This window comes from Eutrema salsugineum, unplaced genomic scaffold (assembly GCF_000478725.1).
Source record: "Eutrema salsugineum unplaced genomic scaffold, Eutsalg1_0 scaffold_8, whole genome shotgun sequence".
In the NCBI taxonomy this organism is placed as follows: domain Eukaryota; kingdom Viridiplantae; phylum Streptophyta; class Magnoliopsida; order Brassicales; family Brassicaceae; genus Eutrema; species Eutrema salsugineum.
The window spans coordinates 7,888,317-7,954,116 of record NW_006256414.1 but is presented as its reverse complement, the minus strand read 5'-3'; the positions used below and the strand labels follow the sequence as shown (position 1 = coordinate 7,954,116).

At 38.8% G+C, this 65,800-nt stretch overlaps 1 protein-coding gene and 2 non-coding genes across 3 annotated transcripts; 1 reads left to right on the top strand and 2 right to left on the bottom strand.

The window, feature by feature from the left end:
* Positions 1-30,527: 30,527 nt before the first annotated feature.
* Positions 30,528-30,804, bottom strand: LOC112081913 (UPF0057 membrane protein At1g57550). Its single transcript, XM_024148921.1, has 2 exons — positions 30,730-30,804; positions 30,528-30,611 (listed from the first exon to the last, which is right to left on the bottom strand). Exons 1-2 carry the CDS (start codon positions 30,802-30,804, stop codon positions 30,528-30,530), a joined length of 159 nt encoding a protein of 52 aa, XP_024004689.1.
* Positions 30,805-37,170: 6,366 nt separating this feature from the next.
* Positions 37,171-37,276, bottom strand: LOC112082361. Its single transcript, XR_002897021.1, has one exon. It is a non-coding gene; the product is annotated as a small nucleolar RNA R71 (small nucleolar RNA).
* Positions 37,277-49,878: 12,602 nt separating this feature from the next.
* Positions 49,879-49,985, top strand: LOC112082335. Its single transcript, XR_002896997.1, has one exon. It is a non-coding gene; the product is annotated as a small nucleolar RNA R71 (small nucleolar RNA).
* The last annotated feature ends 15,815 nt before the right edge of the window (positions 49,986-65,800 follow it).

Genomic DNA, 65,800 nt, shown 5'->3' with positions numbered 1-65,800 from the left:
GGGTGACCTTAAAGATTCATTATCACTTCTGATCGTGTGGTGGTGGTGTGTCGAGGGTTGTCAAGTTTTACCCTAAATGAAATCAATAGCCGCAAGTACACAGCTGATCGATTGTAGTACTTAGGGATCGAATCCAAAGGGAAGGAGGATCTTTCCTGCAAAAGCCTTCGAAAGAAATATAAAGTAAGGAAGCCTAGAACCAGACGATTTTTGTGAGGGTTTTGGTGGTGTGTTTAAAACGTAAAAACTAATCTTAAAGAGAAAGTACGAAAATTGAAATGACCTAATAACTAAACTTAACGAAAACGACAAAAAACGAGAAAATGGCTAAACCTAATTGCTTTAAATAAAATCGATTGAAAGAGTAAAGATACTAGACTAAAGCTTGAATAAAAGTCGGTGTAAATCTATAGAAAAGAAGGCCTGGGGTTCAGGGAAGTTTTCTTAGGGGTATGAACGATTCAAAACATTGCTAGAGAGTAAATTTGATAAGATCTTAGCTTAAACTTTTCGAACGGACGTATGAATACGCCACTGTCATGATCATAGACAACTATCTTTCTCAACTCTGACCAGTAGGTTTCCACTCTGGCCCTGGAAGAGAAAAGATGCATTATAATTAAGACTCGTCAGCATTCACAAATCACCCATAGGTAGGTTTCCACTCCTATGTTTGTTTTGCTCTCCCAAACTAGATCTGACACCGGATGAACACTTTCGTGTCACCAAGCATCTGGATCAGATTGTAGTTGATGACGCTACTCTCATGCAGTAAAAATAAATTCAGAAGAAAAAGTTCTAAGATTCGGCTTCAATAGCTCATGGAATCCTCATCGAACATATGTATCCCCATCAAAAATACCTTATACCCAACAGTAAAACTACTCAGACATGATGAACAAAATCAAAAACATAGTATTAAAAAGTAGAGCGTCGAAATTGAAAAAGAAAGAACAAGGGTTCAAGAGACATGTCCCTCTCTCCCTAAAACCTAAAACAAATCTTAAAGTAAAATTTCTGTAAAGTATTTCGTCTCTCTTCTCCTCTCTTAAAAATGATCTAAATGATATGTATTTATAGACTCCAATACTCTATCGTGTCTAGGGTTCCGGAAATAAGGGTGGAAAAATGATATGGGCTTCAGAAATGGGCCTTCAAACTCAGAGTTGCCTGGCCGCGGTCGGGATGTGCGTGACCACGGGGAATGGATGGCTGCTGCGGTCGGGATAGTTGTGACCGCGGGGAATCGCCTGTTGGCCGCGGGTGGAAACGCTTGCCGGCTGGTTTACAGGACATCTTGCTCTTCGTGTATCTTTTGATTGAACCGTTGGATTGCCAAGTTGTAAAGTGTGCTGGAAAGCTGATACTTCTATCTTTGAGATCTCCAAATTTGAGCTGGATCAGACGGTGAGAAGACCTTCAATTGGGAGTGAACTTCTGACGGGTTGACTCTGAGCTAAAAATCTGGTCTTCTATCTATTTTGTTAAGCTTTTCCCGAAGGTTCTTGAAAAGAGTCTTGGAACTACAAATACTAGAAAAACGTAATAAAAGTACTTGAAAGCAATAAAAAAACATAGAAAAAGTATTTCAAAACGATCCATAAAAGTGGTCAAAATACGGTGTTATCAACTCCCCCAGACTTAAACCTTTGTTTGTCCTCAAACAAAGCAAAAATCTAAACTGGTTAAGTGAAAACGAAAATAGGGAATGCACAAATCTCAGAGACATGAACTCCTAAACTAGGACCAAAGATCGTGCATGTATCCACAACTTAGTCTAGAAAATTCTCACCAATACACAAAGGATACTAGTCCGTTTTTTCCGTCATGCAAAACGTAAACAATCTAAATCTTGATTCCAGTCAACTAGCTCTCTACATTAATTAAGTGCAATAGTGAATTCTCATCAAAGACATCATCCAGGGTAGACGGCGTTTGGCATTAAAGGGCTGTTTAATTAGTGGAGTTAAAGTGTTTCGGGTTACCTGATAAATCTGGAGGATGCAAGATAATATGCAAAACCGCAAGAGAGATTAGGACTTGTTGATGACCGCAATTTTTCAGTCACTTCTTCTTGTCCAATGTTGTTGCATAATCCTTCCTCCTTTGTTGTGAACAGCTATTCCCCCAGACTTAGATTCTTTCTGGGAATCAGAAAATGATCTTTAAAACTTTAAAAAAATCGAACTCCAATTGCTTTTGGACTTAAAATTCGACTTCTCTAGGCTCTCTAAGGCTTTTATTTCCTTTCCTTTCTTATTTTCGGATTTATTTTTTTGTAAAGGGAATGCCTTTAAAAGAGAGAGAGACTAGAGGACGAGATTGTACAAAAATATGAGATTTTTCTAAGGCAAACTGAGCTTCTTCTTGTGTTGAATCCTTCCGGGAACTTTTCCGGCAAATCGCAGGTCTCTGTTTTTGGTGACTGAAAACTGCGTCGTTCCTCTTTCTCTCCAACGTTTTTACACATATCTGCATATAGGACAATAGAAAACAAGAGTGCATGTGGTTTTAAAGAGGATTGGTTAAGGTCGGAAACTAGCTAAAGATGAACTAGCCATTCAGGACCAACAGAGAGTGGTAAAAAGGGTAAAGGAGTCCTGAATGTGTGATTCGTTTCCCTAGTCTAATGCTTTAATGAGAGAATTAAGTCCAAATTAAGTCCAAATAAAACAGAGCTAGTGTATTCCTTCATATAAGTCAAAATCATTCAAATTCTTTTGGGTTACTTCGTTTTAAATGTGCTTAGCTACCCCCTAGTCAGTCCTAAATCATGAATGAGCATGTCACTGGGAACAGTCTAAAAGCACACACTCAACTATCATTTATTCATGTTCACCATTCCCTTTAAAACGTATTTTGTTTTGAAAACCGATTTTGAAAAACTTAAAAAAAAATGCAAAAAGTGTAGATAATGCAAGACTCATGAACGAAAAGTAGTTAGAAAGGGATGAAATCCTCCCCTAGACTTAAATCACACTGTCCTCAGTGTGAAACAAGTCGAGATTGGATGAGAAAAAAATGCATAGATAATCGAATTGGTAAGGCTAAAGAGAACTTACCTGGATCCGGGATGCTGGTGGAGATGGACCGAACTCATTCGAAGGGGTTTGGGAAGGTGATAGGTGGTGATGAAGGTGGTGGGAAGTGATGAATGAGGTGGAATGGGGCTTGGTGAGGTGGAATGAGGTGAAGTGGGTGGTTTAGGATCGGGTATTATCTCAACGACCATTTACCGCGGTCGGAGGTAGCGCGACCGCGGTAAAGTGGTGTCCGGCCGCAGTCAGAAAAGACGCGGCCGCGGTCGAAGAGGCGTTTCCCGCGGTCAGAACACCTGCGATCGCGGGGGCTTATATGCGGCATGTTTCCTGCTTCTCCTTGGTTCCTGCTGGGCCGAGCAGTCAAGGACGGTCCTTCTTTTTTGTTTTTTCGGTTTTTTTTCTTATTTTTTTGGCTTTTTTGTTTTATAAGAAACACCTGATACTAAGAAAAAGAAAGAAAAATCATAAAGAAAACAATACCTAAATGGGTTGCCTCCCATTAAGCGCTTTTGTTTTAAGTCGTTTAGCTCAACTTTGGTGTTGGACGTGGCTTAGTCCAATGAAGAAGATCTTGTCCTGAGACAAGTCTTTTTTGACATCTCCTTGCTTTGCCTAGCAGGTTCTTCGTCACTCCAAAGTTCTTCTTCAAACTCTTCTGTTGCAGAACGTTTTCCTGCTTTGCTGTTGTATGGGACAGCTTCTGTGAAGACATCTTTGTTGATATTAGCAAATGAAATCCTCCGGTTTGGCCAGTCCATTATAGCTCCGGAAGTTGCTAGAAAAGACCATCCGAGAATCACTGGATGTGTTGAGTCTCTTGTTTCAACAATGTAGAAGTCAACAAGCACGGTGCAATCTCCTATTCTCAAAGGAATGTCATGAGCTATTCCTTGAGGTGTTGTATTGGAATCATCAGCTAGATTAATCCTTGCTCTAGTCCTGCGCAGGTGTTTAATACCAAGTCTCAAAGCAATTGCCTTGGACATCATGTTAAGACAAGCTCCAGAATCACAAAGCACGTTTTTAAACATTTATCCTCTAATAGAACAAGGGATGAGAAACTGACATGCACCTTCGATTTTGTGAAGTGTTCGAACAGGTTTACCTCTTCTGGCATGATTGAACAAGTCTTCTATTTCAGGGATTGATTCCTTGCTCTCACAGAAGTAGTGGCCTATCATGAAGTCCTTGCAAGCTCTAGCAAAGGTGATTCCTTCAGGCAAATTTCGGACCACTTCATTGAACTCATCGAGCTTCTCTTTGCTGATTTTGTTGGTGTAGTAGCTACATTCTTCAGGTTTTTGAAGGTGGATCGCATAGACAGCTGCTTCTGGTGATGTAATGTATCGAGCTCGCATAAAGTATCTATGTATATCCTCTTTAGACTCCTTGCAGTACCTGAAAAAGACTTGCAAACAACCAAGCTTCCAGATTTCATCAAAGCTTAGGTGAGCAGGGAATGACCTGACCTTATTGTTGAACTCTATGAGCTTCTCCCTAATGATGTTGTTGGTGATCCATTGAATTTCTCCTGAACTGTCTTCTGAGGAATATCCTTCGTTTGGATCTTCTACAAATAACCCATACTCTTCATCTTCAGAGTATTGTTCTTCATACTCATCTTCACAAGACAAGGCCATATTGCAGGGCAATGGCTTGTCTTCGTCTTCATATCTTTGGGAGAAAACTAGTTGTTGATGGAGAGGTTTAGTCATTCCAGGAGGTGTACCGGACGCATAACTGCTTGTATGAGCTGAACGGGGCTGTTTTGGACCGTTTTTTTTGGTTGGCCTTGACTGCAGGAGACGCGACTGCGGGAAAACGTCCATGGGCCGCGGGTAGGCCGAGCACGACCGTGGGAGAAGGCTTCTTGGCCACGGTAGCAGGCCACGCGACTCCAGGAAAGTGTCTCCGAGTTGATTGTCTGTCGTTGCTTGCTCCTTTGTTTCTTGAATGATCTCTTGGGTCTTCTGGCTTGGTGTACTTCCTCCCTGGACTTGAGTCTTTAGTTTTGGCTGCTGGAATCTGCTCTCCAAGTCCTTGTATGATCTCCTCAACCTTTTCTTCAACTTCATCAAGAGCATAGACTTCTTTGTCCATGGTGGAGTCAAGCTCTTCGGTTTTGTCAATGACTTTGTAAACCTTCTCTGAAACTTCGACTGTGAAGTCATAAGACTCGTTCTTAGCTTCGTTGAGGGCTTTGTCCACATCATCAAGCTTGAAATCCAGGTCCATGACTTTGTTTTTAGTGTTGTGAAGCTCGTAGGTGTGCTTCGCTTGCTCTTCCTCCATGCTGTCAAACCTGTTAGCGATCATAGCTGCGTCCTTGGTTGAAAAGTTTCGATATCCCGTCAATCCTTTCGTTTAGAGCGGCTGTAGCGGTTGCTTGAGCTTTTATGAACTGCTTGATTACGCCTTCGAGCTGACTCAATCGGTTACTGAGCTGGATGTTCTCATCTTGCTCGAGAACCTGGGGAGGTAGGCGATACATAGGTGGTCTAGGGTTTACCATTGGAGGCACGTAGGTCTCGTTCAGGAACGTTCTGTAGTCTTCGGTTCAGACTTCTTCGTAGAGATCGCGTAGGTATTGCTTTTCTCTGCGTCTGGTGGCTTGAGGAGTGTTGTTAAAACCTCCCTCATAGTAGGAATTTCGATTTATAGGATTCATTGCTTCGGGAATGCAAACAAAATAACCGAAAAATGGAAATATGCTGAAAAAGGGGTTCTAGAGTTGATTTACCAACCTTTCTTAGGGTTTTGCGGAAAAGAAAACGCGTGCCTTCCCTGGCAACGACGCCAAAAACTTGATGGGACTTGATGTGGTCGTGTGTCGAGGGTTGTCAAGTTTTACCCTAAATGAAATCAATAGCTGTAAGTGCACAGCTGATTGATTGTAGTACTTAGGGATCGAATCCACAGGGAAAAACGATCTTTCCTGCAAAAGCCTTCGAAAGAAATATAAAGTAAGGAAGTCTAGAACCAGGCGATTTTTGTGAGGGTTTGGTGGTGTGTTTAAAACGTAAAAAATAATCTTAAAGAGAAAGTACGGAAATTGAAATGACCTAATAACTAAACTTAACGAAAACGACTAAAAACGAGAAAAATGGCTAAACCTAATTGCTTTAATGAAAATCGATTGAAAGACTAAAGATACTAGACTAAAGCTTGAATAAAAGTCGGTGTAAATCTATAGAAAAGAAGGCGCTGGGGTTCAGGGAAGTTTTCTCAGGGGTATGAACGATTCAAAACATTGCTAGAGAGTAAATTTGATAAGATCTTAGACAACTATCTCTCTCAATCCTGACCAGTATTGATGTAAGAACCTGGGGGTTCTCACTGGTAACAAGGTGGTGTAGAGACTAAGCAGGCGGCCGCCCTCTCTTTGGCTCGGTAAATGATCGAGGAATATAGATCTGACACGCAGGTGGTCGCCCTCTCGTGTGGGATCAAGAAATGGTGTGATGGCGGAGTGATTACACGACACAGAGGGATGGTGATTCTCTGATACGGTGCAGGAGCTCACGCTTGCTTGAATCTCACAAGAAAGCAATGAACAAGATGAGAAGCCGCTTCTCAATAAACTTAGAAGAAAGTTGTTCTTTTATTGATAATGGGAAAAACGTTGCGGACTACAAAACTGCATGTGGGACTTTATAATCAGTCCGTCATCTTGAACCTTCTAGGGTTCGACTCGAAACAAAAATGGAAAGACTCAAAACAACAGGACGTTTAAAGTAAAACTACAATAAATGAACCTAGACGCCTAAAACATAAACTCATCGTTTCATTAAACTCAAATATGGAAAGTTTGCAACAGATTCTTGAAACTAAACTATTGATGCCGTTTTGACGTGATACTTAGTCGTTGTGGGGGCTGAGTTCACCTGAAAGGACAATATAATAATCGAAAAGCTTACCTTGGTGTGAAGGGTCCCGGTTGGCCGCTTGTGTGGCTGTGGAGGCCGAGCTTGAGGCTGTGGCGTCTCTGGCTTGGAACCTTCTTGTAAAGTCTTCTAAGTGCTCCTCTAATATGGTTAACTCCTTGTCTTTAAGTCCCCAAGCTTTTTGATGCTCCGTCCTAGTTTCTTGGTCTTCTTGGCCTTTCTCGGGTCTGGATGATGTGTTGTGAAGCATTTCCAAATCTGCTCGTTGGTGGGACAAGATTCCACGTTCGTTAGCTTCAGAATATGGACTTGGACGAGAGATTTTACCTTTGTTGGAGGTTTCCAAGTCGTCTGGTGGTTCTAGCCCGGGTGTCTTTGAATTATCGGCTAAATCTTGTATGGGCTCGGCAATCTCATTATCCGCTCGGGAAAACTTGTTTCCGTCTCGAGCGTTGGATTCAGCTGGCGATTTTGGTCGAGTGATACCAAGTTCAGTATGACAAATTCCTTCGTCAAATTGGGCTTGCCGAGGTGGATCAGAATTATCGGCTAAAACATCTCGCGTCTCGGCCGAAGTTTCTCGCGTATCGGCTATTTTTAAGTCATCCCTTAGTTCTTCAAGTTTTAAACCTGAAAATGAAATTCTGCTCGGACTGTTAGCATTTAAATCAAAAATTGGCCGAGAGATAACCATTTTGGCCTGAGAGACTCGGTCGTCTGATGGGTCATTCCTGGATCCAAAGTATTCGGCCCCGGTTTGGCCGCAAAGCTCGTTTAAGCCGTATATGACATTCAGGTCGGGCAAAAACGGGTCGTCTGGTTCTAGTGAATTGATGAAGATGTGTAAGACTCTCTTGTATCTATATCTGAGTTGTTTAATCTTGGAGCGTGTCATGGCCCGCCCCGTCTTGGACTGATGGCATTAGCTCCGGTAAGGTCTTAGGGTCGATGTCCACATCATTCCCTCCCTCTTCTAAAGGTTTTGACCTCAAAACTTCTTCACCTGCATCAAAATATGATAAGTCAGCCACGTTGAAAGTGTGTGAAATGTTATACTCACCTGGAAGATCCAAACGGTAAGCGTTATCGTTGATCTTGCTCAAAACTTTGAATGGGCCGTCGCCTCGCGGTGAGAGTTTGGAAACACGCGGACCAGGGAATCTTTCTGTCCTCATGTGTAACCAGACCCAATCTCCTGACTCAATTGAGACGTCCTTTCGGCCCTTGTCTGCGGCCTTCTTGTAGACCTCGGTCTTCTTTTCTATATTGGACTTCGCCGTCTCATATAACTTTTTAAACAGCTCTCCTCGTCTCAATCCATCTAGATTGGCTTGGTCTACCTGTGCTATAGGTCTAAGATCCACTGGAGAAAGAGGGTTAGTACCATAAACTATCTCAAAAGGAGATAGCTTTGTAGCCGAGTGCCTGGCACGGTTATAAGCAAATTCTACAAAAGGAATGCAATCGAGCCATGTGCTCATGTTTTTACCAAGTGCAGCCCTAAGTAATGTAGATAGGGTTCGGTTTACCACTTCTGTTTGACCATCGGTCTGGGGGTGACAACTTGTGGAGAAGAGGAACTTGGTGCCTAACGTTTTCCACAAGGTACGCCAAAAATGGCTGAGAAACTTGGTGTCTCGGTCTGAAATGATTGTTCTCGGAATCCCATGTAGACGTAGGACCTCCTTGAAGAACAAATTGGCTATTTGTGTGGCGTCGTTCGTCTTTTCACACGGTATAAAGTGGGCCATCTTAGAGAACCGGTCAACAAAGACAAAGATGGAGTCCTTGTGCCTGATCTTGGGTAAGCCTAAGACAAAATTTATCGAAATATCTACCCAACAGGCGTTAGGTATAGGCAGAGGCATATATAAACCGTGAGGGTGTGACCTGGATTTGGCTTTGTGGCACTGGATACATCTTGAACAGAACCGTTCCACGTCTCTTTTCATGTGTGGCCAATAGAAATGGTCCATCATGACAGCCAGAGTTTTATCCACCCCAAAGTGTCCCATTAAGCCTCCACCCTGAGCTTCACTAAGCACTAGTTCCCTCATTGATCCCTGCGGAATACACAAACGTTTATCTTTAAAAAGAAAACCATCGTGTATATAGAAAGAACCTGTGGGGCCTTTGCAGCAGTCGTTATATGTTTCACCAAGCTCTGGATCATCTTTGTATAGCGCCGTGATGTGTTCGAAGCCCAAAACTTTGGTCTCCATGGTCGCTATAAGCGTATGGCGTCTTGATAAAGCGTCAGCTACCACGTTTTCTTTGCCCTTTGTACTTGATTACATAGGGGAAAGTCTTTATGAACTCAAGCCACTTAGCATGCCTTCTTTTAAAGTGAAGTTTGGCCACGCAAATGTTTAAGGGTCTCGTGATCAGTGTGTATGATGAACTCTTTGGACAACAGATAATGTTGCCACGTCTCCAAGGCTCTAACCAACACGTACAACTCCTTATCGTAGGTGGGGTAATATAGGGTCGCCACCGGCCTCTTCTTTTGGTGCAACACAGCTCCGATCCCTAATCCGGATGCATCGCATTCCACTTCGAACATCTCATCAAAATTCGGTAATGCAATAACGGGTGCTTGAGTGAGCCTCTCCTTCAAGGCTTGAAACGCTTCATCTTGAGCTGCTCCCCACTTAAATAGAGCGTTCTTCTTGATGACAGCCGTGAGTGGTGCGGCTACGGTGCTAAAATCTTTCACGAACCGCCGGTAAAAACTGGCTAACCCATGAAAACTTCGTACATGACTGATGTTGGTGGGCGTGGGCCATTCCTGTATGGCTTTGATCTTCTCTTCGTCCACCTCTAGACCCTGTTCACTCACAACAAACCCTAAGAACACGAGTTGGTTAGTACAGAATGAACACTTCTTGAGGTTAGCGTAAAGCCCTTCCTTGCGAAGTGATTTGAGCACTAGTTCGAGGTGTGTGAGATGGTCATGTAAGTTCTTACTATATATAAGTATGTCATCAAAATAAACTACCACAAATTTACTTATATATTCTCGAAGAACCTGGTTCATTAATCACATGAAGGTGCTAGGGGTTAGTTAAGCCAAAAGGCATGACTAGCCACTCATACAAGCCTTGCTTGGTCTTGAAAGCCGTTTTCCATTCATCTCCTTCACGCATTCGGACCTGGTGGTATCCACTCTTCAAGTCCACCTTTTAGAAGATTGTGGATCCGCTTAGGTCGTCCAACATGTCATCTAGGCGTGGAATGGGGTGTCTATACTTGATAGTAATGTTGTTTATGGCCCGGCAATCCACACACATGTGCCAGGTGCCATTCTTCTTGGGCACTAGAAGCACATGCACGGCACATGGGCTGAGGCTTTCTCGTATATAGCCTTTGTCCATCAAGTCTCGCACTTGCCTCTCAAGTTCTTTGCTCTCTTCCGGGTTCATTCGGTAAGCCGCCTTATTTGGTAACGGCTGGCCTGGAACAAGGTCTATATGATGTTCTATTCCTCGTAGAGGTGGTAGCCCTGGTGGGATCTCTTCGGGAAACACATCTTCGAACCGTTTGAGTAAGGCCTCTACTTCGGGAAACAGATGATGTAAGATCCAGGGGGTTCTCACGGGTAACAAGGTGGTGGAGAGACAAAGCAGGCGGTCTCCCTCTCGTGTGGGATCAATGAACGAGGAATGGAGATCTGACACGCAGGCGGTCGCCCTCTCGTGTGGGATCAAGAAATGGTGTGATGGCGGAGTGATTACACGACACAGAGGGATGGTGATTCTCTGATACTGTGCAGGAGCTCACGCTTGCTTGAATCTCACAAGAAAGCAATGAACAAGATGAGAAGCCGCTTCTCAATAAACTTAGAAGAAAGTTCATTCTTTTATTGATAATGGGAAAAATTTGCGGACTACAAAGCTGCGTGTGGGACTTTATAAACAGTCCGTCAGCTTGAACCTTCTAGGGTTCAACTCGAAACAAAAATAGAAAGACTCAAAACAACAGGACATTTAAAGTAAAACTACAAGAAATGAACCTAGACGCCTAAAACATAAACTCATCGTTTCATTAAACTCAAATATGGAAAGTTTGCAACAGACTCTTGAAGCTAAACTATTGATGCCGTTTTGACGTGATACTTAGTCGTTTTGGGGGCTGAGTTCACCTGCAAGGACAATATAATAATTGAAAAGCTTACCTTGGTGTGAAGGGTCTCGGTTGGCCACTTGTGTGGCTGTGGAGCCCGAGCTTGAGGCTGTGGCGTCTCTGGCTTGGAACCTTCTTGTAAAGTCTTTTAAGTGCTCCTCTAATATGGCTAAGTCCTTGTCTTTAAGTCCCCAAGCTTTTTGATGCTCCGTCCTAGTTTCTTGGTCTTCTTGGCCTTTCTCGGGTCCGGATGATGTGTTGTGAAGCATCTCCAAATCTGCTCGTTGGTGGGACAAGATTCCACGTTCGTTAGCTTCAGAATATGGACTTGGACGAGAGATTTTACCTTTGTTGGAGGTTTCCAAGTCGTCTGGTGGTTATAGCCCGGGTGTCTTTGAATTATTGGCTAAATCTTGTATGGGCTCGGCAATCTCATTATCCGCTCGGGCAAACTTGTTTCCGTCTCGAGCGTTGGATTCAGCTGGCGATTTTGGTTGAGTGATACCAAGTACAGTACGACAAATTCCTTCGTCAAATTGGGCTTGCCGAGGTGGATCAGAATTATCGGCTAAAACCTCTCGCAGGCCGAAGTTTCTCGCGTATCAGCTATTTTTAAGTCATCCCTTAGTTCTTCAAATTTTAAACCTGAAAATGAAATTCTGCTCGTACTGTTAGCATTTAAATCAAAAATTGGTCGAGAGATAACCATTTTGGCCTGAGAGACTCGGTCGTCTGATGGGTCATTCCTGGATCCAAAGTATTCGGCCCCGGTTTGGCCGCAAAGCTCGTTTAAGCCGTACATGACATTCAGGTCGGGCAACAACGGGTCGTCTGGATCTAGTGAATTGATGAAGATGTGTAAGGCTCTCTTGTATCTATATCTGAGTTGTTTAATCTTGGAGCGTGTCATGGCCCCCCGTCTTGGACTGATGGCATTAGCTCCGGTAAGGTCTTACGGTCGATGTCCACATCAAGTAGGTTTCCACTCTGGCCCTGGAAGAGAAAAGATGCATTATGTTTAAGACTCGTCAGCATTCACGAATTTCCCATAGGTAGTTTTGCTCTTTCAAACTAGATCTGACACCGGATGAACACTTTCGTGTCACCAAGCATCTGGATCAGATTGTAGTTCATGACGCTACTCTCATGCAGTAAAAAAAAATTCAGAAGAAAAAGTTTCAGCTTCAATAGCTCATGGAATCCTTATCGAACATATGTATCCACATCGAAAATCCCTTACACCCAACAATAAAACTACTCAAACATGATGAACGAAATCCAAAACATAGTATTAAAAATTAGAGCAAAAGTCGAAATTGAAAAAGAAAGAACAAGGGTTCAAAAGACAAGTCTCTCTCTCCCTAAAACATAAAAACAAAGCTTAAAGTAAAATTTCTGTAAATTTCTCCTCTCTTAAAAACGACCTAAATGATATGTATTTATAGTCTACAATACTCTCTAGTGTCTACGGTTCCAGAAATGAGGCTGTGAAAATTATATGGGCTTCAGAAATGGGCCTTCGAACTCGAAGTTGCCTGGCCGCCGTCGGGATGTGCGTGACCGCGGGGAATGGATGGCTGGGCGCGGTCGGGATGGTTGTGACCGCGGAGAATGGCCTGTTGGCCGCAGGTGGAAATGCTTGCTGGCTGGTTTACGGGACATCTTGCTCTTCGCGTATCTTTTGATTGAACCATTGGATTGCCAATCTGTAAAGTGTGCTGGAAATCTGATACTTCCATCTTTGAGATCTCCAAATTTGAGCTGGATCAGACGGTTAGAAGGCCTTCAATCGGGGGTGAACTTCTGACGGTTTGACTTTGAGCTAAAAATCTGGTCTTCTATCCATATTGTTAAGTTTTTCCCTAAGTTTCCTGAAAAGAGTCTTGGAACTACAAATACTAAAAAAACGTAATAAAAGTACTTGAAAGCAATAAAAAAATATAGAAAAAGTATTTCAAAACGATCCATAAAAGTGGTCAAAATACTGTGTTATCACTACCCAAGGATGAGAGGGACATCCTCAGGTTGGAAAAATTCTCTTAAAAGGGGAGCATCCCATTGTTTCGTATCTTGACGGATAGAGGGTATACCAATTATCCTGGATCCCGGTATCCAATCTGCGGGGCGGCTATTCCCGGTCGAGCTCTAAGATCCGGAATCCACAATTCACTCCAAACTCTCGTGTTTAGACCCGATCCAATAGTCTTCCTCAAGCCCATCTTCAGGAATAGTTTACCGGCCATAATACTCTCCCACCCATAAGATGGTGAATAGACGTTCCGGTGCTCTAAAAGATCAGATTTTCTGTAGTATCTGCCTCTTAGAACCCGAGCCAAGAGAGATGAGAGGTACTGAATAAGTCGCCATAGCTGTTTAGCTAGAAGGGCTAAATTAAAGTCTTGTAAATCTCTAAATCCAAGTCCTCACATATCCTGGGGAATGCAAATCTTATCCCAAGCAATCCAGTGTATCCTGCTGCTATTCTGCTTTGAGCTCCACCAAAAGTTGGCAATGGCACTGCGCAGTTTGTTAGTCACTCCTTAGGGTAATAGAAAGCATGACGAGGAACCACTTGAGCAACCGGTTTTATTTGAATTTCTTTTCCACATTTGGAAAGAAGTCTTGCTGACAAATTATTGACTCGCTTACTCAAGCGGTTATGGACATAATAGAATACTTTATTCTTTGATCCACATATTTGTCCTGGAAGTCCCTGATACATATCCATGCCGCCCTCCAAAGATATTCTGATGGCATTCTTGATACCTTGCTTAAATTTCGGATTCACTCTATTCTGAACATGATTGATGATTTGCCCAGACTAAGTTGTTGTTCCAAAGCCGATCCATATGTATTAATAATCTTGAAAATCTCGGCTCCCTGCGGGATATCCGCTCTACAAAAGAAAAGGCTATCATCGGCAAAAAGAAGGTGTGAAACCAGTGGACTCGCTTGAGATACTTTCAGCCCAGAAATACGTTTTTCCTCCTCTGCTCCACTGAGTAGTGAGATAAGAGCCTCATTAGACAGAATAAAGAGAAAGGGAGAAAGCAGATCTCCTTACCGCAATCCTCTCAATGGTATGATTTTTCCCCTCGGTTCTCCGTTTGTAAGGACTTGGTATGAGTTCGATAAAATGCAGAACATCCAGAGTCTGACCCATCTCTCGGCGAATCCTAGCTTAATCATAAGGGCTTCAATGAAGCTCCACTCTACCCGGTCATATGCTTTACTCATGTCTGTTTTGATGGCCATGAAGTTTTCTCTATAAATGGTATTGGTACGGAGGGCATGAAAATTTTCTTGTGCCAACAGAATGTTGTTTGTAATAAGGCGCCTAACCATAAAAAGCCGATTGAGTTTCCGAAATTAGGTTTGGTAATGTCCTCTTTAGTATTTTCCACATAAGCTTCGAGATAATCTTATAGCTGACAATACAAAGACTAATCGGACGGAATTTCGCCATTACTCTTAGCTTTTAGTTTTTGGAGATAAGACATATGTTAGTTTGATTAAGTCTAGGATCAAAGAATCCCAAAACGAAAAAAATCTTTTACCAATTTAACTATGTCTTGGCGGAAATCCTGCCAGAATTTTTGATTAAATTTACTCGTCTATCCCATCTGGTCTGGGGGCTTTATCCGGGTTAATATCAAAAAGGGCTTCTCTAATCTCTTCCACCGATGGTTCCAATAGTAGGAGCTGATTAGAGGTATCTGAACTTTCTTGGTATCTGTAGGTGTGACGAGGTGAACAGGTCTTGGAAGTATTGGGAAGCCACACATTCAATACTTTTCGCATTCTTCACCCAGTTCCCATTACTATCTTTATAGGAAATGATACGATTCCGGCTTCTCCTTTGTTTAGTAAGAGCATGAAAAAAATTTTGTGTTCTTGTCACCATCCTTGTGCCATTGTTCACGACTCTTCTGTTCCAATAGATTTCTTCCTCATAAAAATCTGTACAGGGTTTTCTACTGATCTCTTCAATTTCTTCTGTCGTTGTGTTCTCATCATCTTATGCTACATCTAGTTGATTTTTTAATTCCTCGATCATCTTTTCCGAATATGTTGGGAGAGATTTCTTCCAAATGGAAATACTCTTACAACAGTCTGCTATTTTGTTATGGAAATCTCGACATGAGATTCCATCAAAAGAGCCCCATCCAGAGATTACCACCTCTTTGAAGCCCGGATTTCCCAGCCATCTTTTATCGAACCTAAATGATTTTTTCTTGCGTTGGTTATCCACTTGTATCATAACTAACCCCATAATTTCAGGTACTCCACAAAAGTGTGGGAAAATTTAGATTGCCATTCTTGATTCCCCAAGAGCTCTATCTTGATGGCACTTGACTTTACCCGAACGTCTTCTTCTAACCCATGAGAATGAGTTTCCTTTATACGGTAACTCTAGCATGCCACAATTATCCAACATAGTTCAAAATGGGATAAAGAAATATTCTGATCTCCTTCGCCCTCCCCGTTTTTGATGGTTTCCGGTATTATCATTGAAGTCTCCTATCATAAACCAGGCGTCTTTTCTAGAGAGGCTCATCCGAGTGAGACGCTCCCAAACATGCTCTCAGTTTTTGAAAACCGGATCTCCGTAAACGAACGTCATAAATATTTTATGTCCGTCTAGAGTTGTTTCTATATCAATCAAATTCTCAAAAGAAATAGAAACCATAGGTTCATCTATATAAAAAGAGCTAGACCACCGCTTCGACCTTTCGGTTCAACGGTACAAATATTGTCAATGTCAAAAATACATTTGCATATCTTGCAGAACAAAACGATTGTTCTTATTTTCCGATAACAAGGAAAAAAACATTGATGAAGTTCTTCTAAGCGTTCTTTCGTCAGGTCGGCTCCGAAGTCCTGACAGTTCCACCCAATCACATTCATTTCGAGCAATTCACTGGTTTCTGGGCTCCACCCAAACAGATGATGAATGGGCTTTTGGTTTTTGGGCCTTAATTTATATGTAAATATATGAGTTCTTTTTTCTTCCTTCCTCTTTTGAATTATATGATATCTTTTTCCATCTGTTTCTCTTGTTCTTCTTCTTCCCAAAAAAAAAATAATAATAATAATACTTTTTCCAATCTGTTCCTTTCCCTCTTTCTTTACTAATATGATTTCCTCATATATATATATATATTCTTCTCTGATTTTCTTCGTCATAAGTTTATCAATATGTAAAAAAATATGATTATCTTTTTTTTCTTCTTTTCTTTGCCATAAGTTTTCATGGTGAACCTTTCCCTTTGTTCCTCTCTTTCCTTCTAGCTATAGATTTCTTGAACCCTCATCCCTCTTGTCCTAGTATTAGTATAAAGTGGTATATTCTCCACAGCATTCTCCCTTCTTTCTTAAAACATGAGTTATTCTCTTCTCCCTAGCTAGTTCTCTCCCCAATAAACTTTCCTCCAGTATAGATGTATATGTATTCTTTACTATTCTTTCCCATAAATTCCATGATACCATTTCTCTCTTATTTTTTATAAGTTGCAAAGTGGTATCATTTATTTTTCCTCTTTCCTTTCTTATAACTCATTTTCACCGGTTACTTATCTCGCTCCATTGCTGTGGATCCTTCTCACGTAATCTTTTCCTGTTTTATTTCTAAGCTTTTATTCTCATTTCTTCCTCCTATCCTCAGCGTAAGCTCCAAGGTATCCCTTCCTTCTTTTCCTTAGCATAAGTTGCAACGAGGTAACATTTCTTTCCTTCTGCTAGTGCCATAATTCCTTTCTTGGTTGTTGTTCACTCCTCCCTCTCACTAAGAATCTGCTCCTTTTTAATCCATTCCTTCTGTCCTCATTATAAACTCCTTTACATCAATTCTTTTTCTTCTTTTCTTCACCATAAATTTCATATTATCTCTTTACCTTTGTTCATCTTTCCCTATAAATTTTTCATTATCTTTTATCCCCTTTCCCTCAATCCATGTCAGCTCCTTCTTCTCACTTGACCATCAAGTTCTGTCACATAATATTTTCCTTCTTTTCTTTACCATAGACTTCATTCCCTCATCCCTTCTCCCATTTATCCTCCGTGTTCTTTCCTCTAATTCCATCTAAGACCATTTTAGACTAATTATTTTTCCTCTCTCCTTTATTCATGTCTTCTTAACAATTCTTTACATCCCTGTCGCAATCATTGTCCCTACTTTCTAGCTCGAGCATTCATTTCATTACAGCGCTCATATTTGGAGGGATTCAAGGACGAATCCTTCGCAACAGGGGAGAGTGTGATAGTCCAACATAATTGAAACAGGTTTAATTTTTTCTTTGCCTGATTCAATTTAGTTTCTATCCTAAATCAGAAGGAAATCCCTGTATAAACCCCCTCTAATCCCAGAAACCCTAGTCTTTTTCTCTTTTCCTTCCCAACCATATTCTCTTCTTCTCCTTCTCCTCTTCGCCAAGCTTCCCCCTCTCCTCCTCCATGGTGTGACCCTGATCCTCCTTCTCTCTGCTCTTTCCTCTCTCTCCTCGCCGTTGCAACTCACTCTCCTCTCTTCCTCCCTCTCTCTCGGCCTCCTCCTTCTCTTTCCGCGCCGCCAACATGCGAGGCGATTATCCAGCGAACCGTGAGGATGCACACGACGAGCAACCTATCAGATTGTAGCCCCGAGTCTCAGATTTCCGGGAAGACAGAGTTCGTGCATATCGGAGTTCTGAGTTGAGAGTTATGGCTGTTTTCAGGTTGGTTTTCAGATCTGCTCGAACATGAAGAAGGTGGAATAAGGTTTCTGCATTCAGAAAGGCAAAGGTGAGGGTTCTTTCTTATCCAACTCCTGCATATTGTAATCTAGGGTGTAAATTAGTCTGTTCTTAAATCATAGCTATTGTGTCTAATTGATTGGTTTGCTAATGATGATTGTTCTTAATGATAGTGTTAATGATTGCTGGATATTGCTTGATGATGAACTAGGTTGCTAGAGATTATTTAAAAGTGTTAGATAGAAAGAATGAAATGATTGACAAGTTGTGTGGTGATTGGTCTGAAGTCTTAAATTGTAGAAGCTTGCTTGTTAGCAACCATTAATGACCTTGTTCAGTAGATCGAGTTAGGTACTCGTCACAAGTTATCCTATGGTACGAGATTTCTTGCTGGGAAACTGTGTGGGGCCTGTTGGACCAACAGCGTTTGTTAGGTAGTTTTGGTGAACCACTCATTGTCAATATGACTAACGGTGATATGTCAGGCTCAGCATGTCACGGATGGCAGGCTCATCCCCTATCTGGAAAGGAAGGCAGGATCAGATCCCATCATGTGCAGTGCTTTGCTCTTGTTTAGGAAATTAGAGTGCTTGTTTGAATAACTTAAAGATGCATAGAGTTACCATGCCTTGAGCATGAGAAGAATTGATGGGTAGTTGCCATGCCTTGAGCATGATTGAGTTTGCCATGCCTTGATCATGAAGGAGTTTGCCATGCCTTGAGCATGATGATGAGCTAAGGGCGAATTGACGGAAAACGAACTTAGTAAACCGGATGATTTTTTTCTTGTGTCTTATTTGTTTTAGAGGTATAGGATTGAGTCCTGCTTGAGCTTGTTTTAGGATTAGACTTCTTAATCTCTATGTTTTAATATATTAAAGTGATAATGAATCTCTTATGGTTCACCTCACTGGGTAATTCAATTGCTCACCCCTCCTCTCCCCTTTCAGGTTAGCATTGGAACTAATAACTAATATGGTTGTTGTTATACGGACGTTTTCGGTCTTGGCATCCCCACTGCTCATCATTGGACCAAACCAGCTGGTTAGCTAAATGAGGTTATACCATCGATCTAACAAGCCCAATTTCGGTTATCTCGGGTGACCCGAGGTTGGGATGTTAAAGTATCCATTGGAAAACTTTCTTAATTTGGGTTTTATATGGATCAAACCTTTTTTCTTTATTTAGACCTTATAATTATATCAATGGTTCATACAATTGAATATATATCACCCAGCATTTATCAATATTCCATTTGCCTTTTATTTCAATGTAATTTCTCTATTGGAACTTTGAAGATAAAATCGTTCGTAATGAATTAATTTAGATGTAATCTATATACTTATTTGTGTAATGATCTGCTGATGTGTCAGCTCCACAGCAAGTTTAAAATGTTTTGTTTTAGTGTCAGCTCCATAATGAGTTTTGTCTGCAAAAAGACTTTTTTACCGTGTTTTCTAATTTAGTGTAATTTTTTGATTGGTTCTTATTTGATGATGTGTAAAATTAACTTAAAACATATCGTTATAAATTATTATGGTTTAATGTAATTATTTCAGACCCGGACCGAACCGGATGATTCGATCAGTTGAACCATGACCCGGCAAGATTTCTTGTGTGGCTTTTGTTGAAAACTCTTGATGCTATTAAAGCGCTCAAACCCAGTGAACTGGCAAAAATCCGACCCGGACTTTTTCTGGTTTGAAAAAAAAAACGTTATAGTTTTATCCATCAATAACATACTACATCGATGAGATTCGTTTTTCTCAAAAAAAAGTTCTGAAAAGAAAATTAGAACAAGATGCATAGAATTTAGAGTCTTAGACTAACAGAAGATAAAGAAGAGAAGGCGGCAGCAAAATCAAGAGACACTGGCTAGGGTTTCTGCATTATTTTTTTAGTTTTAATGAAAAAATTAATATATACTTTTACTTAAAAAATTTAGTAGTTATAATGGTTTTTGTTGTGTGATCATTATTTGATCTTTTTTACAATATTTTTGTTTGTGCTTTACGATATATCCTCTATTGCATTTGCTGCAATTTTTTTACTCTTTTTTACTTGTTCGGTAAGCTTGGCTTTACTTGAGCCACTTAGGGGTCTAACCGAGAATCTAGCTCTAACTCGAGAAATACAAATAATTTACTATTTTCAGAGTTGTGATTTTTCCGTTAGTACTGTCTACTAACTTTTATAAACCATTAATCTATATGTGTAAGTCATCTTATGGCCTAAAAGTTACTGATTGACTGACCATTTTGTGTGTAGAAAATGGTTCAATTTCATCTGACAAAAGAACTTAGTGGAGGCGATAAGATATCACAGGATGGGAAATAAAGATGTGATGGCCCTGATCTCCAGGACAGTTTTCTTTGCAAACTCAGAAGCCGTATCAGTTCTCTAAAGTTAGAGTTTTTTAAAGAAAAAGAAGAAATGAAAGCTACGGAGAGAAGCTCTACTCCGCTGGTGGAATCTTCATTACAATTTTAAAAGTGGCCTTACCCTACTATAAGGCCAAAACACACTATGTTCATCGAGCCAACCACAATTACAATAATGGGAGTTAATCGTTAACGTTGTCGTCTCTGCCATCTAACATTCTCATTGAATCCTGATGCGATTGTAAACGGGGTATTGGTTCGTTCTACTAAGCTTCAGGTTTTAAATTTATAACCCCTAAATATCTGCAAGTGCACAGATGTGCGCTCTAGTACTTAGGGTATCGATCCACAGAGACTTAGTTGTTTCAATACGAATTCACGACAATGCTTAAATCAGACTAGAACTAAACAGATTTGGGTTTTGGTTTTGGGTTTTGGTTGTCACGAAATCTAAACTAGAAAGCAAAGCAAGTAAAAAGCGATTAAACAAAGGCGAATGGAAGCAAGTCATAAGCGAATGAAAAGCAAATAAAATCGAAGGTTGTAAGCAATGGAAAACAAACGTTGGGGCTCAAGGGGTTTCGCAGGGATTTATGGACTAAGCTATGTCGATTTTAAACAAGTGATAAAGGTAATCAACTACGTATGTTCTAGAACTCGAGGCACGGAAGTATGAATAGCCTACTTTCGCAGCACTAACAACTATCTCTCGCAACCCTGATCAGTAGGTTTCCACTCTGATCCTGGAAGGGAGAAGATGCAATAGCGGAACAAGACTCATCAACATTCACAACTCAACTACAGGTAGGTTTCCACTCCTATAGAAGAATTGCTCGTTTCACCCTAGTTCAGACAATCAATGAAAGCCTTCGCAACATATCATATCAGATCGGCTTCTAAGTGGCCAGCAAAGAATCATGCAGTAAAATCAAAGGCAAATGAAGAACATCTAGAAGATTATAAATCCTAAATCTATCGATTTATAAGTAAAGACACACAAAATTCCCTTTGAAAGATCCCTTTAAACCCAACTGGGTAACTACTCAAACATATTGTAACAAAGCATCATAGAGTATTGAAAGTTGCAGGAAATTAAAGAAAACAGGGAAGAAAAACGAAGAACAGAGTCGGCGACGGAGGCGCGATGATGCACTCCTGCGGCGGCTCCTTCTCCCTAGGACGGCGGCCTCCTCTCTAGGGTTCCACACGAAATCTCTCTCTCTCTAGGTTTGTCTATATTTTGGTCCTCCCTCTTTAGAATGACCTAAAGAGGGTATTTATAGCTTAAGGAGTTGCCCTGAACACTTAGGGCTTCAAAAATAATAGAGGAAATCGACTTGGGCTTTAATTAAGTCTTTTGGGAAGTGAACGACTAATGGACGCGGTCGCGCTGCTTCTACCCGCGGGGAAATAGGTGTTGGCCGCGGTCCCGGCTAATGTTCTCTTCCATAACTTCATTTTCTGTCATTCTTGCATCGGGAGTATCTGAAGATATAACCGTTGGATTGTCTCCAAACCAATTGCATTAGAAAGCTGGTTGGATCCTTCATTTTGTCTCAAATATTTGGGGTGATCAGACGGTGAGAAGGTCTTCATCACTTATCATACTTCTGACGGTCTGCATTTATCCAAAATTGCTCATTTGTTCCAAATTGCATATCTTTTACCCAAGTTTCCTGAAAAGTCTTTTGAAACTCTAAAACATTGAAAGAACTTTAAAACCCATTAAAAACAGAGTTAAAACACCTGCATAAGATAGAATTGTGATCCGTAAAAGTGGTCAAAATACGGTGTTATCAACTCTCCCAGACTTACCTTTTTGTTTGTCCTTAAACAAACTTAGGTCAGGAAAGAAATTTTGAAAAACGCAGGAACTAAACAATATCTCAGTGACCGCCCTTCTAAACCATAACTTATCGTGAAACATCTATTTGGATCTAGTCTAGAAAATTCTCACCAAAATACAAGCAAACTAGTCCATTCTTTCTAAGAAGATTTTATGTGTAACTCCATTCTTTCTAAGAAGATTTTCAAAAACTCTGTTGATGAAATGTGATCCTCCGTCGCTTATCACAATTCTAGGAACTCCAAAACGCGGGAATATAACAGATTTAAACAGCTTTATGACGACTTTTGCATCATTGGTGGGACTAGCTACTGCTTCTACCCACTTAGAGACGTAGTCTACTGCTACTAAGATGTATTGGTTTCCAAAAGAAGTCGGAAATGGTCCCAGAAAATCTATTCCCCAGACATCGAAAATTTAGACTTCAAGAATAAAATTTTGAGGCATCTCATTCCTTTTTCTTATGTTGCCCATCCTTTGGCATTTATCGCATCGCGATATATAAGCTGGAGTATCTTTGAACAAAGTAGGCCACCAAAATCCTGCTTGTAAGATCTTTGAAGCAGTTTTGAAGGTTGCGAAATATATTGCGTAAGACGAGCTATGGCATCTGAATAAAATTCCTTCCATCTCTTCTTCAGCCACGCATCTTCGGAATAAACCATCAGAACATCTCTTATAGAGATAAGGTTCATCCCAAAAATAATGTCTTACGTCCTTCAGAAACTTTTTCTTCCTATAACCGAAAAATTGTGGTGGTTCTACATCAGCTGCTAGGTAATTTGATATGTGCCTAAACCATGGGGTGTTGAAAGCATCTGATCTTCGCATGAGTTGCCTTGGAGGTGCAGTATTGGCATTGGTGGGGGTAGTGTCTATTGCATAGATGCTTTCTTCCGGCAAACTATCATTTAAAGGCAATCTTTCTTCAACTCGAATTCGTGAAAGATGGTCTGCAACTCCATTATCTGCTCCTTTTCGATCTCAAATTTCGATGTTGAATTCTTGCAGTAGGAGGATCCATCTTATCAACCGAGGTTTAGCGTCTTTCTTAGACATTAAATACTTGATTGCAACATGATCAGTATGAGCTATAACCTTAGATCCTACGAGGTAAGAACGGAATTTCTCAAATGCAAATACGACAGCTAGAAATTCTTTCTCTGTTGTTGCATGATTACATTGAGCTTCGTCTAGAGTTCTGCTTGCTTAGTAGATTACGTGCAGTTTCTTATCTTTTTGTTGGCCAAGCACTGCTCCGACTGCATAGTCACTTGCATCGCACATGATTTCGAATGGGAGTTCCCAATCAGGTGCTTGCACGACTAGAGCGGAGACAAGAGCTTATTTGATCTTATGAAACGCGGCTAAGCACTCATCATCGAACTCGAAGTTCGTTTCCTTGAAAAGCAAATGCGTAAGAGGTCTAGCTATTTGAGAAAAATCTTTTATGACGCGCCTATAGAATCCTAAGTGTCCTAAGAAACTACGAATTCCTTTCACATTTGTAGGGGGTTGTAGGCTTGTCATGACTTTGATTTTAGCTTTGTCAACTTCAATTCCTTTTCCCGAAATCTTGTGCCCAAGCACGATTCCGTCTCGTACCATGAACTGACATTTTTCCCAATTTAATACTAAGTGCTTATCTTCAAATCTTTGCAAAACTTTACCAAGATTGGCCCAAGCATTTCTCAAAAGAAGATCCATATACGGAGAAATCATCCATGAATACTTCCATGAAATCTTCAATAAAGTCTGTGAATATCGACATCATGCACCGCTGGAAGGTAGCATGTGCACTACACAATCCAAAAGGCATTCGTCGGTAAGCGAACGTGCCATATGGACAAGTAAATGTCGTTTTTTCTTGATCCTCCGGTCGAATAGGAATTTGGAAAAATCCGGAGTATCCATCAAGGAAGCAATTGTAGGGGTGATTAGCTAACCTTTCTAGCATTTGATCTATGAAGGGAAGTTGAAATTGATTTTTCCTAGTTGCTGCGTTCAGTTTCTGGTAATCAATGCACATACGATGTCGAGTGACTGTTCTTGTAGCGATCATTTCATCTTTATCATTTTTAATGACAGTGACTCCTCCTTTCTTAAGAACAACATGAACTGGGCTAACCCAAGAGCTATCTGAGATAGAAAAGATTATTCCAGCTTCTAAAAGCTTTATAATCTTCTTCTTAACAACATCCATGAGATTAGGGTTCAGTTTCCTTTGACTTTCGATTGAGTTTTTAGCATTATCCTCTAGATTAATCTTGTGCATACAAAGATCTGGAGAGATTCCAGGTATGGCATCAAGTGAATATCCTAAGGCTTTTCTATGCTTTCTCAGCTCAGTCAACAGCATTGTGGTTTCTTCTTCCGTCAAACCAGAGTTTATAATGACAGGATAAGTAGAATTTTGTCCAAGTAAAGCGTACTTCAGTCCGATGGAAAGAGGTTTATGCTCAACTTTAGGGGCTTTAAGCTTGCTCCAAGGATCATTAATTGCTGCAGCAGTGTCTTTAGGAGGTGTAGGAATTTTTGTTTGGTCCTTAAGATCTAGATAGTTTAGAGATTTCCTATAAGTTTCGGACTTATCAAGCATACGCGCGCACTAACTTGAAATTTCTTCAAGGAAATTGCGTTCGTCTTTTGTGGGTGAAAGCGTAAAACTTAAAGGGTCATCTAGAAGTAGATCTTCATAGACTTCCTCAATAATTCCATCTAGCTCATCAATCCAACAAATTTTGCCATCCAAAGTCGGTTTATCGAAACTTTTGTTCATGTCAAATTGCATAACTAGACCGGCTAGATGAATGTCAACTTTTTCTTCCGAGACATTGATTATGGCTCCGGCTGCAGATAGAAATGGTCTTCCAAGAATAAGGGGATCCTTAGGTTCTCTTTCTAGTTCTAGAACTACGAAATCAGTTGGTATGGAACATTTTTCGATTTTGACCAGAACGTCTATTAAGATACCTACAGGTTGTCTAACAGAACGATCAGCTAATACCAAAGAAATTTTAGTGGGCTGGAAAGTGTGGTGCCCTAAACGTTTTGCTACTGAAAGAGGCATCATGTTTATGCTAGATCCTAAGTCACAGAGAGCACGCTCAAAAACTACATCATTGATGGTGCATGAAAGTACGAAGCTTCTTGGATCGTTTTTCTTTTCAGGGATTCGGCTTTGCAGGATAAAACTACATTCATGGGTTATCATCATAACGCCTTCTTCAAGAGTTAAAGAATTTTTTAGAATACCCTTCATGTATTTTCTTTAAGTAGGAATCATAGCACAAGCTTCTACGAAAGGTAATCTCAGATTTAGTTGATCGATTAGTTCTTTCAGCTTAGCTTTTTCTTTCTCCTTCTTCGGGGCTCTTAAGGCTCTAGGATATGGAGGTTTAGGTTTGTAGACACGAGATGGTGGAGGTAGAATTGGGTCTTCTCCGAGGATTTCCCGGGATGTATCATCTCTTACTTCTTCTTCATCCTTTTCTCCTACCACTTCGTTTTCAACATCTTCAATTGTGACTCTTTCTCTTTCTTTTTCCTTTTCCTTACCCTTTCCTTCATCTTTGGGATCTTTAGGAAATTCAGGCTCTTTGTAAGCCAATCCACTCCTAAGTGTGATAGCTTTCACATAATCGGAGGGATCTGCTTCACTTGAGCTTTCGAAAGAATTTTCACTTGGCTCTTCCTCTGAATTATCTATGTTTTTAGAATTAGCTTTGATCATTAGACTAAGGGGTGTCAATCCATATGTGTGGTAGTTAGGCACTAGTTTATGTGACAAGTTCTTAAGTCAAGCTGAATAAAAGATGAGTTTGGTGAAACCAGCAACAAGAAAACATAAAACAAGAAACAAGCAAGCTATTATGAATCAACTAAACAAAGCAAGCAAACAAAACAAAGTGATGATGATTAAGCAAATGATAAAAGATAAACCTCTAGATGTGATCATTGATTAGGGTGCTTTAGATATTGATTCATGATGCTAAGAACATAATGCAACACTTGCTACTCTTTAGTCTAGGCTTCTTAGTCAGATTAATTCATTCCCATGACAATAATCCCTTTGCTAATCACTTAATCAAGTCTAACAACCATTAGATATAATCAAGCAATCAACAAGCATAATGCATCAAGCCTAATAAGTGACCAAACAATCTCTCAACCAAGAAGACTGAATCTTATACAGAAAGACATAACAAGCAATCACATGATCTCAAACATTTCAACTTTGAACTCTAATCTAGACTAATCCTCTCATGAAGGCATTAATCTCTACACTAATCCACTTTCAAACCAAATTCTCATTTGTGAAATATGAACTAATGAGCATTAAGAAACAGTTCTAATATTTCATTTATGCTTCAAACAAACATTCCCATGGCATTTAAAACATAAACCATTAAGTTAGCTCTTTCAGGCATTTCATCAAACACTTTTGGTGCATGAAATGCCTATGAACCCAGATTTCACTTTCCCAAGGAAATCTGGCATTAGGAGCAGCTAACTAAGGAAATGAAATGAGAATTTAAACCCTAAACATCACAAATCAAACATCTAAGCACCCTAATCTACACACCTAGAAGTTTAAAAAGATGACTACTCACTAATCATGAAGAACACATCTCTTTTGCAAGAGATGATGTTAATCATGATTATAAGTAGAAATGAGATGATGAGTTGATAAGAAACAGACTTAGATTGATTAAATCCTTGAGATATCTCTTAATCAAAAACGTTTTTACACTAAAAAGGAAAGAAAACTAGAGAGAAACTAAGAGAGAAGATAACCTGTCTAGGGTTTTTCTCCAAAAAGCTATATATACTAAGTGCTAATGAACCGGGTCAGCCCGGAACAAACCGGGTCCTGACCCGGCTTTAGTGGGTAAAGTGGAAATCCTGCGGGTTGGTCCAGTGTCTCCCAGGTAGCATGCCTAAGTCGCAGTAGATGAAGAACTTGTCTTGTGAGACTTAAATCGCTTTGTCTTAGCCGCACGCCCAAGTAGGAGTGTTTTGCAAGTCTTGCTGCGGCTTAATCTTCTTCTTCTTCAAATCGCAGGACCAAGGCGGTTTCTGGGGAATGTACAAACCATGCGGGTTGGTCTCCATTACACTCAGGTCGCAGGCTCAAGTCGGAGTAGATTGCGAGTGATCATGCGGCTTGGTTCCAGCGTCTCCCAGGTAGCATGCCCAAGTCGCAGTATTGTGGACTTAGCAATTTTCTTGCTCGGGAGCCTCAGACCCAATTGCTCATTTGTTCCCAATTGCATATCTTTTACCCAAGTTTTCTGAAAAGTCTTTTGAAACTCTAAAACATTGAAAACACTTTAAAAACCATTGAAAATAGAGTTAAAACACCTGCATAATATACAATTATGATCCATAAAAGTAGTCAAAATACGATGTTATCAAATCCTTCACTATGAACACCAACTCCACTTCAAAGATCTCAGTTCCTTTCTCCTTTGACTAAGGAGTGTTCATCTGCTTTCTCTTCTTCATGTTCCTGCATTTTTTTTAGAAAACAGAGTATTAATCAACGTTTGTTCATCCTGTATACTCCGTGTTACAGCATATGTGTCTCTCTATCTACGTGTCTCTAAAGATAAGCTATTTGTGTTTAAAATTGTTTTATTTTGGTGGCTTTTTATGAGTCCATAATATGTACTTCAAGAGAGGAAAAGTAGGAGACGACACTTATGCGGAAGATAATGTGATCAAAGAGTATGCAATGCTCTTTGAGTAGATAACAGAGAATGAATTAGAGACATTAGGACGTTAGAAGATGAAGAAGTCTCTCGAAGGATAACAATTTAATCGTTTTACTTTTTGGCTCAAGTCACATATTTTGTTTCTTAATATATTTGGTGGCTTGTGACTTTTTTTTTGTGTGGATTCTGCATGATGATGGAATCGAACTGAGAAGGAAACTACTTGGTCTAAGGCAGTTCGGTGTTGATGTTGCTGCTGCTTATTGCAAACTTGATTCTTTGTTTCAAAACTTCATTAAAGCACACATAAGAAACCAATCACATCTTTTTTACGGGCTTCTCTTTAATTTTTTATATGGAGATTATTCTGCATATAATCCTTTCATTTGTGATTTTTCTTAAATTTAGATAAAGTATTATATGTTCGTATTTGATGGTTTTAATAAGATTGTCAACTATGAAAATATATTATATGTTAATAAACATTCTATAAACAAGATTAATATTGAATATTATTTTTGCACAGGTTTTTAATAAAAGTAAATGTTTATTTATTGGCTAAACACTATCTTCCTCCACTACAAAACTACATATTTCACTTCAATGTACCACATATCATTACACATGAGTTACATTCTGACTTTGTACCATTTCTACATTAATAATATTATTACAGGCGTTGAAAAAATGTTTATTTATTGATTTATTATGACGAAAACATATATATATATATATATATATATATATATATATAAAAGAATCTAAAATTTACAAAAATTTCTAAATTTCAGTTACATTTTGTATATGTTATGGGACCTATACTTTTTAACTATGAAAATTCAATTATTCTAATAATTTCTATTTATTGCATGATTCACATGATAGCAAAAAAAAAATCAACAAATCACAGAGAACAAATAAATTCTTTTTGTTACTATTATATATAAGTAACTGTGGATAAAATTATGGATTGTGTTTCATACAAAAATTTAATAAAAAAATTATACATTAAAAACATTGATAATATATTTAAATAATAATAATTATCTTATATTGCCGATGTTTGTTTTGAGGAAATTTCTAATGTTATGAATCTTTGATCCTATCAACCTCCAACTCAATGGAACCAATGAAAATGTTGAAACACCAACATTAGAACACCGTCATGGTTTCTAACTCTGGTTTTCTCTACATAGTTCTTTAAAACACTTACCAACATAACCTCTAAAATAACAAAGAATCACAACCATTCCGCTAAATATGTGTGTGGAGTCTGAGGGTTATGATAGAGAAAATTTTATAAAAATCATATCAATTTGTTTATCTTTGAAAGTGTCAATGAGATTGCATGTAATGGATATGGTGGAAAATCTATTATATTAAAACAGAAGCACATTTAGTACTTACTTCCAAACACTCCCAAAATTGTTTTTAAAATATTTTGAGAAACAGTTTTAAAATTATCCTAAATTATTGTAATATTATTTAAAAACATATTTTCTTTTTTGTATAAAAAATTCGAAAATTATATACGAATTTAGATAACTAAAGATTTTCTTAAATATAGGTCATATTTAATTTAAAATTCAAACTATTTTTGTAATTAAATTTAATTCTAAAAAATGATATTAATTATATTATTTTATACTTCTTTTTTTTGGGTATGATTTTTATACTTCTTTAATTATAGGTCAGATTTAATTTAACATTTGAAAATTTAAATAATATTTTTAGAAAAACAAATATGTTTAAGAGAATACATTATTGTATTTTTTAATCATATTCAATCAGAATAAAATTTTGCATATTAAAAACTAATAAATATTAATATTATATAGTAATTTGATGGGGTGGATTAGGTTTTTTTTATAATTACAGTCTTATATTCAAAACATGCAAGATATTAAAATAAATATTATTTCAAAATTAATAAATAATTATATTATATAGTAATATGACGGACGGATTAGAATTATGGTTTAATAATTACAGTTTTTTTGGATTAATAGAATGAGTGAGTTAAAAATATATTTTTATAATAACGGTCTTTTTTCGATCAATAAAATGATCGGATTAGAATTATGTTTTTATGATCATGGTCATAATATAGTAGAAAACATTAAAAAATAAATTATATCTAAACACAAAAATAAATCTTTGTTATTTATTAAAAAATTATATCTATAAAAAAACATAAATAATATTATAAATTTTAATTAAAAAAATTTCTCGTGTGGATGCACGGGGTAAAATCTAGTTACATTATTAAATGACTCACTTGAATTAGACTTTATCGATAGATTACATATATTATTTGTGAGTAATTATTGATTTATTTTTTATTTTTTAACAAATTCATTCAGATTTCTAATTTAGTATAAATAAATAATAAATAATTAAATATAATAAACATATAATAAATAATTTATTTTTTGAATTCTAACATTCTACTTACTAAGCATTTGTAGCCTGCATACGGTGTGGGCATATTAGCTAGGGTTGATATACAAGTAAAGTTTAGATCATCATCAATCTTCCAAAGCCGTTTGTGATCGTTAAAAGCATTTTGTTAATGGTTCAAACTTCATCGCACAAACAAAATGGAGAACTGGAGTCATAACATTTTGGCGAATTGGTGGAATTTACATTTCTAACATTACAAAAGATTCTTAGATTAAATAGAGATCAAAGATTGCAACTGAGTCCATAACACAACATAAAAAAAACCCTGAAATACATTATACCAAAGCAGCGAAAATTTGGAAAGGAAAAAAAAAAAGGATTTAGTGTTTTGGTTGGTTGTTCCTATTTGGTGAGAACCCAAATAGCATATATCATTCCAGGGATATAACCCAAGAACGTTAGGAGCAAAGAGAGCCAAAACTCCAACTGCAAAATCATGCAACAAGATGAACAAAAAAGAGATTCGAATCTTACTCTTAACTATTAAGGCATTAACGTTTAAAATATTAATTAATATTATTTATGCTTTATGAAAACACATTACCCCGCAGCCGAATCTGAGGAATACCCCAACAGGAGGTATGAAAATTGCACAAAGAATTTCAATGAAACTGCCCATTCTTCTTCTGTAATTTTTTTTTTTTTCGTTTCTAAGATTATATTTGTTCTTCTTATGTTCTTCTATGTTAATTAACAAGAAAATAGAATTTTGGATCCGTTTAATAAGGGAAATAAACTGAGTTAGATTGTGTAACGTCCTCTGTTTATTCCTAAAAAGAAGGAGCTACGATTCAACACCAATAACTACTCTGCAACTCCCTTTGCGTTTTCGACGCGACCACCCGTTGCTGACCGGTCCAAAAAATGAGATGAACAAAGAGCAAACTGAATAACTTAAAATTTCAGTTAAAATGAAAAATAAACTTGATATAATAATTTAAGAAGGGTGACTTGTTTAGTTGTTTTATAACAACGAAATTATTAGGGTAATTATTTAGAAATTAATTGATCCTATCACTCAAATATAAATCTTTCCGTTTTGAATTATTAAATTGTTTAGGTTTATTAAAAAATTATTTGTAATACAACGCTATCTTTTTTTTTTTTTGACGACACACTATCTTATTTTTCATTATTTAATTTTTACATTTTCTTTTAAATGATAGAGGTAAAATAGAAAAAAAATTATTAACTACTATTAGAACATCATTAATAGGAGTTTCTCAATAATGTTCTTATACTAAAAACAATAATAAAAAGTTACAAAAGGAACAGAAAGAAGAATAAGAAATTTTCAAATAAATGAATTTAATAAATTCATAAGGAATGTTTCTCACACTTGTGTTCTAATGATTGGCTTAAGTGAAATAATTATAATTAAATATTAGTGTAATTTGTATTTACATCTAAAACAGTATTTACATTATTTTTATTAAGAGAGTTAAGTTGAAAAACTTCCACTAATTATGTTTTTAGAAAAATAAAAAATATCTAACTTTTCCAAACAAAAAAAAATTCCAAAACATCTACTGTATTAGAAAATAGTGGGACTGAATGTTAATATGTTTATGACGGTGTCAGGTCAGATATGAGTTGGCATCACCCAACAGCCATGTAATGTTTTAACATGTATAAATGTAACTTTTGATACCAATAAAGTTGTTGGGATGCTTTTCTGTGTGTTATGAAAAAAGGTTGAATAAATAATTTTGATAACTAAAAATATAGGAAAAAAATATTACTATTGTCTTCTTACTAATTATGTTTTTAAAATTATCCCCTTAATATTTCTACTAATTATTTAACCTCTTATACCCTTTAAAACTAAATTTTCTCATAGAAGAAAATTAATAAAATAATCTTTGAAAAAACAGATTTCATAAAAAGAAAAAAAAAGTAAAAAGAATTACATTAACCTCTTGCTTTCTCTGCTTATGCGTTTTTTTTGTGGGCCATCATCTGGTATACCACTCATTAAAACTTTTTAATCTCTTATCTCCCCCATTCATCTCTTATCTCTCTCAGTACATAAAAAGACTATATTTTCTATAAAAATAATTTCAAAATATAGAAAAACCGTTTTTTTCTACCTGGTTTTTAAAATTGGATCCGACCAATTTGGGCATTCTAACCTCTCTCTCCTCTCTACTCGAGCTCCCTCTCTCCTCCTCTTGCTCGGGCTCTCTCTCTGATCCGCTATTGCCACCAATGTCGGGGAGATTTTGCTCCGGAAGTTGAGCCCACACCGCCTCTATCGCCGTCTGTTTCTTCAACCATTGCTGTTTTTTTTTCTGTTGAACTCTCCTAGCCAATAAGTTCCCAAAATTTTTTATATTGAATTCGGCATATGTTGAGCTCATTTTAGTATGCACATTGAGGGTTTAAGATTTAATTCTGGATTGATTAGGACTTCAATTTAGCTACATAACTAGATAATGGCCCGAATCATAGTGCATGTTAAGTAATTGGTGAGAACATCCGGCTCTTGCAAAAGGAAAAGTGGGTATAACTATCAGTACTGGAAAATATAGTATAACTAGTAAAACTGGTATTACTTGAAGTCAAGATTTATTGAGTAAAACTTGGTGCAACTAGTATTACTATGTATAGTGAAGGTATAACTCTGGATTACTGGTATTACTGATCAAGTGTTTTGTATTGTTTTGACAGATACAATGAGCAAAACTGTCAGCATTCATTTCAAATGCCAAGGTCACATGTATAGTTTACTGTTGAAGACACCTGTGAGGGAGATAACTATGTCGATGATAGAAGGTAGGATATACAAAAAGCTTGCATTAGATGAAAGTAAGATAAAATTGGAAATGAGTTACATTCCACTGCTGGTTGGAGGAGGTGAGGAATGGTTTACTATTTCTGATGATGAGGATCTGTGTGTTTTTCTAACATCTATTGATAAAGACAATCGAATATTTCAGAACAGCTTGTGCAAGTGGTGAGAGAGGACAATATTGTTGAAGATGAAATTGGAGCTAATGCCATTACCCTGTATGTACCCAACGAACAAGAAAATGTTATAAAAGACGGCCAAGACAAGGACTCTAATGGCTGCTATTTGGAAATGGTAGATCTCCAATGTAATACTATTTATAACTTTGCAATCTATCATGTAATACTAAATAGAACTTGCTTTTTTTTTATCATACTAACTTTAGCATATTATATCAAAGTTCTTCTATGAAACTATTTAAAAATTAAGTACAAAATATCCATAAAGCCAAAAAACAAAACTAAAAAGCAAATATTTAATTATGTAATCATTAATAAACAATGTACAACTAGTACAACTGGTGTAACTAGGATGTTGGGATGTTATGACATAATTTATAAAAAACCAAAACCAAAATTCATGTGTTCAGATGTTGGGTTGTTATGACATAATTTACACAATATTATAACATCACAATTTTTATTTTAAAATATATTTATATCATATGGAGTTGTTATGACATAGTTTACCCAATATATATGTCTTATACTTTTAAGATGAGTTATGAACATAATAACCATCTTAGGAGTAGAAAATTAGAAAAACTTTTATATTGAATATTTAATTGAATAGTATACTTAGAAACATACTATTATTGAGTATATACTAATCTGTAAAACTAATAAAGCAATTATTAAGGGTGAGTAATACTAAATAAATTGGAAATCACCCAAAGTAGAACTATTTGTAAATTTCGTACAACTACTATCTTCTGTATAACTAAGACTAATTTTTTGCCCTAATTTAAAAAAATTTCTAAAAACATTTCGGCGCCATACTCTAAATTTTTCCAAAAATTATTCCTCGACAACTTTTCCTCGACAAATTTTTGTGTCGGGTTGGTGTCTTTATAAAGGGGAATCCCAAGTCCCCAACCACACTCACCACACTCTCTCACTCTTCAGGATCCTATCTCTTTCTCTCTCTACAAAATCCTAAATCTTTCTATCTCTTCACAATCCTTTCGTTCTAGCTATGGATCTCAGCTACCGCAATGAGAAAAAGGCGAAGCAGTATATCGACAGGCTTTATCATGTCGCTGATGGAGACGTGGGCATTCCGCAACTATGTACCTGTGGTGAAAGAATCATCGAGGGACAAGAACCCTTTCATGGAACCAGTGAAGACACTTTACCAAGAGGAAGATACTTTACATGCATTGTGTGGGAGGTAAACTTTTTGAATTTATGGGTTTATGAACTGTTTTATTGTTATACTTTTTGAATTTCTGGGTTGACTCATTGAATTTCTGGGTTTTCATCATTCGGTTTGTGCAGAATGATGGCTTCCACTATAAAAAAAAATGAGTTTATGATCTTGAAGAAGAGGTTCTCAAGTTGAGGGATGAAGTTGAAGAGCAGTGCAAGAAGATTCGAAGCATGACAAACCATGAATTCCTTAACAAGCAAATGTGTGAAGAACTGAAGATCAATTCTGAGGAGATTGCGAATCTGAAGAAGATTTTGGCATTTGTTGGCAATATTTATGCTTATGTGAAACCAAATGTTTAGCTAATCTTTGTCAGGGGTCTTTGTTAAACCTATGAATTTGTTTCAGGTGTTATGCTTTATGGATAGTTACGACAGTCAAATCCCGATATCAAGGCGTGTTCCTGATACCACCTGATTTTGACCACTTTTATTGGTCACTTTCAATACCTTATGCAGGTGTTTTCACTCAGTTTTAAAATTTTTATAACTGTTTTCCATGTTTTGGAGTTTTAAAAGGCTTTTCATGAAACTTGGAGCTTTGGAGTGCATTTTGGAGCAAAAGTACATTTTTGGATAAATTCAGGCCGTCCGAAATTTGGCAACCAATGAAGACATTCTCACTGTCTGATCATCGCCACATTTGGAGAAATTCTAGAGGAGACAACCAGCTTTCAAAGACACTTGGAATCAAATCAATACAACGGTTAGATCTCCAGATATCATCAATGCACTGAAGGCCAATCAACAAAAGTCAAGTCAAGCACATGAGCTTTCACCAGCAGCCAGCCTTCTTCCCACCGCGGCTCAAGAGGTTTCACCCCCGGTGGACCTATGTCTGAACCTCAGGAGCCCAACTAAGACCCAAGATACTTCCTGTACATATTTTACAAGCCCTAGACACCCAAGACTTGGAGAAACACTATAAATACTCATTTTTAGGTCTTTTGTAAGAAAGCCTCTTTCTTCTCTTTGAGAGAGAACTCATTTGTAGTTTTAAGTTTTTATTTTTATGCATCTGTAGAATCTCTCCATCGCCACTCTGTCTTCAATAAGAGAAGTTTTTCTACAACTTTTGTTTCTTTACTTTTCTTCTTTCTAGATTCTTAAAGCGATGATGATGTCTATCTCAACCATGTTTGAGTAGTCACCTAGTTAGGAAAAGGGTAATCCAAAGGGATCCCATATTCGAATAACATCTAGGTTTTTAGGTAAAAGGATTTCGATTTTTAACATGATTCTCCCATTCATCCAAATCTCAAAGCGGTAATTCTGGATTGATCACCCAGAATCCGATCCTAGGTTAAATCCGAGCCACGAGAGTGTTGTATCTGGGTTGCCTGAACTGGATCTTATGGACGTCACCGTCGTAAGAGACGAAAGCTACCTACGGAGGATACATAAGCCAAGATGGATTTCGATCTACAAAGCATGATCTTGTTCTGGCATGAGAGCGAGAGTTAATTGCCATGAATGAGTGATTAGATGATTAGGGTGACAAGAGTTGGCTAATCTTACATGTGTCTATCCTAGTTTCAGAGTCATAGAAAATCATTGCCTAAATTCCTTTTGTTTTAGAACATGAACCCTAAAAATGAACCTTAAACCCAGCGCCGTTTTTCATATAGTTTTCAACCGATTTTTATTTCCAGCTTTTTAATTTTCTGCATAATTAGATTTAGTGACAAACCAACCCTTTTATTAGAATAGGTCTACGATTGTTTTTAGCATCAGTTAGAAGTCCTCAACACACAAATCCATGTGGATTCGATCCCTAAGTACTATTGCGTTTGATGTGCACACTTGCAGCTTGTCTAGGGTAAAACTTGTGTTGCCCACTGCACCCACATCAAGTTTTTTGCACCGTTATCGGGGTTTTGTCGCTGTTGACTTGATTTCTTAATCTAATTTCAATCCTAGACCTCGAGATTTTTGAGTTCTGCTGGAGATTTTCTGACTCCTCTTTTTATCTTTGCTTTCTTTGCTCTCAGGTGCATGAAAACTAGGAGAAATCCTGACAACATTGTACTGACCTTAGACGAGATTGACAAACACTAAAGAGCACTTAGGAAATTCAGACGAAGACCTCTTAAGACGGCCAATCTGAATGCCCATCGGGAAGATCTTTTAAACCATGATCAGGAGGATCACAATGGAGATGATGACCGTGATTCTATTCATGGTGATGACCTAGCTGTTGCCCGTGAAGAAGATGGCCAGCCACAACTCGATGAAGAGGGAAACCGAGTCCCTATGTATGTTGCTCAAGCCGCTGATAACCGAAGGAGACAAGACCAGGTCGATCCTGAAGAAAGAAGGAATGATGAAAACATTGTTGCACCGAATGGTAGAGAAGCAAATTGACCCATACAGCTTGCCAATCCTGCAAGAAGACAGCCTCGGAATAGAATCATTGCCGATTTTGATGCACCTCACTAACACTTCCAAAATAGATCAGCTATTCAAGTTCATGTTCTAGTAAGAGGAGATCATGAGATAAAACCTCAGATTGTCTCTTTGGTGAAGCAGAATCAATTAATCTCTACTGAGCATCCAATGGACCACATTGACCTTTTTGAATAAATATCTGGAATGGTGAGAACAACTCAAGAAACTGTGGACTATGTGAAGTGTAAGCTTTTTCTTTTCTCTCTAAGTGGTAAAGCTTTTAGATGGTAAAAATCTATGCCATCTGGTTCTATTACTTCATGGGAAGAATGCAAGTAAGCTTTCCTGAACCACTTCTACACCTAGTCAAGATCGAACCAGCTGAGAAACAAGATACAAAGTTTCCAACAAGGCCCAGTAGAATCATTCTATGAAGCCTAGGAGCGATTTAAAGAGTATGAGAGAGACTGCCATTATCATGGTTTCTCTGGAGCAAACCTGCTAAGCACCTTCTACAGAGGACTTCAGCAGAAGTACCAACTTTCTCTTGACACTGTCAGCAATGGAGATTTCAGTTCGAAAACCATACCATAAGGGAGATCACTCATCAAAAATCTAGCTGTAGCGAACAGCAACAACAACCCTGAATATGACAGATCAAATAAGACTATCATTAGTCATGAATCAAGGGAGATTGCTGAGCTAAAAATCATGGTATGGCAATTTCTTAAGTCTCAAAATAAGAATATACATGCTTGTGATACTGCTGCAGGAAATGAAGAAGATGGAAGATATGGAAAAGATGGCATATACCAAGAAGAAGAAATCAATTTCATGGGAGCTCAAGTATACCATAACCGATTCAGCCCAGCTTTCGACAACAACTTCAGGAATGCTGGTGCCAACTTCAACAATCTCTCATACAGGATTCAAGGAGCCGAAACCAGCCCTATCCGCAGCAGCAAAGGAATTTTCCAAGCAAGTTCCAAATGGGAATTATGGAGGAGGAAACTTCCAATAAAGACCACCTTTCAATCCTCAACAAGCACATACCAGCTCATTAGAAGCAACCATTTCCCAGCTAAGCAACCAGGTAAAATCGCTTGAAACAGGCAGACAACTCAAGGCAATGAGAAGTCTATCAGGGAAATGGGAGTAAGGATCGATTTTATGTACAATGACTTCAATTGGAAGTTTGAATCTCTTGCAACCCATGTCAAGAAGTTGGAACATCAAATAGGTCAGACTGCAGATTCAATGAAGAGATAACCAGGAGCCTTACCAGGAAGAGTGGAGGATAATCCAAAGAAGTTCTGCAATGCTATGACAGCAGTTTTGGAAGAAGAACCTGTCGCAGATCCTAAGGAAAAATCGACACCTGAACCTCTCATGAAGGACTCTAAAACCGAGCATGAGAGAAGCCAAATCATTTTGGTTAAGGTACCCAAACGGTTGCCTGACCAAAGACTCAAAAACTCTAAGGATCCAGGTCGTTTCTCTTACACTTGTTCAATTTCTGGAATTGAATTTTCAGATTTTTTATGTGATTCTGGTGCTAATGGGAATGTTATGTCAAAATCTGTTGCTGAGAAACTTGGTATAGGAACATTTGTCCCATCTCCAGTAAGGATACTCTTTGGTGATTCATCTCAAAAAAGAACAGAAGGAATGATCCAGGACTTGCCACTGGTCATTGGAAACAAAATTATCCCAGCTGATTTTCAAGTCTTAGAGATGGACAGAGACAAGGAAAGACCTTTGATATTTGGTCGCCCATTCTTAGCTACTGTAGGTGCTGTTATTGACCATGGAAATCACTGTTTAGATTTCTTAAATGTGGACAGGAATAAGTTCTATAAGACCACACCGGATCAAGCTCCAACCCGCAAGGATAAGAGCAAAGAGAAGATGTTGGATGACAAAAAAGAACTAAAAGCACTTGCACCAGGAAATTGAAAAGATCAAGATAGTGGTGCCACAAGATATCATCGAGGAGAAAGAGAAAAATCTTGAAGAAATTGTTGAGAAGACAAAACATATCTTCAAAGATGCAAAAATCTTTAAGAAAGGAAAATAGATTGTGATTCAAGATGAAGGAGATCCAAAGTTCAGGCTAAGGAGGATCCCTAGGACTCTTACTTCAAGAGATCCTACCTCCTTTTCTCAATCCTAATCCTACAAAGAGTCTAGCTAAAAGACTTTAAACAAAAGTGCTTGATGGGAGGCAACCCATTTGGTATGATTTTCTTTTCTTTTTATTTCTTTTCGATTTGATATTTTTTTTTTATGCATTTTAGGTTTTCATAAAACCCAGAAAAAGCAAAAAACATTTAAAAAAACCAGAAAATACCAAAAGATAGGAGGAGGAAACAGGGAAACGGGAGAAACTGGGAACTCCCGGGAGCAGTTCACCGCAGCCGCGATTATCTCAGCTGCGGCCAAACCCTTCTCCTACGCGGTCCACACACCTCACTCGCGGCCCAATCCCTCTCTGTCGCGGCTGCGCACACTTGACCCGCGGCCGGACTTGGTTTTGCTCCCAGGCTTGTTTTCCAAATTTCCCGCGAACCAGAACTTCAAATTCCCGATTTATTCCGGGATTGAACCGGGAAGTTCCCGAAATATAATTTCCGTGTTAAACACGCCAAGGTAAGTCTTCTAAACTTTTAAAAATAAAATTTTCTTAGGAAAAACACCTTTTTAAAAGAAAAAGAGGATTTAAAAGATCAAAAGGGCTTTTCTCTTCATCTTCCCCAAGAAGCTTGGAGATTTTGAGAAAAAGACCAGATTTCAAACTTGACAAATTCCTTTCAAAATTTCAAACTTATCTCACTCTTTTTCAAAGGAGATTCCAGATCTAATCATTACATAACACTTTCACCAAGGTATGGATCCAAATTTCTCACGCTTTCTTAAGAACTCAAATTTTGGGTTTTCTTAAAATGAGTAGAGATTCACCATAGGATGATTAAAGATTGTCTTTAAACTTAAGATTAGACTTCTGGGTAGTTTAATTGCATGATTAAAAACTTAGACCATAGAGATTTAAAATTGCGCACACTTGACCCGCGGCCGGACTTGGTTTTGCTTCCAGGCTTGTTTTCCAAATTTCCCGCGAACCAGAACTTCAAATTCCCGATTTATTCCGGGATTGAACCGGGAAGTTCCCGAAATATAATTTCCGTGTTAAACACGCCAAGGTAAGTCTTCTAAACTTTTAAAAATAAAATTTTCTTAGGAAAAACACCTTTTTAAAAGAAAAAGAGGATTTAAAAGATCAAAAGGGCTTTTCTCTTCATCTTCCCTAAGAAGCTTGGAGATTTTGAGAAAAAGACCAGATTTCAAACTTGACAAATTCCTTTCAAAATTTCAAACTTATCTCACTCTTTTTCAAAGGAGATTCCAGATCTAATCATTACATAACACTTTCACCAAGGTATGGATCCAAATTTCTCACGCTTTCTTAAGAACTCAAATTTTGGGTTTTCTTAAAATGAGCAGAGATTCACCATAGGATGATTAAAGATTGTCTTTAAACTTAAGATTAGACTTCTGGGTAGTTTAATTGCATGATTAAAAACTTAGACCATAGAGATTTAAAATTTTCAAAAATTTGAGATTTGAGACCTTGAGCAAATCGAAATTTGAAGATTTGTTTGATTCAGCTTTGCAAATCTGGATTCTTTGGTCCTTGTTGATAGAATACCAGATTAGATTACATATGTGTGAGCATTATCATCATCTTGATTTAGAAATCTCATGTATTGGACATATATCAAACTTGACCAGAAATTCTCAGATTTTGCAATGTTTGATGCATTTACAGCTTGTTTGTCATGTAAATTTGTTTGTGATAGCTCTATAAACACCTTGTTCATAAAAATCGATACCAAAGCAGCTTGATTTACTCTTTGTCTCGAGAGTTTCGTTTTGCAGGTCATGGATCTCTCTCAAGTTCGACTGATTCGAACCAAGACTAGTTCTCATGTGAAAAACCCCATTCGCAGGAGACATATGACGCATTAAACGAGACACAAGAGTGATGATGAACCTTTATCCACCTTCATTTCTGTGCAAAGGAGAATCTCTTCAGGAGAGATTGATAGAGCCTCCACTCAGATATCTGTACCTCAGAAAGATAAGTCTTCCTCTAGGCCGAAAATGAAGTTTGTTGGTAAAGCCATTGACCCAGAAATCAACTACTTGGCGCAGCTTGAGAAGCTGAAAATCAAGCCAACTCCAGCAATTGACTACTCAACTCTTGAGATGCTTGGAATCATAGAGGATGTGATATGGTATCTTGATAGTCTTGGAATGAGATCATTCATGGAGCAGAGTGTTCCAATCTATGAAAGCCACACCAAGGAGTTCCTTGCATCAGCAGCTTTGTGCTACAAGAAGGGAGCTAATCCTAGAGCTCTAGATGGCACACTCTCCTTCTCTATTGGAGGTCATCTCTGTTCTCTAACCATTTTAGATATGTGTGATGCTTTGAAGTTGCCTTATTTTGATGAGATTGCATTGGAGAAAGATTCAGATGAGGATCTTTGGAAATAGATGGGTTATGGAGTTTACGACAAAAGAAGGTCCAAGGCATCACTACTTTCTCACCCTGCTGTTCGCTATGTGCATAAGCTACTAGCACACACTGTGTTTTCTCGAGCCAACCAAGGGAATGTCCTCAAGCCATAGTTGGTGACACTACAACTACCATTCACAGATCACCCGAGGCTCCCTTGCTTTGCTCGCATCATTGCAAGGAACATAGTGAAGGTTAAGCATGAGATGGTTACATCTGATTGTCAGGACTACTCACCAGCTTTTGGGAGCATCATTACTTTGCTTATGGTAGCAGCAGGAATTGATTTTTCAGCTGAGACACCTCTTAGAGAGGATTGGTTCGATCTCTCTCAGTTCTCTAGAGATAGGACTATCACCAGAGCCAAGATGGACCCAATTGGATTTGCTTACAAGTTCTACACTAGTTCCACCGAGTACAGGGTCCTTCTACCTTCGGATTCAATGCCCCGTCTCCGAGATGGAGCAGACCCAGGATGGAAACCAGAGACTAGCGACTTCCTACCATATTTGCCACTCTTACCTCTGACCATGAAGCAATTTCTGGCTGCAAAACCCAAGAGAGAGGTAGCTGCAAACAGCAGGAGACTTCAGCCTGCACCATCTTCATCCCGAGCCAGTTCTTCTCAGATTAGAGCATCCACTAGGAGTGATACAGACTTTGCAGCTTTGAAGAAGAAGCTTTACCAGCAAGAGAAGATCAACAGGCGCATGAAGCAATTACTGAAGAACAACCACATGTTTGATGATGACTCTTCTGCCACAGAGACAGATGACAGCCATGAGACATAGGCGCCTATCCATCACCACATCATACCCACGGTTCTATCACCATTTTTATTTTCTTTTATTTTGACTCTTTTGCTTTTATTCACCATCTACTCACCAACGTTTTCACACTGGAGACAGTGTGATTTAAGTCTGGGTGAGGATGTTTCTCCGTACTAATCTTTTTTCTTTGTTTCTTAATTTTTCTGCAATTTTTTAAAAAAATTTATGCTTACTAAAAGACCTTGAGTATTTTTCAGGAATGTTAGACACAAAACTATGATGAGTAAAACCCATGTGCTTCTAGACTTTTCATGCTAGTTTCTTTTGTGGTTAGTACTGGACTAGGCGGTTGCTAGAGTACTTGCACTACGAACTCCCACCAGAGGATTTCTATTCATGAAGATCTTTTCTGCCCGGATAGACTAGCTCATTTCACTTGAACATAATCTTGACATCTAATTTTCTCATTATTGGTTTTAGCAGGCATCATGATACACATCTAGGACATCTTCACCTTATGGCTACCACTCTTTGTTGTCCTAGATGGCCAGTTCATCTTTAGCTGGTACCACACTTTTTACCCAAAACCATTGATAACTAAGGTTTTTAAGGCCTTAATAAGGGTTATCAATCCCTTATGTCACTTGTAGTACAAAGGGTATCAATCCAAATGTGTGTTTGCTAGACACTAGTTTATGTGACAAGTTCTTAAGTCAAGCTGAATAAAAGATGAGTTTGGTGAAACCAGCAACAAGAAGCATAAACAAGAAACAAACAAGCAATGATTAATGAACTAAACAAAGCAAGCAAACAAAACAAAGTGATGATGATTAAGCAAATGATGAAAGCTAAACCTCTAGATGTGATCATTGATTACGGCGCTTTAGATATTGGATCATGATGCTAAGAACATAATGCAACACTTGCTACTCTTTAGTCTAGGCTTCTTAATCAGATTAATTCATTCCCATGACAATAATCCCTTTGCTAATCACTTAATCAAGTCTAACAACCATTAGATATAATCAAGCAATCAACAAGCATAATGCATCAAGCCTAATAAGTGACCAAACAATCTCTCAACCAAGAAGACTGAATCTTATACAGAAAGACATAACAAGCAATCACATGATCTCAAACATTTCAACTTAGAACTCTAATCTAGACTAATCCTCTCATGAAGGCATTAATCTCTACACTAATCCACTTTCAAACCAAATCATCATTTGTGAAATATGAATCAATGAGCATTAAGAAACAGTTCTAATATGTAATTTATGCTTCAAACAAACATTCCCATGGGATTTAAAACATAAACCCTTAAGTTAGCTCTTTCAGGCATTTCATCAAACACTTTTGGTGCATGAAATGCCTATGAGCCCAGATTTCACTTTCCCAAGGAAATCTGGCATTAGGAGCAGCTAAGTAAGGAAATGAAATGAGAATCTAAACCCTAAACATCACCAATCAAACATCTAAGCACCCTAATCTACACACCTAGAAGTTTAAAAGATGACTACTCACTAATCAGGAAGAACACATCTAATCTTTTGCAAGAGATGATGTTAATCATGATTAGAAGCAGAAATGAGATAATGAGATGATAAGAAACAGACTTAGATTGATTAAATCCGATATCTCTTAATCAAAAACGTTTTTACACTAAAAAGGAAAGAAAACTAGAGAGAAAACTAAGTAGAAGATAAGATGTCTAGGGTTTTTTTCCAAAAAGCTATATATACTTAGTGCTAATGAACCGGGTCAGCCCGGAACAAACCGGGTCCTGACCCGGCTTTAGTGGGTAAAGTGGAAATCCTGCGGGTTGTTCCAGTGTCTCCCAGGTAGCATGCCCAAGTCGCAGTAGATGAAGAACTTGTCTTGTGAGACTTAAATCGCTTTGTCTTAGCCGCACGCCCAAGTAGGAGTGTTTTGCGAGTCTTGCTGCGGCTTAATCTTCTTCTTCTTCAACTCGCAGGACCAAGGCGGTTTCTGGGGAATGTACAAACCGTGCGGGTTGGTCTCCATTACACTCAGGTCGCAGGCTCAAGTCGGAGTAGATTGCGAGTGATCATGCGGCTTGGTTCCAGCGTCTCCCAGGTAGCATGCCCAAGTCGCAGTATTGTGGACTTAGCAATTTTCTTGCTCGGGAGCCTCAGACCTCATCCATTGATAGCTTACCCGCACTTCTCAACTCGCAGCATCAATTTCCAGGCATTCGTCTTCAGGCCTGCGAGTTAACCAAGTCGCAAGGCTTTCTCGCAGCATTCAGAGCAGCTGGGACCACTTCGCATTCCAGAGAGTGTAACTTCTAAGATACTTGTCCGCATTGAGTGATTCCGGTTGCAGAAGACAGAGGACTCATATATCTCAAACTTTGGTGAAGGAATCATCGGTGCTTGGGAAGTGGCAGGCTTCCTGGAGGGCTCATCTTTGCAGTGCATTTACACGATCGGAGAGAGGGGTCTAGACATGTGTCCATTCCGGAGACCGTATCTTCCTGCTCATAGCTCTGAATTGAATGATCTCGGACGTTGTGGAAAGAGGACTCAAGTTTCTATGATTCGCATGAAGCCCCCTGAAACTGAATCGGCCTGGAAGTATACCGTCCTTCGCATTCTTCGGAGCTCATCGGCTCGGTCCAAAACGGCAGCGAGACAGGAGTTTCTTCCGACGAGCTTAACTTTCTGCTCACCCGTCCGAATTCCATGATTCCACTTGCTCTGGAACCATGATCCAATCTTCTCCAAATGTGATGAAGCCCCCGACAGCTGAATCGGACCGGAAGGTTCCCTGGACAGGCGATCATTCAGGAGTATCGGATTGCTCCGGAATGGATCCGAGAGAGGTCTGTCTTCCGGTGACCGTATCTTTCAGCTCAGTGCTCCAAATGCCCTGATTAAACCTGTCCTGGGTTCTTGACTCAAGTATCTACAACGTTTCTGAAGACCCTGTAAGCTGAATCGGCCGGCAAGAGCTTCCGGTGACGCGATTTCGGAAATGTATCTGCACCCGGGATTTTTGGCCGAGAGACTTGACCGCGGTACATGTTTTTGGCCGAGAAAGCTACCCGCGGGAAGGATTTTGGCCGAGAGTCTTCGGCCATCAGTACATCATTTTGCCGAGAAACCCAAAATTGCTCCTTTTCACCATTTTTGATAAGTTCAACTCCATTTCTTCATCTGAATCACATCCTCCACTCCAAATAAACTCCAAAAGCACCTGTTTAACACTCCAAAACATGCAAAACTCTCTTGGACCTAATGCAATCTCCTAAGTCCTAAAACAATGCCTAAAGACCTAAAATGCATGCAAATGAGACATGATTTGGACTAGAATATGAACATTAAATGATGCAATTTATGAATATATCAACTCCCCCACACTTATCCTTTGCTTGTCCTCAAGCAAAAAGAACAAATGAGAGACAGAGGTTGAATGCATTGGGAGCTCATTTTTCCTTTGAAAGAGAAGTGACCACTAAGAGAATTCAAGTTCATGCTCAATATGCAATGCAAGACCATACTCTGATGTATCAACTCAACATTAATCTCCACAAGTTCTCTTATTCCTCAACTCTTTGACATTCATTAAGCTCTTTACCAAGTGGATCAAATGATGCAATGTTCAAACAAGCAAAGTTTGGCTAGGGTGAGGTAATGAGACTAAAATGATCTCATCAGCGCCTGAGTGGGTTCAATGCAGCAAGGGGATCTTTCTATGAATGATCAAACTTTGGCAGAATGCTAAAGGTAAAAAGCAACCTATGCATACAAGGGCAAGGACTCATCCCACCCCACACTCTACTCAAAGCTTTCTCACTTGCTCAACCTCTCAAGAACCTCACTTTCCACACTCATTTTCCTCTCACTAGGGGACTCACTTTTCACTTTCACACTCAAGTCTTGGAGTTCAAACTTTACATAGCTCTTTTTCACTTTCTTTTGTAACTTCTAGCCTCTTTTTCTTTCTTTTTTAAAACATTTGAGCTCTTGGGCTTCTTTTCTTTTCTTTTAACTTAGAGGCTAGACTTTTTCTTTTCAAAACACTAGAGCTCACTTTCTTTGACTCAAAACTCCAAGACTGATTTCTTTTCTTTTTCTATCCCCTAGTTCTCACCATTCTCCTTTTATTTCCACTCATCTCTCCTTTTTCCACTCACCAACAAGTATTCCCCCACACTTAGTTATTGCCAAATCTCTCAGCTCCTTGATGGTGGAACTTAACACTCAATGAGACTTGCCCTTGTCGCTCTAAACCTAACACTTTCTGCTAAGTTTGATCCAAGGTGGCCTTTCAATCACACACAAACATTTGGCTTGAAGGAAGGATGGGTTCAAGGTGAGGAAAACTGATCTATTATGCAGATTCAGCTATTTGAGCTAAGGAAGAGGATGGTAAAAACAGGATTCTAGCTCAAATATGTATATAGGTATCCACAAGCTTATTCAAACAATGCATCACAAGATAATTTCAAGTCAAGTTCATGGTTTTCACTTATTAGAGTTGAGTTCAATTCAAACTTGCTTCTCAGATTCAAATCATTTCAAGCCTTGCAAGCATAGAAGTCATTTCACAAGCATATTTAATCCAAATTCTCAAAGTGATGTACTCTCAAGGAAAGAACCTATCATTACTCCCATTTGCATATGATGCAACCTATATGAAAATGCAAACTAGACTCAATCCTAAAATGTGAATGCAACTACATGAGCATTTTTTGTGAAAATTTTTCAGATTTTTCCATTTTTTTGGTTTTTATATGCACTTAGATGAATGCAAAATGAGACTCAAAGTGAAAAGGAAAATAAGAGCAGAATAAACAGGATTTGTAAACACAAAACCCCTCCCCCACACTTAGATAACACAGTCCCTTGTGTTATAAAAGCATGAGAAAGAGGAAAAACCAAACATGAAATGCAAAAGATAAATAAAATGCTAAATGCTCATTTACAAGTGTTTGGAGTGATACCTGGTGTGGTTCTTATGCAAAAGGGGAGTGAGTATCTGCACCAGATGAGGCCAGACACCACTGGAGATGGGTTTGGCTTGGCCTGAACTCCCTTGTGCGGCATGGACTTGTCTTGGACCAACTCGCAGACTTTAGGACATAGATACCTCGGCCTTCTTCTTTTTGGTGCGGCCTGGTTTCTCTTTTCCCAGCCAGCACGCCCAACCCAGAGTAATTTGCGAGTCTTCATGCGGGTTAGCTTCCTTGGGTTTCAGGTAGCAGCACCAGGTCGCAGGTTTTTGGACTTAAACACCTCGGCCACTTTTCTTTTTGGTGCGGCCTGGTTTCTCTTTTCCCAGCCAGCACGCCCAACCCGGAGTAATTTGCGAGTTGGGCTGCGACCTGGGCTCTTCTTGCACCAAGCCGCACATCTAGGTAGCACTCAGGCGCCCTCCAAGCTTTCCAAACCTTAGACACTTCTCTAAACCCTTTCACATGCTCCATTCCATTCATCACTGAGCTATGTCCTCCAAAAATCACCTAGAACCTGAGACCAACTCACAAAACCCATCAAAAGATCCTAAAACATAAAAAGAAATGAGAGAAAAGAATAAAAAGATTATATACAGGGATAAGCTAGGGGTGTCTCCCAAGAGCACTTTGTTTAAAGTCACTAAGTTTGACTTTGAAAAACCTGTTTTTAGCAGGGGTGAGGTTGAGCACTGATGCTCTTCAGCACTTCAATGGTCCTGAGCAAGAAAGCTGAGTTGGTTTGCTGCCTTTGGGAACCATTAGACCCTTGTCCTTGAGATCCCACCTTGAGACCTTTGTCCACCAGCTCTTGAATACCATCTGGGTCTTTATCAAAGATGGCCCTTGTGAGACATGCCCTCACTTCAGCAAACAGACCTGGCTTCCCATTGCAATCCAGCTGATACTTCAGAGAACCATCATCATCAACCCAAGGAGTGAGATCAAAGTCTTGAGAAGAAAGATCAGGTTTAATACTCTTGTCTTCTGATGCTGAGCCATCACTTTTGGTGTTAATCATCCTTAGATCACTAAGTGTAGGAGACCATGAGAGCAAGATGTCTCTTCTCTGATCAATGGCTGTTCAGTCCCATCCTTCTAAACAGAGTTGGTGTGAGGTTCTTTTTCCATTTCCACAGCTGAGAGAGATTGGGATCCACCTAAAATCTCAGCACTTCCTATATACTTCATCTCAAGTACCTTAGGGGGTTCTATCTCTTGAACAACTGATCCCCAAAATTCAGCTAAAGGTGGTTGAACAGGGTAAAAGGCATCCTTATCCACCTTTGTAAGCACCACTCTTTGAGTATCAAAGTCAATCATTGCACCAGTGGTGTTGAGAAATGCAGTTCCAAGCAATAGGGGGAGCTCTTTGGTCTTCTTCATCTTCATGATCACAAAATCAGTGGGAATTATGCATTCACCAACTTGAAGTGGATAGTCTTCTAAAAATCCATATGGTTTCTTGAAGTAGGAATCACCAAAGGTGATAGAAGAGGGGTAGGACGTTATAGACTTGACCTTTAGCTTCTCCATCATATCTTTAGACATTATACTCACACTTGAGCCTGAATCACACAAAGCATTCTCAACTCTAAAGTTTCCAAGAGTGCAAGAGATGGTGAACTTCCCTGGGTTGCCTAGCTTTGGGAGGGAGGTGGGCTTCATCTGAGTTGATTCAGAGGTGGAGGCACAATCTGTTAGCTTTGCTTGACCAGTTGGCAGCTCCTTTGTTTCAATAGACACTGAATCATTCCCTTGCTGAACAGAAAGAACTGAACCGGCTGCCCCCACACTTTTGCTCTCAATGTCCTCATTGAGTTCATGTAAGAAGCCCATGAAATCATCTATAATGGTGTCCTCATCCACTTGAGTGTGTGCATTCTCAGTACAAACTTGACCATAAAGGAGGTCTTCAATCTCTTGCACAGCAGCTGAATGGTCATCATTGGAGTAGATGGCATTGCAATAATCTTTTGAGTTTTGAAGAGCTTTACCAGGAAGAGAGACTTGTAGTTCAGAAGTGCAGATGCCCTTGTTCTTTTTAATAGATTTTAGTTCCGCGCCCAGTGTCTCCAGGTCAGATACCATCTTTTGTTGTCCTAGTAAGAGCTGTTGGAGAACAACATTGAAATCAGGACTTTGTTGAACAGTTGGTGGGCCAAAACCAGGAGGTGGACCCTTTGGCTGTAGGCTGACTTGATTTGTGAAGCTATTCCCTTGATTCTGAACCACTGGTTGCTGAAAACCCTGTTGACCTTGGGAGTTATTTTGGTACTGATTCTGTTGAGCAAAGCTTTGAGGAGGGTATATCTGGTCTTGAGGGTTGGCCACATTGTTGCTCCTATAGGACAAGTTCTGATGGTTGTTGAAGTTGTTGTAACCATTGAACTTGTTTTGATACCCAATGAAGTGAAACTCCTCTTGAGTGAGACCCTCTTCATTGATATTTGTGAAGCATCTCTTCTCCTCACTCACATAGTGTATAAGCTTTTGAGTGGCAGCTAGGGCTTTGTCAAGCTTTATATTCAACACTTTAAACTTCTCTTCCAGCCCTTGGTGTCTACCAGAATCTTCTCCTCTATAGCTTCTATCATAATCTTCCCCATAAGTGTCTGACTCATGGCTAAGTTCTCAACAAGTTCCATAGCTGCATTGATTTCTTTTGCCAAGAAATTTCCATTTGATGCTATGTCCAACTGAATCCTGATCTTAGGAACAGCTCCTCTATACAAAGTTCTAAGGAGGGAGGCTTCTGAAAAGCCATGATGTGGACACTTACTTGTGTAGCTTCTAAACCTGTCCAAAGCTTCTCCAAAGGTCTCATTAGAATGTTGAGTGAAGCTGGAAATCTGGTTCCTTAGCTTTGCAGTCCTTGAGCTTGAGAAGAACTTGGATAGAAAGGCAATCTTGCATTGCTCCCATGTGTGGATGGATCCTCTTGGGAGGTTCTTTTCCCACTGATGTGCCTTATCTCCAAGGCTGAATGGGAATAATCTTAGTTTGAAGCTGTCTTCAGATACTCCATTGATCTTAGTGAGATCACAAACTCTGTCAAACTGATCCAGATGCTCCAAGGGATCCTCCATAGGTAAGCCATGGAACTTCTGATTCTGAACCATATTGATTAAAGAGGCCTTCACCTCAAAGTTGTTGTTTTGGACAGGAGGTGGCCTGATTCCTGCTCCATACTGGTGTGCATCAGCTCGGTCATTCTCACCAACAAAGACTGGTTGGGGCTGATGACGTATGGGTGGGTTTGGGTGGGGATGTGGTGGATTAACCTGAGGTCGGTCTTGGTTCTGGTTACCCTGAGCGTGTCCCTGATGGACCTGAGCCTGTTGAGCCTGAATTCCAATCCCATTACCAGCTCTTTGACCTTGATCAGCTTCTTGAGCCTGATGCTCATTCCCAACTTGCTGATTCATTCCTAATCTCTCCAAGTGAACAGCTCTTTCTCTTTGTCTTCTGGCTTGGCTTCTTGTGATCATAAACCTGAGAACAAAGACAGAACTTGAAAGGTGATCAGTAAAACAAAAGAAACTTGATCTCAAAAACTATATCAGAAACTAATGCTAACAATCCCCACACAATATGGCAACGGCGCCAATTGATAACTAGGTTTTGAAGGCCTTAATAAGGTTTATCAATCCCTTATGTCACTTGTAGTACAAAGGGTATGAACATAATGCAACACTTGCTACTCTTTAGTCTAGGCTTCTTAATCAGATTAATTCATTCCCATGACAATAATCCCTTTGCTAATCACTTAATCAAGTCTAACAACCATTAGATATAATCAAGCAATCAACAAGCATAATGCATCAAGCCTAATAAGTGACCAAACAATCTCTCAACCAAGAAGACTGAATCTTATACAGAAAGACATAACAAGCAATCACATGATCTCAAACATTTCAACTTAGAACTCTAATCTAGACTAATCCTCTCATGAAGGCATTAATCTCTACACTAATCCACTTTCAAACCAAATCATCATTTGTGAAATATGAATCAATGAGCATTAAGAAACAGTTCTAATATGTCATTTATGCTTCAAACAAACATTCCCATGGCATTTAAAACATAAACCCTTAAGTTAGCTCTTTCAGGTATTTCATCAAACACTTTTGGTGCATGAAATGCCTATGAACCCAGATTTCACTTTCCCAAGGAAATCTGGCATTAAGAGCAGCTAAGGAAATGAAATGAGAATCTAAACCCTAAACATCACCAATCAAACATCTAAGCACCCTAATCTACACACCTAGAAGTTTAAAAGATGACTACTCACTAATCATGAAGAACACATCTAATCTTTTGCAAGAGATGATGTTAATCATGATTAGAAGCAGAAATGAGATAATGAGATGATAAGAAACAGACTTAGATTGATTAAATCCTTCAGATATCTCTTAATCAAAAACGTTTTTACACTAAAAAGGAAAGAAAACTAGAGAGAAAACTAAGTAGAAGATAAGATGTCTAGGGTTTTTCTCCAAAAAGCTATATATACTTAGTGCTAATGAACCGGGTCAGCCCGGAACAAACCAGGTCCTGACCCGGCTTTAGTGGGTAAAGTGGAAATCCTGCGGGTTGGTCCAGTGTCTCCCAGGTAGCATGCCCAAGTCGCAGTGGATGAAGAACTTGTCTTGTGAGACTTAAATCGCTTTGTCTTAGCCGCACGCCCAAGTAGGAGTGTTTTGCGAGTCTTGCTGCGGCTTAATCTTCTTCTTCTTCAACTCGCAGGACCAAGGCGGTTTCTGGGGAATGTACAAACCATGCGGTTTGGTCTCCATTACACTCAGGTCGCAGGCTCAAGTCGGAGTAGATTGTGAGTGATCATGCGGCTTGGTTCCAGCGTCTCCCAGGTAGCAAGCCCAAGTCGCAGTATTGTGGACTTAGCAATTTTCTTGCTCGGGAGCCTCAGACCTCATCCATTGTTTGCTTACCCGCACTTCTCAACTCGAAGCATCAATTCCCAGGCATTCGTCTTCAGGCCTGCGAGTTAACCAAGTCGCAAGGCTTTCTCGCAGCATTCAGAGCAGCTGGGACCACTTCGAATTCCGGAGAGTGTAACTTCTAATATACTTGTCCGAATTGCGTGATTCCGGTTGCAGAGGACGGAGAACTCATATATCTCCAACTTTGGTGAAGGAAGCTTCGGTGCTTGGGAAGTGGAAGGCTTCCTGGAGGGCTCATCTTTGCAGTCCATAATTACACTTGCTCTGGAACCATGATCCAATCTTCTCCAAATTTTATGAAGCCCCCGACAGCTGAATCGGACCGGAAGGTTCCCTGGACAGGCGATCATTCAGGAGTATCGGATTGCTCCGGAATGGATCCGAGAGAGGTCTGTCTTCCGGTGACCGTATCTTTCAGCTCAGTGCTCCAAATGCCCTGATTCAACCTGTCCTAGGTTCTTGACTCAAGTATCTCCAACGTTTCTGAAGACTCTGTAAGCTGAATCGGCCGGAAAGAGCTTCCGGTGACGCGATTTCGGAAATGTATCTGCACCCAGGATTTTTGGCCGAGAGACTTGACCGCGGTACGTGTTTTTGGCCGAGAAAGCTACCCGCGGGAAGGATTTTGGCCGAGAGTCTTCGGCCATCAGTACATCATTTTGCCGAGAAACCCAAAATTGCTCCTTTTCACCATTTTTGATAAGTTCAACTCCATTTCTTCATCTGAATCACAATCCTCCACTCCAAATAACCTCCAAAAGCACCTGTTTAACACTCCAAAACATGCAAAACTCTCTTGGACCTAATGCAATCTCCTAAGTCCTAAAACAATGCCTAAAGACCTAAAATGCATGCAAATGAGACATGATTTGGACTAGAATATGTACATTAAATGATGCAATTTATGAATATATCAACCATCATTTCAAACTTCATGCATTCTCTCTTTACCTCTTTTGGCAGATATGTGCAAAAACGCCGGAAAGGGAGGAGCAACATGGTTTTCAGTCACTCAAGAGAAGGACTGAAGAAATTAGGGAAAGTGTAGAGCATCAAGAATCAATCAAAGCTTAATGGTGCCTCATAAAGCATGAAATCAACGGTAAATTTCGTGCCTCCTAGGACTCTACATCCAAAGGCATTTTCCCCTTTCAAAAAAAAATCAAAAAAAAGAGAGGAAAGGAAAAAAAAAAGCCTAAAAGAATCTAGGATGGCTGAAATTATCTGAAGCAAAGACTACAAGTATTCATTTGGGAGTATTGGTTTCAAAACCTGGACAAAAATCTAAGTCTGAGGGAGTCATGAGGAGAACCTAAAGAAAGGAGATCAAGAATCTTAAGGCAAGAAGAATGTAACTGGAAACTGTGGATATCAACAGCTCCACCCTCTCTTGCTGTTTTGCATAATGTCTTGTCTCTCCAGAAAAAGGTAATCCTAAACACATCAAGCCTTACCACTAAAGAGCCATTTTGAATACCTAGCCTTGATTGCCTTACTAAAATCCTTTTGATGAGAACCACTGGAACTTATAAATGAATGTTAAGAGCTAGTTGACAGGAGGATATGTTAAAGTGAATAGACTTTTGCATGACCGATAAACAGACTAGTTATGCCTGTACTTTGGTGAGAATTTTCTAGACTATCCCTGATTTGAGCATAATGACTGACTTTAGTTTAGAAGCATGGTCTTTGAGATTTTGTTAGTTCCTGCGATTTTTAAACCTCTTTTCCAAGTTCAGATCTTTGGTTTTGTTTGAGGACAAACAAAGGTTTAAGTATGGGGGAGTTGATAACACCTGATTTTGACCACTTTTATGGATCACTTTCAATACCTTATGTAGGTGTTTTCACTCATTTTTCAAATTTTTATAACTGTTTTCCATGTTTTGGAGTTTTAAAAGGCTTTTCACGAAACTTGGAGCTTTGGAGTGCATTTTGGAGCAAAAGTACATTTTTGGATAAATTCAGGCCGTACAAATTTTGGCAACCAATGAAGACATTCTCACCGTCTGATCATCACCACATTTGGAGAAATTCTATAGGAGACAACCAGCTTTCAAAGACACTTAAAATCAAAGCAATCCAACGGTTAGATCTCTAGATATCATCAATGCACTGAAGGCCAATCAACACAAGTCTAGTCAAGCACAGGAGCTTTCACCCGCGGCCAGCCTTCTTCCCACCGCGTCTCAAGAGGTTTCACCCTCGGTGGACCTATGTCTGAACCTCAGGAGCCCAACTAAGACCCAAGACAGTTCATGTACATATTTTACAAGCCCTAGACGCCCAAGACTTGGAGAAACACTATAAATACTCATTTTTAGGTCTTTTGTAAGAGAGCCTCTTTCTTCTCTTTGAGAGAGAACTCATTTGTAGTTTTAAGTTTTTATTTTTATCATCTGTAGAATCTCTCCATCGCCACTCTGTCTTCAATAAGAGAAGTTTTTCTACAACTTTTGTTTATTTACTTTTCTTCTTTCTAGATTCTTAAACCGATGATGATATCTATCTCAGCCATGTCTGAGTAGTCACCTAGTTGGGTGAAAGGTTAATCCAAAGGGATCCCATGTTCGAATGACATCTAGGGTTTTAGGTAAAAGGATTTCGATTTTTAACATGATTCTCCCATTCATCAAAATCTCAAAGCGGTAATTCTGGATTGATCACCCAGAATCCGATCCTAGGTTAAATCCGAGCCACGAGAGTGTTGTATCTAGGTTTCCTGAACTGGATCTTATGGACGTCACCGTCGTAGGAGACAAAAGCTACCTACGGAGGATACGTAAGCCGAGATCGATTCTGATCTACAAAGCATGATCTTGTTCTGGCATGAGAGCGAGAGTTAATTGCCATGAATGAGTGATTAGATGATAAGGGTGACGAGAGTTGGCTAATCTTACATGTGTCTATCCTAGTTTCAGAGTCATAGAAAATCCTTGCCTAAATTCCTTGTGTTTTAGAACATGAACCCTAAAGATGAACCTTAAACCCAGCGTCATTTTTTTTATAATTTTCAACCGATTTTTATTTCCAGCTTTTTAATTTTCTGCATAATTAGATTTAGTGACAAACCAAAAACCCATATTATTAGATTAGGTCTACGATTGTTTTTAGCATCAGTTATAAGTCCTCAACACACAAATCCCTGTGGATTTAATCCCTAAGTACTACTGTGTTTGATGTGCACTTGCAGCTTGTCTAGGGTAAAACTTGTGTTGCCCATTGCACTCACATCAATTCTCTTAGACCATAGCAGATAGGAACACCATTAGCAACGAACCAAACTTCCTTTTTCCTTTCAATGCATGCCATTCGAAGAAGGAGCATCCACAGCCCATAAGCTTGTGGTTCTTGTCCCTGTGCATGTGGAAAATGTGTTTGAACTGCAGATGTTTCTCAAACCATCTCAACTCAACACTACTCAGAGGATGCTTCAACCCATCTATTGATTCAAGAATTCAAAGATATAACACCTTGTCGATATCTTAATTTTTTTGACATATTCCATCGGTGGGAAGTACATCCTCATAGGTCGTAGAGCTGTCGTTTCGTCTTCAGAATCCTACAGCAATAATTGAGTTCTACCAAGTTATACTAGTTTAACACATCAATTTCTCTTAGTGTTCCCTAGTGTTACCTAGTTCTACCAGAATTACTAATAAACTCACCATAATTTTACCTAGTTATATTGCTGTTTCTTGGAATATTAACATAGTTTCACCTAGTTTTACAAATATTACTTCAAAGAAACACATAGTTTTATCGAGTCACTACTAACATATAAATTCCGCCTAGTTGTACCTAGTTATACTAGTATTGCTAATATAATCAGATATACTTACCATTGAGACCACATCCTCGTCCATGGACTATGAATTTCCATGGTCTCCTTCATCCTCTTCTTCATCCACATCCTTCTCTGATTCTTTGTCTTCTTCTTCGTTTCCTTCTTCGTCTTTCTCTCCTTCCGCTTCTTCATCTTTCTCTCCTTCCTCTTCTTCGTCATCTTATTCTTCCTTGTCTGACTTCTCACCATCTCCTCCTTCCTCCTCATCTTCTTCTTCCTTGTATGACTTCTCTAGATCTCCTCCTTCTTCCTCATCTTCTTCCTCTTGGTCTGACTTCTATAGGTCTTCTCTTTCTTCTTCACTTATCGGAACTTGTTCTTCAACCTCTTCCTCCGATCATGATACTTCAACCGTCGGAGGAGGCGGATCGGAACTGCTCTTGCCCTTGGTTTTTGGAGCCCCAATCTTCTTCTTCTTCTTTTTCCACCTTGTTCTAGCCATTTTCTCGATCGATAACAGTTTTGGGAGGGTTAGATCTGTAGTTATCCCTATTTGGACGATGAGAGAATTGATAGCACCGTATTTTGACAACTTTTGTGGATCGATTTTAAATGTTTTTCAAATGATTTTTATTTCTTTTCAGTGTTTTTACTATTATTTTCTATTGTTTGTAGTTCTGAGACTCTTTTCAGGTAGTTAAGGCAAAAAGTGTGAATTTTGGAGCAAAAGATCATTTTGGATATATTAGGGCCGTCAGAGGTTTCACATCCGATGGAGACCTTTTCACGGTCAGATCATCCCAAAAATTGGACCTAATATAAAGGAGATAACTAGCTTTCAAATTCAATTGGTTTGGAGGCAATCCAATGGTTAGATCTCCGGATATCCTTGATGCACTGTAGACATATTCTGCAGTCTTGCGAGGGAAGTAAGCACAGAATGAAGATTCAACCTTACAGACCAATCTCCGCGGGTCCAGGAGCCACGACCGCGGGGAACACACTCTCGGCCACGGCTACGACTCTCTGGCTGCGGCCAAACCCCAGTTCACCGCAGGTAGAAGCCTCGCGACCAGGGCCGACTAAAAGGCAGGCCCATGACCCCGTTTCAAGCCCAATTCGTCTTCTCTTCATAGAAAACTATAAGGACGACTGGAGAAAGTTGAAGACCTATAAATACGTATCTAAGCAGACCTATTTTCGGGTGCCTCAGAAGAATCTCTTTTGGGAGCCATCAAATTTAGTTTTTCTAGGGTTTTATGTTTTTATGTTCGTAGTTCTTAGTTTATGGAGATAGAGATTTCTCCTGAACCCTCTTTATGTTCTACCTTTATTTTAATTCCGTTTTTACTGTTATGCATCTTTCAATCTCGTTTTCATGTTCTTCGTATTAGATTAGTTGTTTAAAGGATTTGAAGAGAAGTTTTCTCCGGTCTTAGATCTTGAAACCGAGATGCTTCTTCTTCTTCTCCTTGTCTGTTTTTCTCTACTTCTTTCTTCCTATAAATCTATGCACGTCTCTTCTATTTACTTTATGCACGTTTTTGAATGATGAGGTATGAGTTTAAAGGCTCGATCGAAGGGAATCGACTATGTTCGGTAGGGATCTTCGTGAGATAAACCAAAGCCGAACTCTAGAAATCTTTCTTCTGAATTTATACTTAATGCATGTATCTAGCGTCGCGAACTAGAGACTGATCCAGGTCCTTGGTAATACGAAAGTATTCATCCAGGGCCAGATCTAGTTTTGGAGAGCAAAACAAACATAGGAGTGGAAACCTACCTATGGGCGATTTGTGAATGCTGACGAGTCTTAAACATAATGCATCTTTTCTCTTCCAGGACCTGAGTGGAAACCTACTGGTCAGGGTTGAGAGAGATAGTTTTTTGTCTATGATCACGACAGTGGCGTATTCAGAAGTGGAAACCTACTTCTAGTTTTTAAAACCCTTTTTAAAACCTTTTTTAAAACCCTTTTCAGTCTCTTTTCAAATCCCTTTTTAAAATACATTTTAGAAACCGTGACAACCTACCCAAAACCCCGTTTTTCGTCTTAGACTTCGTTTACTAATTCTGGTTCTAAGGTTCTGCAGGTAAAGCGTGGATTCTCTGTGGATCAACACCCTAAATACTACAACGCACTGCTGTGCACCTGCAGATATCTAAGGTAATAAATTTAAAACATGAAGCCGCAAAGTCAACCCTAGCAGCATCAAGAATCGAAGATTGGGAAAGAGATAAAGAGAAATCGTTAGGGAGAACTTTTGGGTCTACATCCAGTATCGCTGGATGGGCGGGTTTTACCCAGGTATAAAGTGTAATTTTTTTTAATTAGAATGGGTTTGTGGGTAATTTACCTATTTCGAACATTAAAAATAATTTCATTAAAAATTCTTAAAAATAGAGGGAGAATCAGACTTGCTTTTGATAAGGAGGGGTAAATTTGATGATTCCCCCTTTTTTGTCTTCGACATTAAAAGAAAATTTCAATGGTGTAGTCTCTGCCTCCGAGTCTTCTTCTCCGGCGTAGTCTCCGCCTCCTCTGCGGCGTATTCAGACTCCGGTAAGTCTGATTGATCTCCATCCTACTCTGTCAGATCTTTTTTTTAGTCGATTAAAGTGATAGGGTTCTCAAATCCCAAATTGATTTTTGTTTTATGGGTGCAGCTAGAGCTATTGTCGGAGATACAGAACGCCAATAACCTCAAGGTAATCTCATTTTAAGCGACATTATTGTTGATGTAAATTAAATCAAGAGGAATTTAATGGTTATCTTTTCGCGACTGTAGCTGTGACTGTTAATCATTGATTTTTCATTTCAGTGTGATAATGGGCATTTGGCTTGCTCTTCTTCCTATTACAAACTGAGTGATAAATGCCATGCTTGTGCTTTGCCCATTGGAGACAAAAGAAGTAAAGAAATGGAGAGTGTTTTTGAATCAATTTTAATCCCATGCCAAAACGACAAGTTAGGTTGCACCAAGATTGTGGCTTATGGGAATGTATCATACTACAAGATTACAGGTCGATAGTGACACCTAATTGAGTCGGAAATCAGTCGCTAAACCACCATATACGACTGCATTACGACTATTTTGAGTAGTCTTTACTAATTCGTCGCAAATCCAAATAGTCGGAAATCAGTCGTAACTTTGCGACTGACTTAGCACTAATCGTTGGTGACGTGAAAAAGTCGTAATGTAGTCGTAACTTTTAATGACTATACAACGACTACACTTGGGACCCTTTGATGATTGTTTTGTAATCGTAATGTAGTGGTTAGAGATAGTAGTGAATCAGTCACCAATTCTAACGACTACTATATTACTGTTTGGTGACTCATTTAGCGACTAATTATAGAAATAATGTTTTACTACATCAAGCTTACTACATTGTTCACAAAAAGAAGAAATTCCAATATTTACCATATACAACCATTGGAGATAAGTTCAAAATGGTTGCACAAAAAAAAAGAGATGTTTAAACTGAGGCTGGAAGAGATGAGAAACCTGTTGGAGCACTGGTTGCAGCAACTGTTGGAGCCGTGGTTGGAGCAGTGGTCGGAGCAGAATGAGCAGCTATAAAGTCCCAAAACCTTGGATCAGTTTCACTCAAATACCTTTCAAGCGATGACAACTTGTCGATCTTGGCTTGTTGTGCAGCTGATGCTTTGGTATGCTCTGCTTCTTGCCTAGCGTTCTCAGCTGCTTGCTCTTCAATTTGGCGTTGATCTTGTTGGAGTTGTTCTTGCAGAATGTTGAATGCTACAGTGCTTCCCGTGTACTTCCGTATTCTGTTGACATGCGACGACTGTGAGAAGCTTCCTACTCCATAAGGAATTCCTCTTTCAATTGTGAAAGTCGACTGCAATAAAAAAATAAAAAAAGAACACTTAATTTGAATACCAAAAACACAAACCATAAGAGAACACTCAATTTGAATACCAAACACACAAACCATAAAAGAAAACTAAATTTGAATACCAAACACTCAAACCTTATTTGAAATTGCAAAAAGCAAAGGAAAACAAGATCATACCTGAAGAAATAGGTCATTGTTCTCTTCTATGCATAGCTCAGGACGAGTCGATATACCATCAGATGTGTCTAAGTTTTCTGTCCAGAGGTCAGCGAACTTGGCTTCCAAGTTCACCTTATATCTTTCAGCAACTTTCTGAGCTTTTCGATCAGCATAAGTCCCATCTGGTCTTGTATGAGTGTTGATGAAAACTTCACCAAGACTCACCGGTCTTCCCAATTCTTCTTCCTGCAATGATAAGAACAAAATGGTCAAAATGAAAGAGGTAAAGGTTGCTAATGTTACCTGATTGAATACTAAAAGAGTAACTTACCATTTCTTGTTGGATTTGTAGATAGTGCTTTTGCCCAGATAAGTGCACGTGAGGACCAAGACCTTCACGGTCAGAAAACCGAGCTGCTGATGTGATCACACTCTTCTCTCTCGCTTCTTCAGTGTCCCAAAACTCATTGATCTCTGTCCAGAGCGTATCACGAATCCAATTGGGCTGCTCTTGAGAAGTCCTACAGGTGCTCACCATATCTTTCATACAGAGCTGAAAAATAATCTCGAACTTCTCTTGAACCACACCAGTTATTAGCAGATCCCAAGTGTGGATTTTCTACAATAACAAGAGAGAGGATGATGTGTATAAGTATGTGAACAATGCTGTTTTAAAGTATGAAATAACTAAACAAAAATCTAAATGAGAAAGAGAGAACATTACTGCAAATTTAATGAAGAATCGTTCCTGTCTGTCCCGAGGCACACAGGTCCAACTATAGAATGCATCATCAAACTTGTTTGTGAAGATTTTGGTAATCTTCCGAGTCAGTTTTGACTTGTGACAACCAAACCTACAACACACATAAACAAAGTACACATAATGTTAAGAGAGTGAACTATATCAAAGCAAGAGACATCAAACAAGGTAAACTGAGGAAATGTAATTAAACTAAGCACAAGAGACTCATACCACGTTTTATTCGGCATGAGAATGGGAGATAGGACTGTTGTATATGCTTCACGGCCAGGCTTCATGAGCAATTCATTAAGGATTCTCAGCTGGTCTTCCGCGAGATTCGCAGTGACTTCTTCAAAGGAAGCTTCTTCACCAGCACTATGAGCTTCTTCAGAGTGAGCATTATGAGCTTGAGAGGATTGAGAGGTTCATTCTTGAGAGAGTGGAGATGCTCGTTTTTGAGAGACTGGTGATGGTCGTTGTTGAGAGAGTGGAGAGATATGTGTTTGAGGCTCTGTAGAGGGGCGACGTTGAGAATGTTCAGAGTTGCATTGTCGCAGCTGTTGAGAGATGTTAGCTTGAGAGTTTGAGCTTCGCTGTTGACTGGGTGAGTTCACGGAAAACTGAAACGGCGGTTGATAATCCCTCACATGTGTCGGCTTTGAGAAGGTGGGGACAAGCAGTGGTGGAGGCTAGTTTTCTGTCTCTGGAGTGAAGTCATACCGATTCCTGGCTTTTGAGGAAGACTTGCCGGTTCCCTTCCTTGTTGCGACCGACGCACCTTGTCATGCTTTGTTCCTTCCACCAGGCATTGGAGATTAAGGATGTAATAGAGAGAGATTAGGATTTAGGGAAGAGATGGAAGAGAGATTAGAGAGTTATGGGTTCTATAGGGTTTCAAATTGGATATTGAAGAGCGTTTGGAGTGGAAATTATGTTTAGGGAAGAGGTAGAAGAGAGATTAGGGCTCGATGTTTTGGGGAAATTAAATTTGGGGAATTAAAAAAGAGATTGAAAAAATTTGGGGATTTAGGTTCGATGTTTTGGGGAAATTAGGCGGGCTTGTAATTACTTGGGCCTAATTTTGTGATTAATTAATTGGGCCTATTAGTCGTAATATAGTCGCAATTCAGTGGTATATATATTTATCTGGGCTTTAGAAGTAGGAGTATCAGGAATATTGGAGTGGATTCTGATCCACTTCAAAAATCAGGAACAGAGTTTGAATCTCCTTTAATATATTCTATATCAAAATCAGAAATACGATATATATATATTACAAGATATGCATATATTGATATTTCTATATATTGATATTGCACAGCTTCTCAAGCGGATGGTTGTTTCCGGTGTTTGGTTTTTATTTGGTGTTTGGATAAGGGTGACGGAGGAGTTGGAATTTTGGATTTTTATCCATTCTAGAATGTTGGACGGATAAAGGTTTGAGGGAATTTTAAATTTATCCCACCATTTTAAGCTGGCCTGAAAACCTAGCAATTAGGAGCTCAGCTACGGTTCTATCTTCATTTCCTACTTGACTTCTATAGGCGTTTGCGGCCATAGTCATCTTTTGTAGGAAATTTAAGATATTGTACTAAGATATTCCATCGATATTCCAGTCATAAACTGAAGATGAATTGAACCTAGATTGTTCTATTGTCTGGATTTGACCTAAGTCAGGGGCAGAGATTATTTGATGATCTTGATGGTTTTCTCAGGGGTTGAATTTTGCTCAGAGGTTTCACTAGAATAGGATTCATTTGCTAGAGTATTTATCTGGGCTTTAGAAGTAGGAGTATCAGGAATATCGGATTCCTGAGGCGTGCTATTTTCTCCTATGTCTATCTTACTTAGTTGGCTTTGAAGAGCACGAATGAATTCTTTATTCGTCTCTTGGTAGGTTTTGACACTAGAGCTTGAAATTTGGAAAGGTTTGAATATGGGTTTTTTTGTTTTCTTTTCAGAGGTAGAATCTATTGAAGTGATAGGTTGATTTTGAATCGATTTTTCGATTCTATCAAGCTGTTTGCCTATCGTTCCATGATTCGTATTTGAAAAATTATTTTGGACGATGATATTTTTGATATTAGTCTTATCATCATCTTGGGGACGTTTAAAAGGAATCGCTTCAATTGGTGTTCCCAATAATTCAAGCTTGATTCCCTGTTGAGGGGGTGGTGATTGGAACGGATAATTTTTCCATTGGCAAGGGTTTCCCATTCAGGGGTTTTATTACGAGTGGTGATAGGATTCACAGTTTTAGAAAAAGAAAAATTGATACTATTTTTGAATGCATAGTATTCAAACCAATTGAAAAATAAAATTTGTACTTTATGTTTATAGATATATTTGTAAAACTCTTCTTGGATTAAATTTCTCTTCTTTAAAAAGTTTTTGAAAAACCAAAGTCTTTTTTGGGTGTTATTTTTAGAGTAAAATTCATCACGTAAAAACTCTTTATCGATTTGAAAATCTTTTTCTAAAACATTTAACTCATTTATCATATTATCTGTAACCACTGAGAAAGTAGGACTTGTTGGCTCCGATTTTGGAGAAAAGTCATTATGTTGAAAACTAATTTCTGCTTTGTAAACAGGTTTTGGGATTTGTGTTCGAAAATCAACATTTCTTAAAACAGAATTTGGAATATCAGAAGTTGAAAACCGTGGTTGGAATTTTGGACAATTTTCCATTCTGGAAAAATCTTGTGCTAATTGTGAAACTCTTCCTAGATCAATAGTTTCTGGAAGAGAAGAAGATTCACATGTGTAATCATCTATCGTTTCATGATGATTTCGTATGAAAGAAAGTTTTACCTTTCCATCATGAAATTGTTCAATATGTTTTAAACGTGTATTTGGCTCTAAAGGTTCATTAGGTTTTGTAGGTTTTGGTTGGACAACTCCTTCAAGAACCCATTCATCAGGAAGATTTATTTCTTTCCATTGAATAGATCTTGGAATTACGGAGTTGGATCTCGAAAGATCTGTTTGTAGTAAGAGGGTTTCACCCTTTTTACTCGAAATTCATGCCTTCAATCTCAGACTCTATTTCACAAACCTCGGGAAGCGGATCAGAATCTAATATCCCGAATGTTGATGAAAATTTTTTTGGAAACAGTGGAGTATGATTTCTCGCCATCAAAGTACAAATCTCGACAAAATCATTGTTACGAAGATATCATAAAGACGAATATTTTGATACGATCCACAATGACGAAATACGACAACACCGCACATCGAAGACCGCATTTCTCAGTGTTGATTTCCACAGACGTGACACCACTTTGAAATTGGAGACAATCTTTTGCAAATTGGAGACAAGCTTTTGTTAGTGGATTTATCCATTCTCTACCACTATTTTATGTTTTATTATTATTTTATTATTTGAACTCTTGTAAAACTCCTATATAAAGGAGTGTGTGTTTAGTTGTAATCCCCAAGTTTTCATTCTCCATTTCTCATCCCTCTCTTTCATTCTCTTTCTCTACCATATTCTCTAAGTCCTGTAATCTTCTACATTGTTACGATCTCCAATAAGTAAGTTTTTTCCAAACTTGTACTATGGCTGGTTTAACCGCCTTTACTTTTATGTAATAAAAATATTTTCTCCTGATTATATTACAGTTTACATTTATGTTTATATTTAAATTTATGTTTAAGTGGCTGGTTTAACCGCCCATTATACTAAATAATCTGTATATATATTTATAATTTTATTATCTGGTTACTCAATTAAAACTGAGGAACAGAGTTTTAATTGGAATAAATGGTTCATACTTATTGTATCTTCTGGATGAAAGAACATCAATGATGTCGCCATTGCCTCTTCGGGTGCCTCTACTAATAACAGGGTCATACAAGTTACACCCTCAAAAAGTGTGATTTTCAAATTTATCATCCCGTCATACTCGAGTTGTATTATATCAGTTAAGGTCCCATAGAAATCAGCATCATCAGATGCATCAGTATAATTTTCTCCTTTAACACATACCCCATAGTTACATGTCTTTCGTCCCATGCTGTGATTCTTCGTATGAAACAAATATCCTCTTGTAAAATAGATGAGCCATGTTTTGGCCTTATTCACGGGCCGTGCACTATTTCTTGAAACCACATAGGAAAAGGATGTGTGGCATTACAGTAAGTAACCTGCATATATACGAAAACATTAATAATTTTGTAATATAATGTATACATAGTTATGAAAATTATTTAGACTTACATAGTCTTTCACCCATGAAAGATATTTGTCGGCTCTTTTTGCAAAAACTTCTTTTTCAGAGAGTCCTGAATATTTTGTGGATATGTATTCTTCAAAGATACTACATATTAGACCAACACATATTCCACAAAAAAAATCATAGTATATTATATGAAAACATAAATTGAGAAATAAAAATTATATAGACCTCTGGAAAGACTGAATATATTCACAATTTTTCAAAACATAGGCATGTGCAATTTGATTGTCTTTCTCAGAAAGCCATATTTCATGCATTTGCCCATTTGGACGACCTATATGAGTAAATATATCAGGAACTCCAGGGATATTAAATACGGGAACTTCACCTTCATTAAACGTTGTTAACCTGACCAAATAAGTCAAAACTAATTCACATTAGTCAAAGTGGGTAGGTGAGACATAAAGTACATATTAAAACATAATTAAGCGTTTACCTTGATTTCTTTTGTATATTTGAAGCAAAGTAATGCTCTGTGAAATAAGCTGTCTCGTAATTGATATCAATGATTCAACAGTTGACCCTGACGCATATCTTTTGTTCTTTGCTTTTGCCTTCAACTTTACAAAAGGATACATCCACCTATACTGCACAGATCCTCTTAATTCAGCTTCGTGTGGGAGATGTATAGGCAGCTGCTCCATCACGTCGAAAAATGATGGTGGAAAAATCTTTCCCAAATTGCACAAAATTAGAGCTATGTTCTGTTTTAGAAGTTGGACACCTCTTTGTGCAAAGTTCTAGAACATAAGTCATGGAAGAATCCTCCCTCCCTACAGTATTCAAACTCAAATGGTTAATCGAAAATAGTATAATCATAGTTAACTGAAATACTTGCGTAGAATTATTAATCAGTACCTGATAATGCAATGTGGACATTTTAGTCTACGAGTTCTGCAAAGATAAATGGAATTAGTCGCTCCATAAAA

Coding starts and splice junctions, on each gene's coding strand:
- LOC112081913 (XM_024148921.1), bottom strand. CDS start 30,804: ATGGGCAGTTTCATTGAAATTCTTTGTGCAATTTTCATACCTCCTGTT. Junction 30,612..30,729: donor TCCTCAGATTCGGCTGCGGG/GTAATGTGTTTT, acceptor ATGATTTTGCAG/TTGGAGTTTTGGCTCTCTTT.